Source organism: Acinonyx jubatus, chromosome C2, assembly GCF_027475565.1.
Source record: "Acinonyx jubatus isolate Ajub_Pintada_27869175 chromosome C2, VMU_Ajub_asm_v1.0, whole genome shotgun sequence".
NCBI classification, from domain to species: domain Eukaryota; kingdom Metazoa; phylum Chordata; class Mammalia; order Carnivora; family Felidae; genus Acinonyx; species Acinonyx jubatus.
In genome coordinates this window covers 13,158,892-13,219,839 of record NC_069384.1, presented here as the reverse complement: position 1 = coordinate 13,219,839, position 60,948 = coordinate 13,158,892, and the positions used below count along the sequence as shown (strand labels likewise).

General features: G+C 38.3%; 1 protein-coding gene across 3 annotated transcripts; it reads right to left on the bottom strand.

Annotated features, from left to right (window-relative positions):
• Positions 1-222: 222 nt before the first annotated feature.
• On the bottom strand, positions 223-60,179 carry SCAF4 (SR-related CTD associated factor 4). Of its 3 annotated transcripts, none has more exons than XM_027041735.2 (20): positions 59,670-60,179; positions 37,088-37,171; positions 35,865-35,909; positions 34,206-34,367; positions 32,922-33,057; positions 32,475-32,614; positions 31,687-31,863; positions 26,216-26,412; positions 25,460-25,568; positions 23,696-23,860; positions 23,094-23,179; positions 22,203-22,393; positions 20,743-20,843; positions 20,187-20,300; positions 19,287-19,443; positions 17,696-17,853; positions 15,840-16,005; positions 15,666-15,752; positions 15,320-15,511; positions 223-1,516 (listed from the first exon to the last, which is right to left on the bottom strand). In XM_027041735.2, exons 1-20 carry the CDS (start codon positions 59,697-59,699, stop codon positions 585-587), a joined length of 3,429 nt encoding a protein of 1,142 aa, XP_026897536.2. In that variant the 5' UTR covers positions 59,700-60,179; the 3' UTR covers positions 223-584. The 3 variants fall into 3 exon arrangements, with proteins under 3 accessions (XP_026897536.2, XP_026897538.2, XP_026897537.2); XM_027041737.2 differs by having other exon boundaries at positions 15,320-15,445; XM_027041736.2 differs by having other exon boundaries at positions 31,687-31,857.
• Positions 60,180-60,948: the final 769 nt, after the last annotated feature.

The window sequence follows — 60,948 nt, the reverse complement described above, 5'->3', positions numbered from 1 at the left end:
CATTAACATTAAAACCATGAACCTTTACACCTTATGATTGAAATGCTAAAAATAAAAAGTATTACAAATGAAGTGTTTGAGAGTAACTACATAAAGATGTCTATTTCCATCAAGTAAACAAGTCTAATTTAGACTCCAATACAGTATTAACAGCTCAAACTTTGATGGTGAACAATCCTTTTCCACCTTAATGCAGTGTAGGAAGAATAGCACACATTAAAGTTTGTTATGAAAATAGAGTTTATTAAAAACATCCCTATTGTTTTGAGGAGCTTTCACCGTTACCTTGTCTTAAATTAAAAAAAAAAAAAATAGAGAGCACTTCTAATTACGATTTGTAAACTTTTTAAAGTCAAAACTTTTAAAAAGTTACAGCAAAAAGGGTAATATTTATTCATATTTTCAGTATTTTTTGTTATTTTGTGGCTATTTTTAAATAGAAGGGAAGCAATCAAATTGCTTACAATTCCCCACCAACTACTGCGGGGCTGTGATATAGCAGGAGCAAATATAATACAGCATCTGTACACCTCAAGCTCTACACTCCAGAAGCGTCACTGTCACATTTTGACAAATTCCAGTCTCTAACGAGGAGCCTCTGCTGCTGAGCCAGAATCCTTTTCGGGTTCAACGGATGAGGTAGCCTCAGCAGGTAACTCTTCAGAAGATTTTACAACTGCAGACTCAGACTCCCCCTTATCAAGTTCTGAAACAGTGTCTACGTCTCCCACTTGGCTACCGGGAGGTTCAACGGTTTTGTTACCACCTGCCCTGTCTGTCACCTCAGGCTTCTCCTTTCCTCGGTTTTCTTCCTTCTCTCTACGAGACTCTCTATCTCTAGAATCTCTCTCTCTGTCTCGATGCCCACTAGAGCGTCTATTTCTCTCTTCCAAGTCTCTGTGCCTGTCCCGGTCAGGGCTCCTTCTTCCCCACTCTCTCCTTTCACGATTGCTATTATCTCTATCATCATTACGGTTCCCATACCGTTCCCGGTCATTTTCCACCCTATTGCCAAAAGATCTTCTTCCAAACCTCTCTTGGTCTCTACCTGAATTGAACTGCTGCCTGTTATCGTTTCTAAACGGTTGTGGTTGCTGCTGAGCCGGTGGCGGCTGCTGAGCTGGTGGCGGCTGCTGTGGCTGTGGCTGTGGCGGTGGCGGCTGCTGTGGCTGTGGCTGTTGCTGCCTCCCGTCTCTGTCTTCGGGACCCCCTGGGCCTGGCCCCGGGCCCCCAAGCCCTGGCATTCCCCCAGGCCTAACAAAGGGGCCATGCGGTGGAAAGGGGCCTTTCATTCCATGAGGTGGAGGCATTCCAAAGCCCCCGGCGCCTGGCGGTGGACCTCTATGCATCATGTGCGGTGGCATGGGACGAGGTGGCATCAAAGGAAATCGCTGTAAATGAGGTGGAGGCATTCCTGGAGGGCGCTGAAGTGGGATTAGGCCAGGTCGGGCACCAAGGAGACCAGTGGATGGTGCTTGGAGCCCAATTACAGGACCAGGTGCAACTCCTTGAGTACCTGAAAGAGAGTAATAAAAATGTCTATAAAATAACGCAGAAGATGGCATTCTGGTTTCAACGGTTTCCTGTGGAGCCTGAATCAAAATGAAGTTCAACCCCGAATCTTCAAAGTTGTCTGCCAGTCTACCTGCGCAAAACTCAACGTGAGGCCAACAACCCATAGCATGTAGTCTTAAAGATAGATTACATACTATATAAAGATATGTATTAGTGTGTAGATGAGGAGGATCTAATAATGGTAGAGGTCAAAGTAAGATGGAAAAGGACACTGCAATATACCAATTTTTGGAAAGAGTATGTCCATCACTAGTGGTTGGTAAAAATACTTAAAACACTCAAAATACTTAAGACATTTGAGAAAGACAATGTACGGGTCCTCATGACACAAAGAGCTGAACTATGCTATGTGAGCCAACTGAAGGCCATCTCAGGTGTACTCTTAGGAAATTTTACACTTTGAAGTCTTAACTTACTGGAAAAAAATAGGGTCACTAACCCAGAAAATCCACTGAAGAGGGAGGTCTCCGATTCCATGTCACTAGAATGCCTTATTAAACGGTAAACATCACTTGAACAGTAAAGCTTATAAAATAAAGATCAACACACCAGTGGGGAGTTTATTTTTACAGGCCCTTTTTCAAAGCACACCCTAAGGCATAAACCTGCTAGGCTGAAATGATGGAATTATGCTGAAAAGTCCGGCCATTCACTTTCTATTCATTCCTCCTAAGGTGGCGAGACCAACGAAGTTGGTGCTGTTGAAGGTGACAAGGACTTCACTGGTTTTATTTCCTGTTTTCATGAGGGTTGGCTCAGGTTTTGGTGTTAAGTCCTACAAATAAAACCACCCATCCTTTAAAACGATATGGCAAAATAGTACAGATTCGGTTTTGGTTCACCACTTCAGTAACAGAACGACATCATCCCCCTCTCTATTTCTTTGCAAATATCAACACCACAAGGCAAACACTATGACGAATAGGAGTTACTCTAATAATGGAAAATGTTCCAGATATTGTCAGAATATATTATTTACCCATGTACTGCATGCAAAAAGGCCTTTGAGCAAGTTAGGGGCTATGACTCTCAACCACCGATGGTTAAGAGAAATGCTTTTGGGACACTGATACCCAATACTTTAATAGGAAGTTTTCTTGCCCCCTCCCCTGACAGCAGGTTATTTTATGTTGACAGAACCACTTCTTCATGTGTGCTTTTAGCATACATTAAACAAGTCCTGCTTGCTCCTAAATTTTCTGTATCAGCAATACTAAACCTAAACAAGAGTTTCTACTTCAGTTTCGGATCCTCACAACATGTGGTCCAATCCCATTCTGTCCGAGTTAAGGACTAAATAGAATGGACCTGAAAATCTACGTGTACCAGTTTACAACTCACCAGCTGTGGTATTTACTTAAACACAATACCTTCTTTCAAATGCTTACAATGAAGTCTATTATGTCTGGTGAAATACAATCTCACTTAGGAATGACCTTGGACGTGTACCTCAGAAACAGTACCTGCCTCTTGTGGAGATTAAGTGGGATAAAATACATAAGACTGAGCTCAGAGCCTTGTCCACAGTTAAATGCTGAAATTTTCACATCTATCTTGACAGATGATAAATATCCTAACATTAAATATCTGACTTCGCAAAACTGAATGCATTTTTCATTTATGATAGGATCTTATTAACCTCTTGTGGTCGGTCCCCCAATACCCACCATAGTTTAAAGTCCAGCACTTTGACAGTTGGGAAAAATGTGAATACACCGAGCTTCTACGTGTCAGGTCTTAATTTTAAAAATGCAAATGACTTCAGTAAGAAGCTAGAAATTATGGAGTGGATAAATGAAGCAAAGACCTAGTTGCTTCACACACTCTTCAGACGTTCCTTAGGAAAACCCCAATGAACATATACAGAACCACCACCTATATACCGTATTTCAGATTGAGTAAGTCCAATGGCAAACATTCCTATTGTTTAGTAAACTTTTACTGAGTGCATACCATACAGTGGGACAGCAAAAGCCCCTAAGATATGTCCTTGCTCTCACTTTTAAAAGGAATCAGTACTGGGGCGCCTGGATGGCTCAGTTGAGCATCCAACTCTTGATTTCGTCTCAGGTCACGATCTCACGGTTCGTGAGTTCAAGCCCCGAGTTGGACTCTGTGCTGACGATGTGGAGCCTGCTTGGATTCTCTCTCTAACCCATCCCCACTCACTAGCTCTCTCAAAATAAGCAAAAATTTAAAAAAAAAGTTAAAAGGAATCCATCCCAACATTTCCAGACTATACCTCAAAACAACATAAAATGTATGTACCCCATTACTGCCCTTTAAACAAAGAAATCCTGCACAGATGCACTTAAACAAATTGAACTTTACTTTCCCACCAGTCCTTAAGGAGTAAAATGACCACTGAGGTGGGATTAGGCCTTTTTCAGAGATTTGAGTACTTGTTTATAGGGTTAAGAGACCAATGCCAAATTTTTAAGTAACACTAGAAAAATGTGGAAGAGGTTCAAAGCATCTTATTGTTGTTAAAGAATTAAGTTCAGATGAACCTTTAAGAGGAAACGATGACTCGTACAGGACAATGGAAAGGTCCTGTTTCTTGATTTACCCAGGAAGACTGGCTTCCTCAGCTACCAACCTGACAGTGGCCAAAGGATGTATGGCCACCTCACCCTTGTGCCAATCAGACAAAATGGGCAATCATTCTCCATAAAATATAAACCTGTCTCTAGGAACGCAGCTCTTAAGTCCTTCATAACATGCATCTGAGAGTGCACGAACATCGATTTGATAGGGTTAACATTTACAGTCATATATTTAAACTACCTACAAAGCAGTATTTTTATACAGCAAAATTACTGCCTAATTTGTTTCTGTATGTATGGATATTTGTATTTGCCTAATACTATACACTCAAATCCCTTCCCTCATTTGTAAATAAGTGGATTTCCTTTTAATCCTTCATGAACCAACATTTACAGATTCCCCTGACAGAATATCCAACCCCATAGTCCTAAACGTTGGCTTTCAGGCCACAAAAGTGATAAAAGTGTGGATTACAATTTTTTTTTTTCTGTAGTGGACAAGTATTGCTTTAATAAGTTATATTTAACTAAAAATATACCAGGTGGCATAAAGCCCTAGATAGGCATGCTAGCTGAATTTCATTTTTAATTAGGAAAGCAGACGTTATGCATATTCAATGGACTGTATAGTGAGTTACCCAGGTCTAAAGGGCATTCAAACCAATTATTCATTTTATCTGGAAGTATGACATGCAATGTCACTGCCAAGTTTTCTAGAGTTGCAAGTTAAAAAGAATTCACACATATTGAACATCTGAACTTTATTAACTCATTTCATGTGCTGGAGATAAAACAAGGCCCTCTCCTTTAAACAGGACATAGCCTAAGTAGAAAGAAACTGCTGGAAGAGATGGCACGAGCTAGTATTGGTGACAGAGGTGGAAGTGATTACGCTGGTGGGCATGAGTCTCAGTGCAAGTCCTAGAGCGTTTGAATAGGGTCTTGAAAGAAAGGGCAGAAAGACATCACTGGTCAAGAGAACTGCAACAGAATGTCTTTTGCCAAGAGAGAAACAAATACAGAAGATGAGGTTTGTTACTGAAGTAGCAGGGAAGAATTTGTGTAAAGACAAATTACTATCAATTAAAGACAAAAAGAGGTTCATAAGGCTGAGCAGGCAGGCCAGGGCAATTCAGAGGTGTTACATGCCACAAGAAGAAACCTGGGACTTACCAAGAAATTTTTTGCAGGGATGATCCCGTGTTCATTTTTGAAAGACCTTTCTAGCAAGCAGTGTACAGGAAAGGAAGGGAAAGACACTGGAGAGCAGGTGGACTCTCACTCTCAGAATCTAGGGTACAGAAATGAGAGACTGAACAGAAACAGAGGTGACAGAGAGGAGGAACACAGCTCTCTGCTCTCAATAAGTGGATGGAAGCATCAATACAACGCAGGAATTTAAGAAAAGAAGCTATTTTGGGAGACAGATGACAAATTTCATTCCCTCCACCCCCCCCCCCCCAAATTTCTGAAAGTTAGAGGGGCCTGGCTTAGATCTGGTGGAAATGTGAAGAAACTGGCATGTATACCTAGAGTTCACAAGAGTCACAGTGTTACCCACAGCACAGGCAAGAAAAAGGGAATTCAGACCTGGGAAACACCACCTTAGAGACTCTGAGATTCCTAACACAGTAAGATTTTAATGCAGAAAAAGGTGACAGCCGCAAATATCTGTATTCAAATTTGAGGACGAATGAGAAATACACTGGACTTTAACTCAAAATAACCAAGACTTAACTGTGGATATTCCAATGATGAGCCCCAAACCAGCCATTTCACCATTAAAAAACAAAGTAAAGATTAAAGGGGAGGTGACTGCTATCTAGAGCAAAGACGTTCAGAATTGTGTGAAATAAAGAACAAGTGTGTTAAAAGGCTGAAGGGGCAGTGAGGGGGCGGGGGGTGACTGGGATCATGGTTGGAGTCCAATGTGGACCTTGAAATCTCGGGGAACATAAAGAAGGGATGCAAATAGGATCTTTCTGCCAAGTACCAGTGCGTGGGGGCAGGGAGACACACAAAGGTTTCAACTAAATACTGTGGGTGTGACCAACTGCCTCAGTCATAGTTGGACGCTCTTCAAGAGGATATAGGGGCACCTGGGTGGCTCAGTCGGCTAAGCATCCCAACTCTTTGTTTCAGCTCAGATCTCATGATTGGTTGAGTTCGAGCCCCATGTTGGGCTCTGCGTTGGCAGCGCAGAGCCTGTTTGGGATTCTCTCTCCCTCTGCCCCTCCTGCATGTTTTCTTTCAAAATAATAAACAAACTTTAAAAAAAAGAGGATGTAAAGTGGAATCTTTTAAGGAGAGCAAGGACTTGCTAGGTGAAAAGGGGAGGGAAGAGAGGAGGAGGAGAAAAGGTGGACGGGACATCTAAATACCTCTTCTACAATCTTGTCCTCCAATCTACCAAAGTCACTGCCTCTAGGAAGTCCTGCACCTTTCATTACCAATGTGTCCTCAACTGCAAGCACCCTAACTCTCCAACCTCCTTCCTAGAATCATTTTTGATCCCGTTAGAGTCAGGCCCCCACAGTACCCTTCAATGTCTTTACTTTCCTCCTTACCTGCCTCAGAGTCCACGGTTCCCCCTCACCACAGTTGTCTGGTAAAACCTCAAGGGTTTTGAATGCAACTCTTCTACCCAATCTGTACACAGACAGGGCTGGGGGTCACCCCACCCCCAACACATCGACTGGCCTCATTTTAAGTTTATAACCTCAACCACAAGTGCTTCCTTAATTCTGGTTAGTGATCCTAATTTTCGTAGGCAGCTCACATTCTCATTTCCCTAGACGTCTACTTCACGTGCTCATGTTTCTCCTCAATCCTGTCTACCCTTAGGGGGTTTTAGAACAAATCCAGGGAGATAAAATTTACGTAGTTTATAATTCACCCATATAAAGTGCCTAATTCAATGGGTTATAGTGTCTTCAGAGTTGGGCAACCATCACAATCTTTAGAATATTTTCATTACCTCAAAAAACCAAGTTCTGTATCACCCCCCATTTCCCTGTGATCGCCCCACGCCTCCCTCCAGGCAACCACATACCCTGGTTTCTGTGTCTCTACATCTGCCTATGCTGTACGTTTCATATGGATGGAGTCATACAATATGTGATGCTCTGTGACTGGCTTCTTTCACTTAGTGTATGTTTTCAAGGTTCATCCATGTTGCAGCGTGTACAAGTGCTTCCGTTTTTTAAATTACCAAGTACTATTCCATCATAGGGATATACCGCAATTTTATTTATCCTGTCTGGTTTACCATGAAAAAAAAAAAAAGGATTTTGGAAAAAACTTTTTCATTCACTTACCCACCACCCCACCTACCAATTTACCTGTACCTGTATCCATATGACTCCTTCTGTCTGAGAACAGCTATGCTCCAAGAATTAAGTCCTTTATTCAAACCCTGAACCCATGCCCTCTTACCTACATAAGGGTTATCAGCTTAGCCAACACCTCTTCTTTCCTGCAGCAAAAATTTCCCCTGATTTTCCAGTAATAAAGATGCTGTAGTTTCACCCATCTTTTAGAAATAAAAACAAAAACTCCCTTACCTTGCCATCTCTTTCCAACTTTCACCTCATCTTGCTGTTCCTCTATATAACAAATCTCCTCAAAGAAATGCCCAAAATCACTGTATCCATTTCCTCACCTTCCATTCTCTCCTGCCCCTGTGTAACTGGGCTTTTGGATCCATTATTCTGAGGAAATCACATTTCTAAGGTTACCCAAGAGCCTTCATTCTGCTAAACCCAGGCAGCAAGTTCCAGTGCTCTCCCTAAGCCACCTATGTGACTGACAGTTGATCCCTCCCCCTCCTTCCTAGGAACTCTTATTTGGCTGCCAGAAAAGCCCCTCTACTTTAGCTGCACCTTCCAGTATCCTCTGCTGAACAGAACAGTGGTTAAAACCACAGGTGTCGGAGCAATGCTAGCTGAAATTCTGACTTCACCACTTGGAGCTGTTCACCTGGGCAGGCGACTCAGCTTTGTGCTTCAGCCTCCCCATCTAGAAAACGGGGGTAACTGTACTTACCTCTTAGGGCTGTTAACGCTCAAATGACTCACACATACAAACTCTTCACCAGAGTTCCTGGCATCTGGAACTATGTCTGCCTTAGTTCTCAGTATTGTATTCTCAACGGCTAAGTTGCTGAAGTTTTCCTAGGCTCATCCCTCTCACTGTATTTACATTCCCTTCTTAAGTAATCACTGGCTCCTGTGGCTTTGTTTGTGGAGGATATCTGGAATTATATCTCAACTGTATTCAAGCTGTTTACTTATCATCTGCACCTGAATTTCAAAGTTAAAATAGCCAACCTTTTAACTCGATATCCCCTCTGCAGATCCAGTCCTCCTTGACATTTGCCCATCTCAGAAATGGAGATTACATCCTATCAACTGCTCACATCAAATACTGAGCTCAATCTTGACTCCTTTCTCTCATATCCCACACTTAAGTAGTCAGGCAATTAGGAAGGCCCTATCTTTAAAATAAATTCGACGTCCAACCACTTCATTTCCTCCACTGCGCCACCCCAATGCAAGCAGTTAGCCTGCACCTCTTCTACTGCGACAGCATCTGAACTAGGTCCTCTTTCCACTCTTAACCAACTCCTAAAGTCTGGTGTCTACGTAATAGCCATTACCCTCTAAAAAGTATACATAAGACTGAAACTACAACATTCCCCACTGCACTCTCAACCTGGCCCTTGACAACCTTCTCTAAACTCATAGCCTGCAACTCTTTTCTTTGTTCATCCTGCTCCAGCCACACTGGCACCCTGTGGTCCCTCCAACAAGCCAAGTTCACTCCCAATTCAGGCCTCCTTTTGTTCTTCTACCTCAACTATCTTTTCTCTGTATTTCCATGGCTTTCCCCCATCATTTCTCTCCATATTACCGCCTTAGATGCCCTCCTGGGCCATACATATACCATTTAAAATAGAACATCCCATGTGACACTCCTCCAATTCCCTAAGTGTTCTCTGCTTTACTCTTCATCATAGGATTATCTCCATGTGAAGTTATTAGTTTATTATCTAAGTCCCTACTAGAATATAAACTCTAGGAAGACAGGCTTTGTCTTGTTCATTCAGGTATCTCTAGTACCCAGAAGGATACCTGGCACACAGTGGCTACTGAATAAAATACACGAAGAATGTATGAATGGCAGTGGCAGAAGTGATGACCAAATTCTTCAAGGAGAAAATATCTCTCAGGCTGCAAGAGCAGAGGCTAGAAGGTCCAGGTCTCTCCCCCAGGGCGGTGGCTTTCCATTGTTAACCTACAAAGATCTGAAATTTATTTTGAGAAATTCTGCAGTTTTCTTTAACTACCTCCTTTTCTGTTTCTAGTTGGCAGTTTGACATTTTTTGATCTGATCCAAATAAAATGTCACTGTGGCATTTGCATGAGCCTAAAATGAAATCCCACACAAGGAAAAAAATTTACCAACCACTCTTATCTCTCCCACCAATGCCCTAAGATCCCTAAGCATGCATATATATGTGTGTGTATATATATGCATATAATGTATATATATATGCATATAATTTTTAAAAACCATTGTTTTTCTTCATCTGAGACATTCAGAAAATTGCAGTAACAGTGCAACCCATACATGTATTTCCTTTGCCTAGATTTCATTGTTTATTAACATTTGGAGCATAACTATTTTGAGATGGCTCCCAGGCAATTCTTGCAGTAGGCACTATGTTGGGAGCCGAAGAGAACAAGAGTAAGGAGCTAGTTTTCAAAGAATGAGAAAGCACATTTTAGATAGTATTATACATTAAGATTACACCAAAAAAATTGGTGCTTAGGATGTTAATGAGAAATCTTTAACAGAAATTTGAGTTTTCAATAATATATAATGCAAATATATGGGAGAGGTGTATCTATTTTTAGCAGAGGGGTACATTATGTTTTGCTGAAATCCAATACACGAAAACCAGAATTTCAGATAAAGAGAAATCAGAGACAGATTATTTCAAAATGACTCCTTGGCTTTTTGCAAAATTATGCACAATAGGTTTTGTCTGGTCAACTTCCCTACAGTTCATTTGTAGTGACTTTTTAGAATTTGTATACCAATTGCTATGTTACCGTAACCGGCAAAATGGAACAGCTCTAAGTTAAGAGTTGCACTATTTGAGTCAAGAAGTTTCGAATGAACAATTAACCTATCACTGAATGAGATTTTCGACAGGGAATGTTACTTTCAATGTTAGCTGGAAAAATTCTTACCTGAAATTGTTCACAGCCACATCTTTGTCTACCAAAATCAATCTAGAGCCCAGAGTGCCTGCCCCTCCCACCTTCCTCAAGCCCAAAGTGATGTATGTCGGAGAGATTTAAATTTAAGAGAGACTCGAGGCTGGAGTTCTATAGCCCAGGAAGCACAGAGGGACATGGAGACAACGTGATAAGCAGTTTTCAAGTTTCTGTATAAGACCTTCCCTGTAGGTTTCATCTGAAGTACCTCACCTTCTGAGAAAATATAGGGTATTCGTCCATAAATTTAAATCCAAGGCAAGTATCTGTTGTGGATTAATAGTTATTAATTACCCACTGTATCCACTGAACAATGTTATATACTATATTGAAGGTACTGTGATGACTATTTGGGAACCATTTCTACTATATAACACTAGTGGAATAATTACCAGTGTAATTTTTTAGAGTACCAATTTGAGTATTTTAGAGCTTTTTGAAAGAACACCTTATAGGATAAATAAAGTCAACAGATTTTGGGGGGGGTACCAAAACAAATACCTAGCAGGCCCCTCTAGACTATAATTTAAAATAACCAAACATTATAGCAAAGTTCACAATAAGAAAAAATACTAACATGTAGAAGTTGTATTAAAAGTTAGGTATTATCATTAAAAAACCACTTTCCAAAGGATTTTCTTCAGGTTTTATTTGAATGTTATTCACACTAGATTGGTGCTCTAATGTTCTAATTTAAATGTTGTTAAAAGTACTAACTATAAAAAAAAAAGTCAAAATTCTGGCAGAGAAATCCAAGCTAAGTGAAATCACCACAAATCAAGTATCAATTTTAAAGTAATTATAGAACGTGATGGTAAAACTATTCACCTTCTAGGCAGTTGTAAGGATCATAACTATTACAATAAAGCAAACATGCCTGTTTGATAATTCCAAACCAATTCTGTGCACATAATTTCTTGAAGTGTCCAAATTTGGGAACACTGACTCAAATGCCTACTGAGTTCATGCAGGGATGTGTAGAATCGAGCCTGAAGGGCATCACACCACTGTCTAACAATTCAGCCTGGAGGCCACCAATTTGTGACTTCTGCTTTAGATCTTTGGCAACAAAAAATACCAGTAAGTAGGAGGCAATCTTAGAACTACCCAATTCTTACAAATTTCAGCATCATCTACAGCAGTGTGACAAAATTAGGAAGAATCTGCAGATTAATAATTAATGAATACATGTATCTGACAAGAGAAAAGGCTTTAATTTTCCACAAAAGGAATGAGTCCAAGTTACCATAATTTTTCCTTGAAAAGATATTCTGGATATACTGGTAACAGAGTAGAGATATGTAACACAAACAAACATTTTTTTGTGTATTTCTTTTTTATTGTCTGGAACACCAAAGTAATAACCCAAATTTCACATTTACAATGCACTTTTTTTTTTAATAAAAATGCTATACATATTAGAGATACACGTTATACAAAAGTTTTTGAAAAGTAAACACATACACTTATACAGTAAAGAGAATAAACTGAATTGCTATTATCATTAATATTCCTTCTCTCCTAAATGATCAACCACTGTAGACAGTTACCAACAGCTTTTATGAAACCATCACTATTCTAACTAGCTATCTTGGTGTGTGAGGGACTAAGAATGGATTTCTTTAAAATGACGTGATAATGAATTATTATCGTGCATCATATAACTTCATATTTTCAGATTATCAGTTACTAAAATAATCAGAATCCCTACAACATGGAGGTTTAGTTCTCTACAAACATGGTAGCATGGGCTACCTCGGCCCAACTCCAGAAACAGGTAGTCCTCACTTCCAGACCAACACCCCACACTTACATCTGATCACTCAGAAAATTCCTTAAGCCAAAGCATCCTTGCAGCACTCATTGCCTCCTCCCAGTATAATCAGCCTTACTACTAAGTTTTGGGAGATCTGTTGAACATTTGTTTGGTCCCCGCTACTTTCAAAGTATCATTATTACCATGTTTCAATAATTAAATCCAAGAACTCAGTTAAGTCTCGAGGATAGGTTCACCTCCCCTTACAAGAAAATTATCTGAATACTGTTAATAAGAATATAGATATCATATTGTGCTAGTTCAGTGAAATACCGCTATGACTGGCATATATTTTCTCAGTACAACTGATGGAACTTTAATATGTGTGAATTTCTGACCTGGTCTAATCTCCCATGAAAAGATCTAAGGCAACTATGTCAAGATACATTTTTTCCTAAAAAGCTTGCTTCCTCTGCCAACAAACAAAACAATTTAAAACGAATCATGGCTAAAGTGATATAATTTTAGAATTTCAAAGTATAGATATTCTTCTCTAGGTATTCTAAGTATCACTTAGAACACTCCTTACCTGTAATAAGCACCCACCATTCATGAACAGCCTACTCTGTGGCAGGCTCCGTGTGTCAGTTGTTTTATATACACAGGCCCAGTGAATCACCACAACACCCTGGTGTGTCATTTTTATTCCTTTTTTTTTTTTTTTGTAAACAGATGAAGAAACTGAAGTTTCATATCCCCTTCTAGGCTTAAAGGTTTCTGGTACAGCGTAGCATTTCTTTTTATTATCATAAGAGAAAACATTAGAGCACCAAGAGGAAACTTGAAACCATCTTAGTTCTAATATTCTGTGAACCTGGTTAACAGCAACAACATCCCACCCTGATCAGCCATCCTTCAGTGCTGCAATACTGCATGTGATTATTGCATTCCTTTATCAAAATGATGCAACTATGATTACTCTTTTGGATAAATCCTCCTTTATTTGCTCATGCATTAAGGTCTCCTTTCTCTAAAAGGTCAAAATCTACGGGATATGCTTTTCAAGATTTCTAGTTGAAGGGACACAAAAGTCTTTCTTTCTTGACTGGAACTAAACAACTGCATTTTACTTGAAAGTACTCATTGTAACAGAAGTTTTCACTTTTATGTTATGTCACATTGTAGTCTTTCCAGATTTAGAACAGCCTTTAATTTCTAAGTTTTGTTATGAAAGTTATAGACAAAGAAGTGAAGTATAAACAGCCCTGCATTGAAAACCATCTATCTATCTACTTATTCAAGTAACAAATGTCCCTCTCTCATGGAGTTTTCATTCTAGTATGTATCTGGGAGAGGGAAGGAGGGAAAGACACACACACAGTTATGCCAGGTAATGATAAATGCTAAGTGCTTAGCTTACTAAGTTTGCTTTTCAAGCTCACCAACTTTTGATCTGTGCTTTATTTTGTTTCACATGTTGGATGCAGAGTTTAAATTATGCACTTTGGTTGTAAAATAAAGGGCAGAGCCATCAAGACCTAAATGTTAAATCAGAAGCAGGCCACTTATTCTTTACGTTTGTTTGAAAGTAGTGGTTATTAAACTCTTAGGGATGAAGAAATCGTTCATTCAGTGAGTTTACTAAGACCAGAAAAAAAAAGCACAAATGCATGCCATTTTGTAGATACTCTCAGGTGGCCTAATATCCATGGGATGCTAGACTAGGAATTTTCACTACAAAGATAATTTATAATCACGGGTGTTGGTGTGATGTGGAGAAAAGGGTTTGATCAGGAAAGTCTAGCCAACTCAGATTCTGTGATTCTTATGTAACCATCTTACTGCAAATATGAAAAAACAAAATGCGTAACAAAACTGATATCCAAAGACGTTAAGGTCTCCTGGATCCTAGAACAATGTTCCTCTACTACATGATTTTCATTATAGTGTAGACCCCTTAAGCAACTTCCTCATTAAACAAACTATTTTCCATCATTATGATAACTATTGCTACATTACTGGTGACAAATTTTAATCCCTAATCCTCTTTCACCATTACCCAGTCTGCGTACTAAAGGAAATAAAAATCAAGTTTATTATTGGACTAAGCTCAGTCTCAGAGAGGGCAGAAGACAGCATGCCATTTAAAAACAAATTGATTTTTATTATAAATATAGTATATGCACAAAGTAAAAATTTCCAACAGCACTGAAAGGTTTAAGTGAAAAGTAGAAGTCCTACATCACAAACTAATGTCCTATAGTCCTAATGTCCCATAGTCCTACATCTCAGAGGCAACTATGTGCTCTCTCCTAAAAAAAAAAAATCTAAGATTATGAAAGCACATATGTACATATACATATACCTCTGAAAAATACAATGGGCTCACAGGACTAGAATGTTATAATACTAAGGATTATACCTTAGTATAATCTAACTACCCATTAGGAGAATCAAGTGTTAATTATACTTGGCAAAACCACTTCAAAATACAGGAATTTATTAATGTAATAGATTAATAACTATAACAAATGTATAAAATATAACAAGTGTATATAAAATAATCATTTATAATTCAAGCAAAGGTAAAGCCTCTTAAAGACGTAAATAATCTAAATCACACTTCCCTTGATCGTGGCAGTAAAATTGTGGGTAAAAAGTCCAACAGATAAAACTAGCAGGAGAAAACTGAGGGGTCAATGAGAAAGCATTACCCTAGGCTGTACAAATGTCATTCAGACAATAAAGCCATTTTATTACATGTACCTAAGAGAAGTTCTCTGCTAGCCAACAGAGAATGCTACCACAGCCCAGGGTTTTAGAAAAATTGGTCCAGACGGGAAAAAATTCTGTTGTCAAAGAAATTCTATCTCTTTATAAAGCTGAATGTCTGGGGTTGTATCAGTCAGGGACTTTGCACCAATTCCTTCTCTCAGAGATTAATCACTTTCCTATACCAAATTAAGATGTACAAATCCACACTTTTATTCAGGACGAACATGATTTCATCTTTGAGGCTGTCTCTGGAGCTACTCTTGGTAAAGACCAAGTGCACGTATTTAAGAGGAAGATCTTCCTCAAAGAAATTAGCATTGTTCTTTAAAAAAACCTAACTTGGGTGGGGAAAAAAAAACTAATGATATAAAAAATCAACTTACCAAGAAGTGAAACAGGCTGCGTTACAGGAGGGGTGGGCAGATTCGTGGGTGCAGCAGGTGGCACAGCAGAGCCATACATTTTCACACTGTCACCAGACTCGGCGTTTCCTCTAGCCCCAGACACCACTGTTGGAATGGGATTTCCAATAGATAAGTCTTTTGTAGTGTCTTCATTTATACCAGCGATAGTAGCTAAGGAATATAATTACATCAACATGTGAAGCTGAATAATTATCTCCCCAATCAACATTCTTTTGCCACACTCTAGACCCTGTTACTGGTCCACTCTCCCCTCCTACTCCCAACTCCAAGAGGACTAGTGAACACAAAAGAAAAACATGCTTACAGTTTGGGATGCTTATTGGTGGAGTGTGAGGAGGAGGAATGGATACTGGTGGAGTTATAGGAGGTGGGGGTCCAGGAGGAAGAAAACCTACAATAAGAAAAATAATGTCAACTTATGTTGTGCCAACTAATCTTGGGCTCTAAAAAGAATGTCTTCTTGAACAACTCACGGTACCTGGTGGCAGATGCATCGGATTAAATCCTGGGCGCAAAAATGGTGGAGGAGGAGGTGGAGGAGGAACACCAGGACCAAAACCTGGAGGAGGAATGCCCAAGGGAGGCGTGAAAGTGGGTGGCTGGAGAGCACCAACTACAGGAGGACCCGGCTGATGTGGTGGGACCTAAAGACAAAGGAAGAATAATGAAGCCACATATCTAGCCACCCTCCCATCCATACAGTAACTTGAGATGAAGATCTTGTTGAAAAAGATATTTCGAAATTTGTGATTATGTGAGTAAATTTATCTAGTAACAGGTGGTAATTAGTACCTACTCTAAATGACAGTCATCAAATTTCTGGTCTCTATGACAGCAAATTCACACTGCATCTCACAAGCATCTACTGGTGTTCTGACAGAATATCCTATATGTTAAAAAATGTTCCGTGGTCAGGTTAGTAAATTTGATAACTACAACTCTAAGAAAAGCTACCTGGCAATTTACAGTGATTAAAATCACAGGTCCTGGGGTGAAACTGCCTGCCCCTTTCCCATTTTTAACTAGCTTTGGGACCTTGAGTAAGCTATTTACAATCTCTAGACCTCAGTTTACTAATCTGTAAAATGAAAAAATGTCAACCTCACATAGTAATAGGGATTAAAGAGGGAATACATGTTAAGTGCTAGTGTCTGTCACTTAATAAACACCCTACAAATGTTAGCTATTAAAAAAAAAAGTCTGAAAAATTTTAACAGATTAGTCAGGTTTCTTTAAGTGAGTGGTGATATATACATTGAATCTTATTTAGAACTTGTGCTGGAAGGGCCTGTCCAAAAGATCAAATAACGAGTCTGTCAATGTAGGGAATCTATTTATAAAATGTCACCACTAAGTATGTATCAGAGCATGTAATTTTCTCCTTACACGGGGAAAATCAAGAAGCTAGGTAACCCACTTTTGTGACAGCTCAGATTTATCTGATTCAGATTTAATGTGAGAAACTGAAAAAGGTACTGAAAACAAGAAAAACCTAACAGATCATAACACTGTGGGTCAAGGACTTAAAATTTTTACCAAACGGTTGTTCATTATTGAGCTCTTATTATGTAACAGGAAACATGCTGAGTATTTAACATTCACGATCTCATTTAATCCTCAAAACAACTCTGACCTAGGAAGAACACCGGAGCCAAAGCCAGGAAAGGGAACTTGTGCATTTAGAGATAGGAAACTGAAGCTTAGATTAGGTAGGTGATCTGCCCAATGTCACATTGCTGTGAATAAACAGTTGAGCTGAGATTCAAACTACATTCTGTCAGAATCCAGTTTGTCTCCTCCTACGTCATAAATGCACTCACTGACCACACAGCAGAGGTTTATGAATATACCTTTGTGTTAAATAGCACTCAATTTATTAAATAGCTCTCACTCATCCATTAAAAAACTTCATGATAGCACCACCCAAACTGAAGATTAAGAGACTCTCTTTCTCTCAAAACAGCTGCTTGTTGGGTGGATATCCAAGTTCTCTCAGAACATAAACCCCCACCAAAGAATAAAGATTCAATAAAAGAAAACAAGGGGAAGCGGAATACAAGAAATGCCATCAGGTTTGCATCTCAAGTCTGAAACATTATAAAGACACTAAATAACCTAGACAGATGTAAGGCGGTATGAATTGATTTTACTGATGTTTATGAAAAAATGTGTTAGTTTATAAACAGTAAGTCTGACATACCAAAATACTATTAATATGCACATTTATGTGTTCACGTCTTTGAACACTGACCTAGACATACATCTATAAAAAGATTTAGAAAAGTTTACCTTTCAGACACTTACAAGTTTAAGTAACACCCCAAATGTTCTTACCTGTGGAGGTGGCACTGTTATAGGTGCGGGCACAGGAATAGGAGGGACAGGCACTGGTAAAGGTTTAGGTATAGGTGATACTGGTTCTGTATGTGAGGTTTCTGCCCCTCCATTTTGAGCAACTTCATTTTCATGCTTCTTGGGGATTCCTTTCCAATCTATGAGTTAAAGAAATTTAACAATAAAAATTGACAATTTTTTGTAACTTTAAATCTAGAATTTTTAAACGATTATATAAAAAAATCAGCAGTCTGATTTACTAAAGAAATGCTTATGCTAATCTTATATTATTTAAATGAATGAACAATAACACGCAAAAGAATGCTTATTGTGTGTCAGACACAGTTTGAAGCATTTTATATATATATTAATCCAATGAATTCTCATAACCATCAAGAAGTAGGTCCCATGATCGTTCCCATTTTATAAGTGAGGAAAAGAATTTGGAAACTGAGGAAAACAAGGTCACATACTAACAAGTGGCAGACATGGGATTCAACATACACACATCTGGCTCCAAGGTCTATGTTCTTAACCATGATGGTGTGTTGTCTGGATTAAAGATCCCCGGAGGGAGGAGCAAGACTCTCCGCACCCTGACCAGAGCCTGTGCCAAAATGTTTGGCACACAGTAGACCCCTAATACCTATTGCGTGAATGGAAACCTAGCTCTACCTGCCCTTTTTAAAAGAAGTTTATTTGAGAGAGACAGAAAGAGAGAGCAAGACAGAGAGCAAACAGGGGAGGGGCAGAAAGAGAATCTCAAGCAGGCTCCGCACTGTCATCACAGAAACCAGACTCGGGGGGCTGGAACTCACAAAAACCATAAGATCATGACCTGAGCTGAAGACAAGAGTCGGACACTTAACTGACTGTGCCACCCAGGAGTTCCAACCTAGCTCTCCCCTTAAGTGAAGGCATCACGCACTGTGGGGAAAGAAGTCAAGGTATGGGAATGGCTCAACATCGTTCCACCTCTTTTTGGCTCTCAAACCAACTCTACTTGCTTGAAACTCCTTTAGTCGCTTATTTTATTTTGGCACACCACCCTGCACTCCTTGTCCAGCTATCTATCAGTCTCCAGGTCATGCCCTCACATGCTATTTTCCCCACTGTAATCCTACTGTCAATCTGGATTTTTAATATTCATGCCACAGGTAACTACCTTCTTGCCTTACATGTTTACTTTCAATTGTTTCTCTGGACATTTAAATGCTTTCAAAGAAATTATTATGAAACACTGGATGAAAACAATACCAGTAATGTTCAGTTTAAGACTCATTTGGATCTGCTAGGTTTTTCACAGCGAAAAATTCTATTTAAGATCTACTTAATACTGAAATTAATGATTAACTCCACAATCAGTATTATTTCACTTATGTCTGAATCTATCCCACTAAACATAAGTTGCATTAAGGGCAAAGACCACATCTGTCTTATTCACCATGGTTTCCTCAATTTTTAATGGAGAGAATGGCACATAGTGGGTACTTGAAAAATCTCAAAAATCCCTACAGCAAAGAATAAACATTTTTCACATGCATTATCAAGAAAACAGATGAATTTTAAAAGAAATTAAATACTGCGTTACCTGGATTAAGTGTATCACTGTCCAACATTCCTCCTTCACAAAAACTCTCCAGTTCTTCAGGCTTGACTTTGTCCCATGGAATATAAGTAACTCCCAGTTCTACATCCCAATACTGCTTATAATCTGCCTTTATTCCTTTGTTTAAAGCCCAGGCAATCTATATCACCATTAGTTAAAATACAAAAAGAAAGCACAGGGAAAAAACGTCAGTTTTGAGAATTAACCGTTCCTCACATTTCTAATCACTCAGATTTGGGCAACAAGGGAGCAATCTGACCTATCCCTGGATCTCCCTTCGATGCTAGTTAATTGGTTAACCTTTTCTCCTACTTTGTCCTGGTGGAAATTTAACTGGCATCACCTCCTTATCCACTCCTCCAACCATTCACTCCCCAATCTACTGACATAAAACATAAAAGAGAAAAGGAAAATAATGTTTATTGGGGAAAGGCTGAGGTTTCCTGCATAGCCCAGCATACTGGGGACCACTTTCCAAAGTCTTGGGTACTTTGAAATTATTTAAGATTAGACAAAATCCTTTTGCACCACAATCATCCAAGGGTACATAACTGAGGAAATGCTGACTCTGGCCCCTTAGGGGAAGAATACCAATGTACCTATTATCTTTATCTCTGTTGAATATTTTCGTTTACTCTAAGAATGAGATGGCAAACTTTAAAACTAAAATGTGTAAAATCCAAAAAAATCTTGCAAATAAACATTTAACATTTTAAATTAAATTAAGTTAAAGATTTTAAACTTTATGTTAATTTTTAGGAGATACAACCTCTTAAATAGATATACATGAAATGCCTTAGTGTCCAAAATAAGTTTTTAAAAAGCCAAGTAATATTCTGTGTTAAGTTTTTAAAAAATGAATTACAAGGGATAAAAATGTACCTTTATGGATTTCTGGTTCACTTTATAGTTTCCGCGGCTCAGTTTCTGCAGGGCGCGATAAGCATCTTGCCTATGAACCATAACAATATAGGCACAACCTCTGGGAGGTATCATCTGCTCCAAAACATTTTAATATTATAAAATATAATAAAATCAAAGAGCAACGAGAAAATAAATACTAAATAACTAGTTCCAACAACCCCAACTCCCCTGCCCATTACCTACCCACGAAGCCAGGATTCTATAATCTGAGATTAACTTGTTATAAATTGGCAAATTCAAGTTTGGTCTCAACTATCGACTTTTAATAAACCTATGGTTCTCCAAGTTTTATTAACACAGATTTTTTCTAGAGAAAGGTTTTAAATTAAACTTGGTTGTCCAAGAAATGTGGTTAAATAAATGAGAGGATGCTAAACATGGACTCAACACTTATACTCTAGCCACATCTACTACAAAGCTGGGCAAATTTTAACTTGGGCCTCAAGTCCTTAATTTTATAAAATGGCATTAATCACACCCATCCACTGTCACTACATTAAACATAAACACTCACATTAATTGATTCAATTGGACCAAACTCTTCTAAGAGACTTGCAACATCTTGCTGAGTAGTCCGTTTGTCCAGCTGTCCCACCCAGAGTGTAGTGCTACAAACTTGAAATAAAATTATAATCATAAAATATACACATTTGATAATGGGCAGCACTGTACTTTTCTACAGTGAAAAAAGTCATTATAGAAAAAATGCACAAGTTACAGGATATCATAAGGCTAAGTAGCAAATCCTATATACATCTAAAAAAACTCTAGAAAATTGTGGTAGTACTTCCAGAAATGGGAGTAGGATGGTGAATAACATAAGAGTTGAAAAATTCTGTCCCTTTTGTGGACAGATCTAAAGATTTCATCTATGAAAACAGGCCAGAGACACAATAACCTGCCCAAGGCCATGAGAAGACCCGATCCCAGCTCTCTTGATCAACAACCAGTCTAGTGCTTCTGTCCATTGCTACAGTTGTCCCTTTCTGACCATTGAGTGTACACGATGGTTTTTCTCTTATGCTGTGTTCTACGTAATAAATCTTATAGAATCAGAAGTTTTACATATGCCCTATTTGTATTATAAATTAAAATTTCAATAATAACTGCAAACTTGTACCAAGAACGTGTCTAGGGGTGCCCAGGTGGCTCAGTCGGTTGAGCATCCGACTCTGACTCAGGTCATGATCTCACAGTTTCTGAGTTCAGGCCCCATGTCGGGTTCTGTGCTGATAGCTTGGAGCCTGGAGCCTGTTTTGAATTCTGTGTCTCCCTCCCTCTGCCCCTCCCATGCTCATGCTCTGTCTCTCCCTCTCTCTCTCAAAAACAAAGAAACATTAAAAAGTTTTAAAAAAAAATGTGTCTAGCATACCATATTAAACATATTCTAAATACATAATGAAATTCAGGAGATAATATAGTCTGTAAAACTGTATCTTTATAAAAGAGGCTATTAGTTAATCTGGAAAAAAAGGAGAACCTTGCTATTATGTATAGGAGAGCTAGTTAACTGCTTTCTATTCCATACATTAAACACATGCTATTATTTTTTTTTTTAATTTTTTTTTTTATGTTTATTTATTTTTGAGACAGAGAGTGGCAGAGCATGAACGGGGGAGGGTCAGAGAGAGGGAGACACAGAATCTGAAACAGGCTCCAGGCTCTAAGCGGTCAGCACAGAGCCCGATGCGGGGCTCGAACTCACGGACCGCGAGATCATGACCTGAGCCGAAGTCGGACCCTCAACCGACAGCCACCCAGGCGCCCCAAAACATGCTATTATTTTATTCCTCATCACTATTAGTTTGGTTCACTCCCTATTTGCTGCTTTACAGCTGGCTTAACATATCAAAGCAAACTCAAGGGTATACACCAAAACACAAACAAGATACGATAAAATGCTATTTTGCTATCAGTTAGAAAACATTTTAAACCCAGGACACAAAAAAAAATAATGCAAGAAGTTTAATTTACCACTTGCAGTTTCTGGTTTGATTTGAGGAAGGCCTTTTTGTCGGCGTTCTCTTTCTTTTTCTCGATCTCGCCTTTCTTGGGACCGAGATCTAGGTGAATGTCGGCGTCGATCTCTGGACCGAGAACGAGAACGTCGATGACGGGACCTTCGCGATCTAGAGCCAGATCGAGATCGCCTTCTTTTTGGTGACCTAACATTTTCATGAGGGAGACAAGGAGTAGAACATGAGAAAAAAAAACAAAAAAGGTAAGCAGGTGTTAATCTGGAAAAAAAAATATACATATATATATAAAACTAGATAGTTTAATGTTTGGATATGTAATAATTCAGGAGCAGGGAATTCATTTTAAACATTTTTAATATGTTGAAAGTTAGAAAGCATGCATATACTTAAAATGAGATAAATAAGGTTACTAGCATATAAAAGTATCTCTCATCTTCGATAATTCTGTACTAGACTGAATTACATACTGGTAGTGTTAGAAGCTGTCATCATTGGGATACACTTCTACTATTGATATCTATCTTCTCAGTTAACTTCTTTTCTGCAGCAATTAAAAATGTTACCTGATTATAGTATTACTTATTATCTTCCCATTTTTGTCAGCTAATAAACTTGTGAAGGAACTGTGAATACATAATTCTCATCATTCTATGTATAGCTGTATGCAGCGATTACAGCAACTCAAGGGGAAAAGCATGGGTGAGATGACCAACCTTAGTTTTTTTTTTTTTTTTTTATTACTGCCTCTGCCCCCATTCTACACATACAGACATACAAATATACCAAATGTTATCTTATTAACACTGCATATCTAAAAATAATCCAGTTTGATTTTAATTAGTCTCCTAAGACATACAGGATTGGAAAAACATTTTCTATCAATTACCTGGATGCTGACCTAGATCTTGACTTTCTGTTATCAGACATGTGTCGCTTAACCTCTTGGATACAAGGTTGTTCTACTTCCATTTCCTTTAAAAAACCAAAACCAAAAACAACCACCCATCATTAAATGAGAAAAGTGGAAATTGTAAAGGCAAGAAGACAAAATCTAAAAATTGCTAACTTACAAAATTTCTCTTGCCCTGAAATAGATTTATTCTGGTTACCTGACATCACATTACTAGTTTAATAATGACTGTCCATCAGCAGGGAAAAAATTTCATATGGTTTACAAGATTAGAAGAAACAAACACGTCTGGAAATTTGTATAAGTCATATACTGTTTTAATAAACCATTGACTACAGCAGTAAACTAGGCAATGATTAAGTATTCTACATTCTATCTCGATCCTCACAGAATCCTATGGAAATTGGTATTACTATGTCCACTTTCCAGATGAAAAACTTTAGGCACAGAGAGGGTTAATATGTGCCCAGCAAAGTCTTTCTCCACATTCAAAAATGAAGATAACAAGCAAACAGGTAGGAATCTGCACATAAGCTGAAGCAACCAAAAAGATCACCAATCTAAGAATACAGTTTTACCTGATGTGTCTTCTGTGTAAGTGGTTCATTTTGAGCCTGAAAAGAAGCTTGGAAAGGCTGCTGCACGGGTGGAGTTGGAGGAATCACAGACTGAGCCATGGGAGGAAATGGAGGTGTAGGAAGAAGGCCAAAACCTGGCATCTGTCCATTAGGAGGAAGTGGAACCTTTTGAATTTAAAGACAGCATATGAGTAGATTTTAAATAACAGCTACCAAAAATAATTAAGAAAGTCCTTAGTTACTTGATATACAACTAAAATATCTTCGGGGTGCTTTGGTGGCTCAATTGGTTGCACGTTCGACTCTTGATGTCGGCTCAGGTCATGATCTCCTGGTTCGTGGGTTCATGGTTTCAAGCCCCGTGTCTGGCTCTGTGCTGACAATACAAAGCCTGCTTGTGATTCCCTCTCTCTCTGCCTCTCCCCAACTTGTGTGTGCACTCTCAAAATAAATAAACATTTAAAAAAAAAACCCTAAAACATCTTCAATAAATTTTCATCAAGGGAAAACTGTAGTGAGATGCAATGATTAACAATTTCCATAGGTATAATATTTACCTGAAAAACTGTTACAAAAAACTGTTAAAAATCCTATAACTCATTTAAAAATTATAAAAAGGTTTGACTTTATAGATTTAAAGACGTGATTTCATTTATATGAGGAACAATAGTGACAGACTAAACTTAAAAATCAGAGAGGTACTGTATTGCAAACTATCTCCCTTCAACCTCAAAGGCAATTAACTAAGCCTTCTGGGAGGGGAAGTGGCTACAGCAATGATGTGTACAGGTTCACTTTTTAAAAATTTACTCCAAGGGATGTTTCAACTAACATGCCTACTTTTTGGGCTTAAAATATCATAATAATAATGCGAATAAGCCACAACGTAACACATTTCTGCATGTGCTGGTCCAATACCAACAAAATTAAAAGTATAATTGTAATTGTCACAAAGAAGTATTCCTTCTAATTTAAATTTTCAGTAACTGTTAATTGGAACATTTGGAAATAAGTGCACCAGGTTTTCTTCAGATTTTAAATAGGCTTATAAAAAACTTCTCAAACCTCATTCATCAGTAAGTAATCAAAATCATAGTATCATTTTTATTTTACCGAATTATAGAATGGACCAAACACAATGTACATAAGAAAATGAATATCCTCTGAAGAAATTTCTTAGAGCCCTTTCTAAATAAGGCTACAAAGTAGTATACAATTAAAAAAAATATACAGATTCTCTAGATTGGCTTTAGCCTGGATCCCGACACCTATAATTTAGCGGCGTAGTCAAGTTTAGGAAACTCTGAATAGAGGATTTACTAAAATAAACCCAATGAACAAATAAATCTCTACCTAACTTCTTCCAATTCTCCAGTGTGCTATGCTCCCTTGACTGCAGATTTCACACTATACTTCTGAATGTGAGAGCTGAAAACCCTCTAAAGCATCTTAACATTTACCCCAAAAAAGGTTCCTCACGAGGGAGAAGTGTACAACTAAGGAGGCTAACTCCCTGAAACAGAGCCATAATCTCGCCCTAAACGATTTTTAACAAAAAATACTTACTATTAAAATATATAAGGATGTAGTATTTAGCATCCTTGTTTTAATTAAAGTTTTAAAAAAATAACTCCATTACATGCTCATCGGCTTTGACTGCAGCTGCAGTACCACGAAGCCAAACACACAGCTAAATAGTGGTCTGTGAAACACAATCCATATGCTCTAATGAACAGATCTTCACTTATTAAAACTCAGCTGTACCTGATGGTGCACTGGATCCTGCTGTATTGTCATCATTCGAGGCTGAAACTGATCCATGTTTTGATGTTGTGTATATGCTGGCTGCTGCATGCCATCTCCAGGAAACCCACTAAAAAAAGATGAGTTATCTTTTATCCGTTCAAAAACACATAAGATTCTTAGCCACATTTATACTACAGAGACATTACGAATGTTGCTCAGGAGTCATCAATAACCAACATCTTACCAAATGAGGTACTTGCCCACATTAATTTATATACTCAGCATTATTCCCAACATAAAAGCCATTTTTAACTGTAAATCTCATAGGATCTCCTCCCAAGAGAAAACCCAAAATATAATTTTAAAAAACTATATGAAAAATGATTTTTTTACTAAAGTTATAGCTGACCCTTGAACAACATCACCTTTAACTGTGTGAATCCACTTATTCACAGATTTTTTTGTCGACAGTGCAGTACCGTAAACATATTTTCCTTATGATTTTAACGTTGTCTTTTCTTTAGCTTACTTTATTGGAAGAACACAGTACGTAATACATACAACATACAAAATATGCGTTACTCAACTGCTCATGTTACCGGTTAGGCTTCCGGTCAACAGTAGGCTATATAAGTTTTGGGGGAGGCAAAGTTCTACCATGGATTTTTGACTGTGCGTGGGTCATCACCTCAACACCACGCTGTGCAAGGGCCAACTCTACTTGCATCATGTTTCCCACTGAATCCCCTGTGGAACAGAAAAAAAGACACTTACAAGGGTGCCTGAGGAGGGGAAGTGGCAGGCGTGGCAGCCGGTGTGGCAGCAGCAGGTGCTGGTGCAACAGCCACAGCAGGTGCCGTGATGGCAGCGGCGGCGGCAGCAGCGGTGGCTGCGGCGGCAGCAGCATCTTCTTTCTTTGATTCTTCCACAGCTTCTGGCTCATCATCATAATCAAATCTATCAAGAAGCTTCTGGAATATGGATGCCAATATTCCATTTTATTTTTTAATATTTTTGTTTATTTTCTAAAAATCAGCTCTATCCTCAACGTGGGGCTTGAACTCCCAACCCTAAGATCAAGAGTTGCGTGCTCTACTGGCTGAGCCAGCCAGGCGCCCTCCATATTCCGTTTTAAAATTGAGATTGGGATACACCGCACAGAAGACTTTATAAAAACAACAGATGTTTACTATCATCTATGATGCCACTGTGTTGTCATGTACAATCTCACGTTCCCACTGGCCCCTTAGGACTTTGGTTTACAGATAATTTCCATACAAATCCCATCTGAAAAAGACAATTTTTCATTCTGCTTTTCTTCCTCAACTTAAATGCAGTGTTTTCTTCGGATTATTTTCTATATGCTTATTTTATAGTTAACTTAGCACTATAAATATTTTATTAAAATATTCTCTTTCAGAGACCAAAAACTTTTGGAACTTGGCACACATGAAAATGGGTGTACAGGGGCACCTGGGTGGCTGAGTCGGTTAAGTGTCCCCTTGATTTTGGCTCAGGTCATGATATCACCATTTGTGAGATCGAGCCCTGTGTCAGTGCAAAGCCTGCTTGGGATTATCTCTCTCCCTCTCTCTCTCTGCCCCTCCCCAACCTGTATGTGCTCTCTCAATATAAATAAACTTAGAAAAAAAAAAAAAGAAAGAAAGAAAATGGGTGTACGTTTTCAATTAACTGTAAAATGTACCAAGACTGTCTTATCAAATGACTGTAAATGCCTATAAAAAATGTCCATGTACTGCTTGCATAAGAACATACTAATATGACAAAGAAAAAAAGAGAATGGTATAGACAGGGCCATGAAGAACTTACTACCTAGGCACTAGCTTCTTCCTTAAAACTTCACAGCACATATCAGATTACCAGAAACATTAAAAAAAGAAGAAAGGTAAGAACCCCAGCACTTCACAAGATCATGTCTAGAAGAAGAGGCATTTAAAAATAAGATTACGAGGACATCTGGGTGGCTTAGTCAGTTAAGCATACAACTCTTGATTTCAGCTCAGGACATATCTCAGGATTCATGAGACTGAGCCAGCATCGGGCTCAGCATTGACAATGCAGAGCCTGCCTGGGTTTCTCTCTTCCTCTTTCAAAACAAAAATGATTACATCCATTCAGAAAGGAAGGAAGGTAACACCACAAACACCTACTACTAATTCTATTACTATCCACTGTGTCTTACTATCTACATGATACTTCATGACATCACAAGAAGCCTGCAATGTAGACATAATTTAGGTACAGTTTCTTCTTTTTATAGACAAGGAATCTAAGGTATAGGGGATTAAGAATCATTACTAAGATTGCACAGTCGGCGAATGGAAGAACTGGGATGTGGAACTGTTCTTTTGACTTCAAAGTTCTCAGTCTCTGGCATTCAACAAGTAGACTTTCCCCTCAAGCTGTGTCCATTCTTGTCATGGATTTTCAACTTCAAATTCTTAAATCTGAGTTGTTTCATGCCAGTTCTGCCTAAAAATAATGGTTCTACTTTATTGCACAACAGATTTCTAAATTAGGATGGGAAGTCCCCTTCTTGGACAACACTGTGTTTCTTTGTAATGCTAGGCCATGTCATTAAAAGTTCTTATTATATTGAGCAATCTAATTATTACCAGGACACTATGCTGTTTCACACACATTAGTATGTTTAACCCCCACAGCAATAGTAAAGCGTAGGTATTACCATCACTATTTTGCAGTGCTGCACACTGAATATTTAAGGGACTAAGTACCAAGACAGAGTCAGTATCAATAATAGGAATCAAAATTAAAACTAAGGTCTAAACTGTCTAGGAAAAACAAAACCCATGGTCTTTGCCATTTATCACACACACAGATATGTTCTTTTCAAGTTTATTCAGAGAAAGAGAGAGTGAGCACATATGCTCGAGTGAGCAGGGAGAGGAGCAGAGACAGGGAGAGAAAGTTGCAAGCAGGCTCCTCGCTGTCAGCATGGAGCCCAACTCGGGACTTGATCTCATGAACCATGAGATCATGACTTGAGCCAAAACCATGAGCTGGATGCTTAGCACCCCTCACATATAGATATGTTCTTTAAAGTTTTAAGCTCTATACCTAATGCTTTGGAAGAAGATTTGAAGCAATTAAAAAATTAAACTGAAATCTATCCAAAAAGGCATTTTTTTGTTGCTTTTTAGGAAACTGAAGATCCATGAAGCACCTGAAATAAATCGTTCCCAGTCAAGCTGTTTTACTAGCTTAAAACAGACCTTTTAGTCAAAGGAAAAGCACAGAATTTCTTTTTCTAAACTTCATGCAACTAATAAACACTGACCAACCAACTACTTGGGGTGAAACACTAGAGGAATTACAATTCAAATTAACAACAAAAAAATAAGGACTCCATTAGCATTACTGTTATTCAACATTTTTTTTAGAAGTCCTAGCCCCCAATACAGTAAGAAAAAGAAACAGGCATAGATGTTGAAGAGGAAAAGTCAAATTTAGTAGCTACCCAGAAATCTCAGAGAACCTATTAGAAAACTAAGTGTTTAATAACACGACCACTTAAAAGAAACAAACATGAAAAAGGACTAAATACCTTAAGAATAAATGAATCAATAATTGAATAAGACTTAAATGAAAAATGATGTCAACAGAGATGCAGTATAAGAAGCTCTTGGCACTTCTTAAATTAATACATTTTAAAATTTATGCTAAATTTCATCTTTTTTTTTTAAGAGTTTTTAAAAAAATATTTTATTTATTTTTGAGACAGAGAGAGACAGATCATGAGCAGGGGAAGGGCAGAGAGAGAAGGAGACACAGAATCCAAAGCAGGCTCCAGGCCCTGAGCTGTCAGCACAGAGCCCAACACGGGGCTCAAACTCACAAACCGTGAGATCATGACCTGAGCTGAAGTCGGACGCTTAACCAACTGAGCCACCCAGGCGCCCCATGTTCATCTTGAAAAAGTATGCTGTGATGGTTAACTGTACCAATTTGACTAGGTTAGGGTGCCCAGTTGTTTGGTCAAATATTCATCTAGATGTTCCTGTGAAGGTCTTTTAAAAATGTGATTAACAATTAATAGCATTTGAATAAAGAAATACCCTCCATAATGTGGGTGGGCCTCAACCACTCAGTTGAAGGCCTTAAGAGTAAGAACTTAGGTTTCTTGAACAAGGAATTCCCAAGACAGCAACATAGAAAACTTGCTCTGTAGAATTCAGACTCAAAACTGTAACATTAACTCTTACCTAATAAACTTCCAGCCTGCCTTCTGCCCTACAAATTTCAAATTTGCCAGCCTCCACAACTGAGTCAAATAATTTCTTAAAAATCAACCAATCTCTCTTTCTCCCCTTTCCCTCTGTGTGTGTGTAAGCAGTATTTTCCCCTGGAGAATACAGATTAATACATATGCCAAAGAAAGTCTGAAAAAGAAGCAGAGCGGGGTGTGTGTGTGTGTGTGATACTTGGAAATGAGATACAGAATATAGTATAGAAGCTGCAAGTATTTAAATTGTTATGATACAGAAATAAACATATTAGCTGTGCACAATAGAATCCTAATGTCCACAAATAGACACAGAAACAAATGAGAATCCGGAATTCAGTGTATGACAAAAATAGTGAGGGAGAATTGGCTATTTCCAAAAAATTCGAGATTTAACTGTCTTGAACCATATTCTAAACTAGGTTCCAGATGGAATGAAGAGACAAACATAGAAAACAAAAATATAAAACTACCAAAATATTAAAAAAAAAAAAAAAAATCCAAGCGGGAGAGTTTTCCTAAACTCTGAAAGAGCAAACACAAATCTGTTCAAAGCAGAGAATTGCTTCCCCTTTTACTTTAGAACTTCCTGTTTGCTATTTTTCTTCCCTATTAGCACGTATTCCTTTTCTACTTATGTATGTTATTTGTTTTGAGAGAGAGCGTGTACGAGCAGGGGAAGGGCAGAGAGAAAGAAAGAATCCCAAGCAGGCTCCACTCTGCCAGTGAAGAGCCCAATGCGGAGCTCAGACTCCTGAACCATGAGATCATGACCTGAGCCAAAATTAAGAAGTGGACGCTTAACTGACTGAGCCACCCAGGTGCCACTATTCAAACTTCTTTTAATCAGTAGTTGTTCATAAATCACTAAGATATAATGACAACCAGTATATACCAAATGCATTCTTTTTTGTTTAAGTGGGCTTCATGCCCAGTGCAGAGCCCAATGCAGGACTTGAACCCACAATTCTGAGATCAAGACATGAGCTAAGATTGAGTCGGACACTTAATCAACTGAGCCACCCAGGCACCCCCAAAATGGATTTTTAATTTGGACTACCAGCAATAAAGTTATTATATCTTAAAATTAAAATCTGGAAAGAATAAAACATTTTAGAGATGATTAAACTAAAAATTATCACTTCGTTCTAGGGTTTTCAAATATTTTTGCTTTTGCAGTGAGACCTGTAAGATGAAATCAAAGTTTATATAGTCATAAACCCAATAAATACACAAGACATAAAACAGCTAAGATAGAGTTGCTTGAGTTAACATTTCAATGGGAAGCTCTAAGCTGTGCAAATTCAGCACATCTATGCCCTTACTAGCTCAGCTCCTTAAACATGCCTATGGCCAACAAAGTTGGAAGATACTGAACAAAACTCTCAAGTTATACATATTGTAACTAAGTTTTAACAGCAAAAAGCACAAGGTAACTTAATTGTCTATCAATAGAGGAATGGCTAAACTGTGACACACAGATGTAATAGAATATCCCTAATAAGCACTCAGTAAAAATGTAGAACTAAATCTACTAACCTTAACAACAAAGAAATAAGATTAAGATAAAAACAAGCAAGTTAAAAACTGTATATATTTTCTTTATAATATTTATAATTTATATTTATAACATTTATAATATTACCTATTGTGTGACATACAAACATATTATGACCAATAAAGAAAAATATATCCATGGGAAATTAGTTTGGAAAAGAGTAGTTATCTCCCAAGAATGGGGGTTAACGGTGAAAGCTTTCCTGTTTTCTTTTCCATTTCCTTTTTACTGGAAATTTTTGTAAAGAGTATATATTACATTTATGACCAGGAAAAATAATCAATGTTTTGATATTGAGGGGGAAAATTCCTCCAACCAAAAAAACAACAAAATGAACAATCTAGAGAGAAAGTAGAGAAGAAGTAACTTCCACATTCCAAATTGAGTGGTCTAAACAGTTAAGGTGGGTTGAGTGAAGCCTACCTTGTCAAATGCAGTTTTTTGCTCAGGCGGGGGGAAAGCAGCTTTTTGTTCAGGTGGCTGTGCAGGAGCCGTCTTTAACTGAGCCGTGATAGCCTGGACCTGCGCCATCACAGCATTGTCAATGGCGGGAGACTGTGGTTTTGGAGGTTGCTGAAAAGTCTGAAGGATCTGCTGAAGCTTAAAAAATGGGAAAACTGATAAACCACATAGCAAAGTATAATCATAGTATCAAAAGTTAATTTACTGAAGAGAAAAAATTCTTAAAGGTGACTCAAAATAGCGTAGGCACAAAGTAAACTGGAAAAAGAAAACACCTTTTAGTAATGGTTAAGTCTGTTGTAAATATCAGGGATTGGGGTCACTTAAGGTTAAAAATATATGCTGACACCCCAAAGGCAGAAAATGATGGTCAAAAAGAGAAAATACATTGAACTGTAAACAAGGTAAATAAACGTTTTCTAGAAAAATGTAAAATTCACCTCCAATCCAAATAATTTTGAAGTTAATTGGAAATGCTAGAATTATGAGCAACAATACCAACCAGTCAGCAGTTCTGAGGTTCTCTTCAAAGAGGTATTGCCATTTCTCAGTATGTGGCTCCCTTATTTTTCACCTTTCCCACATCTTCTCTATTTATCCCTATTCTATTACCTTCCTACTGAAGGCTTTTCCAGGTGAAAAGTAGAAATATTTCCTCCCTTGAATGTCCTCACTAGTTAGGAAAGGAAAATCAAAACTGACAATAGTACCTAACTGCAAGGAATTTAATCTCCAGACAGGTAGTTTACCTGTTGACCTTGAGTTGTCTGAAACAGTTGGGCCACAGCAGCAAAAGCATCAGAGCTAGGCAACTGTGGTACAGATGGTACAGAGTTTGTAGTGGCTTGGGGGGGTTCAGAAGAAACTTTAACTGGAGGTGGAGGTGAGCCTAAAAAAGAAAAGGTCATTAAGACCTACAAAAACTTTAATCTACACATTTTCCTTTTTGAACTCCATTAAGCTTTTTTACTGTAACAACATTCCATTCATTTTAATATATAGTAAAAACACAGATCGTGGTACTACAGCAAATACTGAAAGAGCATATTTTTACTAGAAATAACAATTATGGAAAGTAAACCATAACTTCCAATTTCTTTTTTATGGAAAAATTCCACCAGTACAAACAGACTTCAAACTTCACATGCAGAAAAAGTTGTAACATTTTCTAAGCTCACAGATATATTTGACCATACCTTCATTATTAGTAACATTTTCTGGTACTGGAGCGGCATTACTAGTTCCTGCTGCCATGTCCAAAAGAGGCTGAATAATTTCAATTTTGAATACTCCATTTTTTTGCCAAAGGTTCAGCACGCGAACTATTTTACTCTGTGTAACAAAACATGAATATACAATAAATATTTGCATAAATAATGTATTATACGTCTTACTAAAAAAAACCAAAAAATCCCAAGGCTAGTATTTCTGTACTAAATCTATTTCACAAACAGAAAAAAAAAGTTATCTTCAGAATTACAACCTGGTTAAAAACTACTCTGATAAAGTAAAAAACAAAGAAGGGGAAAAAAAGGGGGGGGGGGGAGGGAGAATCAGAAAAGAAATATAACCTGGATAATCCAAATAATAATAAAAAATGTATTTGAAATTTTCATTTCATTTATGATTACAAAAAAATGCCATCACCGACAAAAAAAAGTTATCTGAGGAAAGTAAATGAAGTGAAGAAGCATTTCTTCAGGATAATTATAACAGTTAAAATATTTACGAAGCTGATCTGTAACTGATAGGTAAGTAATCTTATGGAGCAATAAATATGGAGAGCCAGAGATGTGTTATTCATGGGAGTAACTCTTATGTCCTACTCAAGATATGATCTTTTCTCCTGTATACTTATCCCATAAGAATACTCTTCCAAGAACATAAATACAATATCTACAACACTCAAATTTATATACTATTTACTGTAAATGTCCTCATTCTTCATTATTCTGAGTAGATTTAGCAGTGTATTTCTCCCACCTACTGGGAGTTCTACTATAAATGTCTGTAAAGATTTTCTACCTTTCAACAGTACATTGTACAATCAGCCATAAATACAAGGAATTAAATACTGTAGTCTGATTGCTAATGAATACCATTTATGCTCTAGCATCTCTACAGGCAGGAGAAAGCCATCAATTATCGGTCCCTTTCTTCTGCAATGAGCAACAATATGAGAGGAGTACTGCCTTCCTCCACTGTAGAATTTATCACTCAACAACAAGTAAATCTTTCCAACAATGTCTTCTTTAAAGTAAGATGGTGCTCCTTTTTCAACAGTACAACATTCCTGAAGAACTTCACAAGAAATTAAACATGAGATGACCACAACAGAAAACACTGGATTTTGTTTCAAGTTCAGAGACCACCACATAATTCTAATAGTACAGTACATTTCAAATACATAATATAAACAGATTCAAATAAATATAGAAATAACACTACAAGTTTTAATGTAAAAATGATTTTTACTATACCTTATCTTCAGATGGGCAAAGATATAAATATTGGAATGTGGCAGTTATGTTTTTAGAGAATCTTGGCCCAAAAACATCTTTATCAGTTCCAAACTGATGACGAGACTGTCGCACAATTGAGTCAATTACATATAATCCTGGAACCTTGTACTCTGGTTTACACTACAAAGGTAAAAATGTAAAGTCAATACAAGAAAAGCAAAATCACAATTTGACACGCATTTATCTCCCTTTTATAGAATTCTATATATCCAATGAGTGTTTCTATCTAGAAAGTGCCTGAATATTTAGCTCTTATTGGCTAGATTGTCAAAGTTCACAGATCCATACAGAACAATCAATTATCTTGATACTTCAAATCCCCAATAATTTACATTGCCCTCTGATCCTTCTATCTCCCCACAATTTCCTGGAATCAACATTACTTTACCAATCCCTAAGCCACTTCCATACAAATCCACTTATTATGATACCTCCTACTCCAACTTATCCTGATTAAAAAATAATTTTTGCCTTTTGAAATTATTAAAAAGATCATTTTAATAGCATCAATTTTAATTCTACTAAAGCATAGTACCAGCGAAAACAAAAGCTAAAAGGAGATACCATTTTTGTCTTATCAAATCAACAAGAAAAGAGACATTTATATACATTTCTGGTGGTACAATCTTTCTGGAAGATGATTTAACAATAAAAGCAAAGCCTTATTTGATCCAACCATTCTACGTCTAGAAATTTACCATAAGGAAAACAATTAAGATGCATCTAATTTTCTCTTTAAGGACAGCCACTGAAGTGAAACGTCTAACAACACAGAACCAGCTGGATAAACTTTGGAAACAATCATGTGATGGAATACTCTACAGATGTTTATGATAAATTTAGTGGGGAAAAACAGGTTATCAATGTCACCATTTTCCCTTTTATGAATGTACATGTACACAATTAAAAAATGAGTAGATCCAGATATAAATATCAAAGTCATTTGGGGTGGTGGCATGCAGGTAATTTTAATTTTTTTCTCTTTTACTTATTTACACTTTGATGTGCTACTATAAAAACTTCTACTGGCCATTTTTTTGGTCTACTGGGACTCTAATTCTCATCTCTTAGCTAGTATTCAAAGACCATGGATCAAAGACAATGCCACACACATTTATTAGTATATACCACACGACACAGCTCCAGGTTGGGGAAGAAGACAGAGAGGTTTAAGTATCCGTTCTCAGTCCTCTGGTGAGACAGATGTGTGCTAATCACATGGTTATAAAACCAGATACAACTGTGAAACTGAAAAATGATTTAATTATGACAGAAGCAGAAAAAAATTAGAAAGAAAAACTTTACAAAGTGATTTCATTTGAAATACTCCAGGATTAGTTAAATGTCAACAAAGTAGACAGGGCAAACAGCAGAGGAGGAATGTCAGGGAAGCATCCAGCACAGTACAAAAGACTGGCTGAGTACCTACCTCACACTCAGTGCTCAGTCAACAGTACTGCTATAAATTTGTTTTTGTTTTGTTTAAAAACAAACTCAAGCCTAGTGACAACTTTTTTTTGTAGAGTGGGTTTAAAAGCAAGCATCCAGATTACAATGAAAAAAGTAAATTACAAATACTGATAACTAAAATGAGGTAATAATGAAATGAATAGTTACCTTTTTGATGAACTTTTCTACTATTTGAACTACATGCTTATAAAGCTGAAAAGAATTAGAAGAAAATTACTAGTTTACATATTTCCACATTTTCAGTAATATAGTTAGAAAATACTTGAAACCTTAAAATTTGCAAAATCTGAATAATTCTCAAGATAATAGTGAGTGAACCATGAGAAATAATCCTTAGTCAACAAGTGAATATAAATCAGAAAGAAATTAAGTGAAACAGAAACTACTAGGGTGCCTGGCTGGCTCAGTCAGCTGACTGTCCGACTCTGGATTTAGGCCCAGGTCATCATCTCATGGTTAGTGGGATTAAGCTCCTTGTCTGACTCTGTGCACTGATAAGGGAGAGCCTATTTGGGTCTCTCTCTGCCCCTCCCCTACTCACACACTCTCTTTCCAAATACATAAACAAACATGAAATAAATAAATAACACAGAAACTACACCCCCCTCCCTTGGAAAAGAAGTTCCTTTTCTTAGATTTTTAATCAATAAGCCTTAATAAAGCAGTGTATCAAGCAACTTTATGAGGGATAAGAACAGTGTAATAAAATAATAGAAACACCTTTGATTCTACTCTCCATTTCAGTTAATTCAACTTTCTGAGTCAGTCTCAGTCTCTCTCTCTCTCTCTCTCTCTCTCACACACATACACAGGCAACTATGTGAGGCAACAGATGTGCTAATTAGCTTGACTGTGTTAATCATTTCATAATGTATGTATGTATCAAACTACCATGTTCCTCTTTTCTTTTTAATGTTAAACAATTTTGAGAGAAAGGGAGAGAATCCCAAAAAAATCACTCAGCGCAGAGCCTGACACAGGGCTCGATCTCACAAATGTGAGATCATGACCCAAGCCAAAATCAAGAGTCAAGTGCTGAACCAACTGAGCCACCCAGGAGCCCCAAACCATCATGTTCTGTTCTGTCCAATTCTATTCTTAAATATATTCGATTTTATTTGTCAATTATACCTCAACAAAGCTTGAAACAATATAAAGGGGAGATACTATAGAACAACAAAAGGAAAAAAGCGGGTTTTGAAATAATATGTTACAACGCAAATACACTGTACTTTATTATCATACACCTTCAGCAAAAGCTAGTTACTGCTCTCTGATTCAGGCCTAAACTAACAGGTTGAATTCTCATGTTTAACAATATTTTCAAAATTTCCAAAAAAATTTTTCAAATTAAATATTTTTACTCTTACCTTAATAGCTTTAATAGCAGCTTTAGTGATAAGAATCATCTTGGCTCGAGAGATGGGAGGTTTCATATCCATAAGTGAAAAGAGCTTAAAAAAAAAAAAAAACGAAAATAATTTAAAAATTAAAGGTAAAGTTAGAAGTCAATTCCCAGTTCTACAAAGACACTGTAATTTATTAACTAAAAGAATAACAAACTTTGGAAACTAAGTTTAAGATTTTAGCTAGTAAAGAAAATCCAAGCACTTTTCTATATAACCTGCATCACCACTAAGAAAATACAGTGGGGAAACAATATTAAACATTAGCAAAGAAGAAAAAAAAAACATTAAGAAATTCACAAAATCTGTAACTAAAATAATTGCAAAGTTTTGCTGAAGAACTCAAAAATGATTTGAACAGAAACATACCATGTTCCTGGACTGAAAGCTATAATCTGACTCAATATTTAATGCAAACCTTACTGAGATTTTAGAGAACTTTAAATAATTCTAAGGTTCATTTGGAGAAAGATTCATTAAATCAGGCAAGACATTTAAAATCCTGGAATTCACAATTTCTTGGATTAGTCAGGAATGGCACCATACTGAACAAATCCCATGACAGTAAATCCAACAATCAGGTGCTCCCCATGAGATTTAACCACCCATGTATATACTCCTTCCCCCCAAAGTTTAAATCGAACCAAGACATAATGAGAGCCCACAGAGGGTTATAAAGACAAAACCCTGACATGAAGAAGCTTATATCTAGCTTCTTAAATTCTTCTTCTGCTTTTTTTGTTTGTTTGTTTAATCATGGGCAAAACACTCACTTAAAACTTCTAAAAACATATTTTGAAGTAAGTTTCAGGGATTTATATGAATCATATTTCCTTCCATTTTCATCTAAATAATGTTGATATTTCAAATATGGAATCTCTAAAGACACAGACCTTTACTAGACCACTAAGAAGCTAACCTAAAGGACAAAGTCTCTCTTCATACGGTAAACACTCCTACCTGGTAGGGTATCCTAAAAATTCAGAGAATTTTCACAGCTTTTCAAAACTACAGACACAAAGGGACTACAGGTAACAGTAATATTAGAAAAGGTATGGAATGACAGATACAATCAATACAAGAACCAGACTTAAGACTTAAAACTCTGGTTTAAGCAGAGAAAGAATTTTTCCATAAGCAGTATTAAGATACAGAAAATAGGAGAAATACAAAGACATTAAGAAAGGAATTTTGTTTTCAAAAAAGTGGTTCTCTAAATAAGGTCATGATTCTTTATTATTTACCAATGTAATAAAAATTATCCTTGAGAACAATGCTCACTAACAGAAAACAATTAGAAAGGAGACAGTAATCTTTGAGATTATATAAACTAATGAGAAATTAAAAAAAAAATAAAAGATAATTTAAAGTATGACAACTTAAATGCAAATTCTAAAAATGTAGGGCACCTGGGTGGTTCAGTCTGTTAAGTGTCTGACTCTGGGTCAGGTCATGATCTCAGCCCTGCACTGGGCTCTAGGCTGTCAGCCCAGAGCCACTTCAGATCCTCAATCTCCATCTTTCTCTGCCCCTCCCCCACTTGCACACCCATCTCTCAAAAATAAAACATTAAAAAAAGTTCTAAAAACGTGAATGTAAAATTCTAAAAATTTTTAAAATGAAATATATAGCATGCATTTATAAAGGATATATTCTGACCATTTATGAGTTTAAAAACTTACGAAGAATTAAGACAATTTATTATTACTGTTGTTCTATTTCCTTCTCTGTACCTTAAAGCAAAGAAAAGGAACGCAAAAAAGTTTATATATGGATCTTAAGAAAGAACAACAGTGAAAACTACTTCTCTGGTAATTAAAAGCTTGGAGAATCATATTTTCATGAAGCCTGAGCCAAAGCTAATATTCATTTAATGTACTGAATAGCACTTCTTATTTCAGCAGTAAGCAACTTGCCATAGAAAAAAACTCAGCCAACAGAGCACACAAGACAGATCAGCGTACCTTTTGATAAAATGCTCCATAATCTATATTTAAATTATAACTTGTTAAAAAAATTAAAATACAGACTATATCATAAAGTAGTATAACCATTCAAGCAAAAGAGCAGCAAGAGAACCTCAAGTGCTATCCATTATCTAAGAGACAGTGAAAAAGGTATTATGTTAATACATTTCAGGAAGAAAAGATGACTTGGGAAGAGGAGGGAACCAACATTTGTGAACTACTATGTACAAGGAAGATTTAAGTTTAGTGGTACATAAATTTATTTAGTTTCACATTAACAACTAACAGATTCTCTTATACCTGTTTTGAGATGATACTCAAAAGGGTTACATCTGTTTTGGATGATGCCCAGGGAATGGGTGTGAACTAAAATTTATAGATTTCATAGCTCACAATTCCCAATAGCATACTCATACCCTTAATAAAATGCTGCTTATTGATTAAATACATACCACATCATTAACTATGATGGGGAACACAGACAAAATATCAAACACGCATTTATGCCTGTCTATATGCATTGTTTTGACTCAGGAGTAATGATGAAACACACTGAATTTAAATTCCAGATGCCTACTGAAATTCAGGCAGACATGAGAATACGGATCTGGAACACAAAAGATCCAGGCTAGAAACTGGAAAGTCACAGAATCAAAGCCATGAGTATGGGTGAGGAGAAATTTGTAGTTAAGAAAACAACCAAGAACATATAAGCTAAGGTATACCAAAAATTCCTGTGTGGTACAGAGAAAGGGGTTGCAAAAATGAACACCAGGACAAACGCCAAAAATTAAAGGCATTTGGCATGGTCAAATGGTATTAAGAGGTGCAAACCAAACCTTGTTCAGTTTGACTATGAGGTGGCCGAACAGATATGTTTCTGAAAGTGATTTCAAAGTCCAACCGGTAAAGTGGCAGGTGAGGAGGCAGAAATGCAGTTTTGGATCATTTTTCACTAATGTAATGAATCTCTGAGAGCTCAGAAATAGCAAACTAAGTGTCTCGTACACAGAGGAGGCAGAGCCCTGTTTCAGTGCTTTACAGATGACCACCCTTAAATATCTCTTATTTGTGAGCACTGTAATCCTTCTATAACATTTAAGTTTCTTTTTAGATGCTCTTTCCTTTACAAATGCCTTTCTTAAACCTTAAAGCTGTACATCTGTATTTATATAATTTATGAAGAAAAACACTACAGGCAGATACAGAAGTTTCAAAACTGGAGGTTTAAAAATTACCTTTTAAAAGCTCAGTGAATGTTAGCAATATTTTATTGACTTCTTCAAAGCACAAATTTATCCATCAGTCTACCTTTTTTTTTTTTTTTGAGACAGAGCGCAAGGAGGGGAGGGGCAGAAAGAGAGAGGCACAGAGGATCTGAGGCAAAGTCTGTGTTGACAGCAAACAGACTAATGTGAGGTTTGAACTCACAACTGTGAGATCATGACCTGAGCTGAAGTTGGACACTTAACCAACTGAGCCACCCAGACACCCCTTTCAGTCTCTACTTTTGCAAAGCAAAAAGGTCCCTAGTATCCAGATCAATGCCTTCACTGGAAAAAGAGACTCAGAAATTATGCTGAAATCGATAGACTTTACTGTAACTATGAACACTGGCACTATGTATTTAAATAGAAACACCAATAGCCTTTATGATAGTTAAATATTGTAGTTCCATTTTACAGATGAGAACACTGAGGCACAAAAGTTCAAGAATAGCTAGAAGTCATAAAGCTAATTAAGTGGTAAATTCAATCTGTGGTCTACCACTGCCCAAAGCTCAAGTTCTTTCCAATAACTACCTAAGAATAAGCAAATTATTTAATTAATACTATAATACATTACCCCAGTGGAATGAACAATACACAGATATTAAAGACGATAAACACTGTATGACTAAAAATATATACATATACACACATGCATGCATGGAGACCCAAATGAGAAAGTAGACAAAAATATAATTGTTACGAGGAGTTGGACTCAAAAATTTTTTAGTAACAAAAAAAAAAGTGACCTAGAGATAAAGGGATGTGCCCAGACAAGCAATAAGAGGCAATGTACTGTCCTTAACTGGATCTAGAGCGAAGCTGAAATTGAATAATCTTAGAAAAGAAAGAGTTAACTGAATGTTGGCTGAGGAATCTCTCAGAAGCACACAAACTTGTGCTGACCTAAGACTCAGATTATACTTACTGAATGAATTTTTAAAAACAATAAATTTCTGTTTAAGTAATGATCAGAACATAAGATCAATAATCAACTGTCTGGGAAATCCTGGCTCCACCACTTGCTATAAGAAGTTGTTCCTTCATCTGTAAAACGAAAATAATAGCCACTACATTTAGAGAAGTTTAACACAAACAACACATTTAAAAAGCACTTAATGCAGCACCTAGCACAAAGTAAATACAAATAGATGTTACCTATTATTACCACCACATATAATTTGGTTGAAAGGAGAAAACAATCCTGGAGATAATCCAAAGTAGGGTTTTTCAAACTGTGGGTTGAAGTACATTAGAATAAAAATATACACAATGGATGTGACACAACTTTTTTAGTGGAACAGAGTAAAAAATACAATAGCATAATGCACAGCAAAGGTAAGTACTATTTGGTGAAACTTCTTAGTTTTGTGTGTGCCCAAACACCTGACTCTACATAAAATTTCAAGTCGTACCACGGGAGTGACAGTCAAAAATTGTGAAAGGCAAGGACTCAGAGAAAAATTATTTTGTTTCCAAATGAGGAAAATACAGCCCAAACTAACTGCTGTAACCTTTCAATAATAAACAGATTCCTTAAACCACGAACACATTTCTTACAAACTGCAGGAAAACAGCATCATCAAGTTAGAAAAAAAATTTCATATTTTTCAATCAAGTTTAGAATATGCAGTATATTCAGAGTAGAAACAAGGGTAGAGATAATTCAGGCTCTAGTTATTTCTGACCAACATCCAGTCTCAGCCAACAAGCCTCAAGAAAAAAAATCTATTGGCTGTATATAAAAGCCTGAGAACCATAAAATTCAGTATAACTCCAACAAACTACTAGTGAAAAAGAAAAAAATCAGACGTTGTGGTATTCTGGAAAGAGTCAGAAAGACCTGGTTTTGATTCTGGGTCCAGCCATGTAACACAATTCTGGGCAGATTACGTAACCTCTGTAGGGCACAGTGTCCTCCTATGTAAAAACGACATGGTGGTTATCTACTTCAGAGGTTTCAGTGAGAACTGAATTAGTTCTTGCACATGGAATGACTAGTGTTATCACCTGCAACAGGGCAGGTGCTCAATAAATATTCCTAGGAGCAGCACTCTCCCTACTATTACAGCCTATATTCACAATTAATGTAATCTGTCAATGAAAACAACTATGTCAAAGCAGCCAGAGGAAACCATGCAATTCTCTAATATAAAATAGCAGACGCAGTAGGCCGATAAAGGTACAAGACCCCCTTGGAAGGCATCAGTTGGAAAAAAATACGTGTCAACAACAGACTGAGTTTGGCTTTTTGCCCTGTCACTAGCTAAATGACTATAAAAAATATAAATGTGAATATAGTCTTGCAACATGCCTGATAGACAAAGTAGTCTGCAAATTATTAAGAATCATTCATCAAAAACTCTTATTTCAATAAAGAATAGTTTCAGGAGAAGGTAAAGAATAAGAATATTTGGCCTGTGACACCTGTAGAATTCAGTTTGAGGCAGTCAAAGTAACAAGATACTCTGCTATTCACTAACAGTATAAACTTTGACAAATTTAGTTAACTTCTTTAAACTTCAAGGATTTTTAAACATGAAAAGGGGGACTAATAGTATACATTACATCTTATAAGGCTGTTAGGATTAAATGAGATAACACACAGACATCTCAACCTAGTAACTGACACATAAGTAGCTCACTAAATAAAGCTATACAATGTCTGAGAATCTTTGCATCTATGACTGCATTTAGAGAAAACTTCTCTGTAGTGATGGTACGGTAGTATCAAAGACTCTTAAAGCTGTATAGCACCTTAGTATCTAATCCAGTACTCACACCGAATTTAGAACCACTTTTATAGTACATCTGCAGTTCCCGCCTAGTGACATAAGGCTTAATAACTCATAACTAATCAGCTCCAGTGGTTACAAGAGCCTCCTGTGAAGTAACCCTGAATCTCCCTTCTGATACCTTCCCTCTCCTGTTCCAATTCTGCACAATATTTATCTCTCTCATGATAAAATATTCAAAGGTAACTAAACCGACTTCCCTTCCACCTATCTTCTTCAACTATTAAATGGTATTTCTTGATCTATTCTGGCTCTTTTTTTTTTTTAATATTTATTTTGAGGGCAAGCAAGAGCGAGCGAGCGAGCGAGCACAAAGGGGAGGGGCCGAGAGAGGAAGAAGAGAATCCCAAGCAGGTTCAGCGAGGTCTCACGACCCTGGGATCATGACCTGAGCTGCAATCAAGAGTTGGATGCTTAACCGACTGAGCCACCCAGGCGCCCCCTGGCTAATTTCTTTTAAGTATGATACCACCAAATGGACACTGTCCAGATATATTACTGTGTTAAAGGAATCTAGTGTATTTTCTTAGTTTCCTATTTCTGCAAAAACACATTACCACAAACTTAGTAGCATAAAAGCAACACAAATGCATCTTGCAGTTTTGGAGGTCAGAATCTCTAGTCTGAATTGAGGTGATAGCAGGGCTACATTCCTTCTGGAGGCTCTAGGGCAGTATCTATTCCTTGGCTTTTCCAGCTTCTACAGGGTGCCTACGTAGACTCCTTTGGCTTACGGTCTCCTCCTCCATCTTCAAAGACAATGGGGTGGCATCTTCTTCCATCCTCCCTGACCTCTGTGTTTGTTGTCACATCACTTTCTGATTCTCCTCCCTCTTTTGTGTAAGGACGCTTGGGATTACATTGGGCTCATCTAGATAATTCAGGATAATTCACCCATCCTAATTAATATTCTTAACCTAATCAAACCTTCAAAGTCTCTTGTAAGGTAACATATTAACAGGTTCCAGGATTCTGAAGGGGGGGGGGGGGCTTATTTATGATCTCCAAAAACAGCAGTGCTTAATCCATTAACTCACATCTATAATCAACCAAAACCCTCAAACTGTTTCCAATGGAATCTCTCTCAAAACTAGATCTTCATGTTGACTTTATGTTGGTTTCAGACAGTCCTTTCAATCTACTCAGGCCATCTGGAAATAATTTTCTGCCACTTGATGTAGTAGCTACTCCAATCAGCTCGTAAATTTCATTAACGTGCTTTATATGCCTTCCTCCAACTCAATGTTTTTAAAAATAAGAACAGGACCTACTTGTGGGATGACCCTGATATTCCCTGGACACTGCCAGTCAGCTAAAATTCATTTAACACTCCATCCTGTCTATATTTTTCTAATTTATTCATAATGAAATCACGACAAACATCTTTCTGAAATATTTGCTTTACAGTCCTCACTACACAAAACACACTTCACAAAAGAAAAAAGATTAATGTATTCTGCTCTGAATTGTTAGTGAATCTGTTCTGACTCCTAGACTAGAAATTTCTAGTTGTTCATAAAACAAACTAACAACCATCAGAGATGAAAGTTACTGGCATTGAGTCTACAATTTCTGGAATATGCCTTTTCCTATTTTTTTAAAAAGATCTGTCAAAGCAGTAAAAGAATCAGAAGATCATTCTAGTCTAAGTAATTCTTCTAACCTTAAATCCCTCAATGTTTTCTTTAGGAATCATTCAATGGCATACTTACCACTACCTTTTCTCCCCTAAACTTTAAAATATTTGCTTTCCTAACATTTATTTTATAATGAATTATATCGATTATACATGTAGTATTCCTTCCTTCCTATTATCACCTCCAAGATGACAAATTTTGCCTTAAGCTCCTGTTATTAATACTTAACTACAAACTTTAAAGAAAAATATGAATGCTTCCAAAAGGAAACACGTACACTTACAGGCTAGTATTCAAATCTTCCTCCTGATAGATGCAGATATCAAAGCATTTAATTCTAGTCTTTCTTCCTCTTCATTCGACTCAATGTATCAGACACATGAGCTTCAACCAAATCAAGTTAACTCCAACATAACTTGAATGTTTATTAGTAACATATAAACACTTTACAGAAGTACACATCAAATTTCCTAACAGAAGATAATTAGGAAAAAAAACTTTAAAATCCTCTTTTCTGCAAAGATGCTTTGTCTATCTAATTACAGCCTGAAGATAACTCTGTAAAAAAAAATTCTTACTGCTGGAACAATTAGGAAAGGGATAGTTTACAGTTCCTTTTTACTTGGCATTTCACTTTATGCCTTTATATACACTTTACCAAATGTTTGTTGGAACTAATACTTTCGTAATACTGGGTAATTCAGGGGCACTTGGGTGGCTCAGTGGATTAATTATCTGACTCTTGGTTTTGGCTCAGGTCATGATCTCACAGTTTGTGGGTCTGAGCCCCATATCAGGCTCCGTGCTGACAATGTGGAGCTCACTTGGGATTCTCTCTCTCCCCCTCTCCTGCTCTTTCTCTCTCTCAAAAGCAAATAAATAAACTTAAAAAAAAAAATACTGGGCAATTCAACATGATGGGGGAGGAGTTGGGAGGTACAGAGGGTTGCAAAACCACCACACATTAAACAATGCCATTCTGCCAACTATGCCATTCTACCTGAAAGCAGAACACGTACAAGATGGTGAAATTGAAAAATATGTACAGGAAAGTAACTCAATTAACAAAGAAAACCCCAATAGCTGATTAATAAATACAGAAAAAAAGTTCAACCTTACCAATAATCAAAGAAGTACAAAGTAAAACAAACAGACACAATTCTTCAATTATCTAACTGGCACAAAGGTAGATCAGCATCAAGCAAAGGCGGCACTGCCCTCTGCTGATGAGACCTAATTGGTGAGCTTTAATTCCAGAAGGAAATTTAAACCTATGTACCAAGAACTAAAAAATGTCAGTATCTTTTAAACTAAGAATTCCACTTCTAGAAGTTTATCTAAAACAATAATCATTTGCACTCAAATCTTCCATGATTTGAAAATTAGAAAAAATATTAATGGTATTCAGTGGGATATTTTCTTTTATTTCCTAAACTTATATACTTGTATTAATATTAAAATTGAAATACTCAAACCCATTGACTTAAAAATGAAAAACTTTGTATGAAACAAAGTTTCTCAACTTTTGATTATAAATATAAGTAAATAAATAGAACCATCGTTATCAGATACGGCTTATTCATTACTTAAACCTTGTCTTTGAAATTAACACTTATATCCAAGTCAATGGCTTGTAAATCTTTAATAAAATTTTTCAGAATTATTAAAATATTTAAAAATCAATTTTAGATTTGTTCCTTTAAATCTTTATAATAAGGGATACCTTGTGGATACAAAACCCAAATTTAAGAAATCACTGTCTTTAGTATAGACTTTGTTGACCTTTGTGCATTAAACAAAGTATCCCTTTGGGGTGCCTTGGTGGCTCAGTCGGTTGAGTGTCCGACTTCGCTCAGGTCATGATCTCACAGCTCGTGAGTTCGAGCCCCGCGTCAGGCTCTGTGCTGACAGCTCGGAGCCTGGAGCCTGCTTCACATTGTGTCTCTCTCTGCACCAACCCACTCGCATTCTGTCTCTGTCTCTCTCAAAAATAAACAAACATTAAAGAAAGTATCTCTTTAATTACTGACATACACTTCACTGCCAAGCAAATTGTATTTACTTTCTATAAAGTCAAAAGTCCTTTGAAACCCAAATGATTAACCAATTTTCCACTTGCTTAGAGGAAAGTATACAGACAAGACAGTCTGGCATTAATATGAAATATTCTTAAGATGGAGCAAACTTACAAGGCTTTATTTTTTTTTTTAATGTTTTATTTATTTTTGAGAGAGAGAGAGACAGACGGACAGACAGACCGCAGGTAGGGGAGGGGTAGACAGCAAGAGGGAGACACAATCCAAAGCAGGCTCCAGGCTCTGAGCTGTCAGCAAAGAGCCCAACGCGGGGCTTGAACTCATGAACCAGTGAGATCATGACCTGAGCCAAAGTCAGACACTTAACCGACCGACTGAGCCACCCAGGCGCCCCTACAAGGCTTTTTAAAACAAAAAGTCAGGAAAAAGAAACTATTGTCTCCCTGTTCCTACTGAGCAGTCTTTCATTTGACTTAAACACTACAAAATAGTTCCACTGATTTCTCTATAAAATTCACTCTTCAGATTTCTCATGATTCCTATCCAGATATTTTTACAAGTAACAATGCTGCACAAAGTATTCTCAAGTTAAAAAAAATTTTCATACTTTTCCTACATTGCTTTATCTTACTACATCCTACATCCTCCTACAAACACTCCAGCTTTTCTCCTAGTTCCAGAATTTAGAGAAATGCACTACAAAATACACATGTAAGTGCAAATGAAAACTGTTAACATTAAATACAAAACCACTTTTGATTTAACTACTTAACTACTATGTGAATTAAGAAAACAGCATATAGCAAACAGTTTAAACTTCATATGTTTTATTCCCCACTTTTTAATTCTATCACCCACCCCTATTTGTTAATATTTCCTGCTGGCAGAACAGATTTTCTAAGCAGTTAATTTCTGACAACTTATTCTATACAATATGCCCTAATTTATTATTCTTCGTTTAAGACTAACTCTCCTACAATTTCCAAGGGTCCACCTTTCACTCAAACTTTTAAGTTTTAAGTTGGTTGGCTGGCCAGCCAGCCAACCAGCCACTCAAACTTTTCACTTTACAACCAAAGCTGCCTCTCTTTAGCAGGGCTTTTAACCCATTCAGTTCCAGCTTAGGACAACAGGTCATTTTTTTTTTAGTCCTTACTTACATTTTGGTTCACTGAACTGCAATCAATCCTCCACTTCTTCCTTTTTACTTGACCAAGAAACAGCCAGGTGGCAATTTTGGGAAATGGCAAATATTTTATCCATGGCACTGCTCTATTTTACTAGCACCAATGCCAGATTTCAAAATTACTTTTACTGTGCCTCACTAGTGAACTTTATGTCTTCCCTCCCAAAATTGGCCAGAAAACATTTTTGTGAATTAAGTATTTCCTCCTAGACTTCAATAGAAGAAATAAAACTTGGTTCCTGGATATAAAATTATTTGATTAGAAGAAAAAATAAAAATTACCCATACTTTATATATTTTATTTATAATCAGTTATTTCCACAAAGTTGTCATGACTAGATTTATGCACAAGCATGGGACTAAAATTAAAAATGTTAGCATTTAAAAAATCCCCAAACCAATTTAAAATTTAAATAGTGATTATAAATTAGTAAAAGAAACATACATGTCTAAAAGCATATCTTAAATTTTAAACATGGATCATCTATGGATGACTTAAAAACTTACCAAACTTCATTATTCTTAAATTTTTACAAATCCTTCCAAAAGTATACATTATAGTACACTCACTACCATGCTTCAAATGTACAAAAGCTGTTTAGCAAGCCCTCTCCCCTCATAAACACTCCAGTAGACAAAAATTAGCTGCTCAAAAGCCTTCAGAGTAGCCAGGTGGGACTATGGACTGAGCTCAGATGGGTACTTACAGCACTCCGTCATATCTCAGAATTGCCATTCTATACGGTGTGACCGTGGTCAATTCACACCATCTCTTCAGTTTCCTTACGTTTAAAATGGAAAGAATGCAAAGATACCCATATACAACTCCTAACCCATTAGCTGACATCTGGCTGGTAGTTAATGGGCAAATGCAGGAATCATTTCCTGTCCTTCCTGTGAACTGTTCCCACTGGGTAACTTCTTAAAAGAGCATGTAAAAACTAAACATATCTTATAAAACAAACTTAGGGTTCAAGATCAACAAAATAATTTACAGAGGCACTCAGTAGCTAAAAAATATTGTTTTCAATTGAGAAAAAATCAGATCAAGCAACAAAACAATGAAAATGGGTTAAAAACTAACATTTTTCTATTTTTTAAAACAGGTCTGAGACATGATTCATATACTATAAAGCTCACTCCTTTAAAGTATACAATTCTGGGGCGCCTGGGTGGCTCAGTCGGTTAAGCGTCCGACTTCGGCTCAGGTCATGATCTCGCAGTCTGTGAGTTCGAGCCCCGCGTCAGGCTCTGTGCTGACAGCTCGGAGCCTGGAGCCTGTTTCGGATTCTGTGTCTCCCTCTCTCTGACCCTCCCCCGTTCATGCTCTGTCTCTCTCTGTCTCAAAAATAAATAAACGTTAAAAAAAATTAAAAAAATAATAATAAAGTATACAATTCAGTGGTTTTTACTATATTCCAGAGTTGGGCAACCATTAGCCCTATTTTGTTTTAGAGTACTTTAATCCCCTCCAAAAAACTCCATATTCATTCCTCCCCACCACCAACGAATTTTAATCTACTATCTCTATGAGTTTGCCTATTTAAAAAATTTTTTTAAATGTTTATTAATGGGGGGGGGGCAGAAAGAGAGGGAGACACAGATTTGAAGCAGGCTCCAGGCTCTGAGCTATCAGCACAGACGCGGGGCTCGAACTCATGACCTGAGCTGAAGTCAGACAAACTGAGTCACCCAGGCACCCCATGCCTATTTTTGACATTAAACAATAATAAAGGCCTTTATGAAGATTCAAACATATCTCCAATGAACCCCAAAGTTGGCTGTCCTTTCCAAAGTGATTTACCATTCAGCATCTCTTAATTAAGGTGAACGAGGTGATACATGGCCATTAAAGTTTAGAGAGTATTTTATGTTTCCTCAAGGCTTAAAAGGTATATTGCTGTAAATTTTCCCATTATAGACTTTCTTTCAGCAGGGTCTTAGAATTCCACTTCAGCTAAAACTCAGCTCTGACAAAAGGAGGAAATAAAGTGGAATACTCAGGATAAAATGAAAAAAGATATATTAAAAATTTTGCAGAGGAAGACTTTATATAGAGGTGGTCAACTATTGGTCTTTCAGGTAACAGCAGGACAATGGGAGAAACCAATACAGGGCAACCAATAGTGGGTGAATTGTCTCTAAAGCCTCTAAATACAAAAACTGACTGAAATCATTTTACCATTACTAAACACTGGCAATTCTACATAACATCAGGGACAGAATATTTCTTCCCCTAAAATAAGTTGTTGACTGAGATGCTTAAGTTTAAATCTACTGCTGTGGTTACTGTTGAGTTTTAACAATATAAAAGCATCAAATCTGTACATTTTTATTACATTTCTTTTAATAAGCAATCTATTCTTAGTGGAAATTTATTAGGAAACCCTCCAGTTATGTGGTCAGTGCCCAAAACATGCAGATTCACCACAACTGTGAATTCACATTTGGAGAGTCACTACAAAGAAATTTCGTATAGCTTATGCTCAGGCTCAGTTTGTTTCTCCAATCCTGTGGTTCCTATATACGAGTGTGTGTTTAAAGATTAAAGAGTTACATTCAAAATAAGATAGCTGAGTGCAATTCTTTCTTGAAATCCTTTTTTCTGGTATAAATATTTACTAATAGCCAGGATAGGCCCTGAACAAAGGTATAATGGAACATAAAGCTTGAAGATCCATGAACAAAAATCACGGAGGTCATTATTATGCAACAAAATATAAGGAAGCAGACATTTACACCTAATTTGAAGAATGTTTAACTAATAGAAATCTATACTGAATTTTTTGGTGGAAATATTTTAGTGAAAAAATTTTTTTGACTGAGGAGACATTTCAAAGTCATTACAATCAATGCTGAAAAAAGACATGGGTACTACTGTGATTTCTAGAATGTATTATGAAGTGGGTTTTTTTCTAAATTTGTACCAAAAGTGACTTATGTTTAAGACTCCCTAACCAGTGTATGTGTGTTGCTTTATGTACAACTTTTCATGATTAAAACCAATAAAAAGTGTTCTTCATTCAATTATGGGTGAAGGTAAGATTGATGAATCTGGCTATAACTGTTTACTGAACACAAATATGTGAAGATCACCTTGACAGTCATTGGCAAATATGCAGAAATAAGGCTTGAAAGGAAACTGGAATATAACAGAAAGTCAATATTATGACAGACCAGTAAATAGGTAAGTTTTTCTACTTTTTCCCAAAAAAAGTGCTGATGCAATTTAAAAATATTAACTCCTTTTTTCCACTATAACATTTATTTGCAACTGGCATAAAGTTCAAGTTTCTTTTTTTGGCCAATCTCATGATTACTTGTGCATGAAGTAATTCTGTTGTAGAAAAGGTCTATATTAAAAAGAAAGAAAGAAAAATTGTGCTTTGGTGGCAAATAAGCAAGGCATGCCATTGTTCTACAGTTTCTTCCAACTAGGATTACTGACCCACATGGATTTATACCAAATTCACCAATTATCCAAACAATGATAACAAACAATGATATCCAACAAATGATAACTCTGAGCGGAACTTGTATGGCTCTCTACTTTTCACTGAGCCCTGCCAGCTCCCCAGCCCTGATGCCCAACTCCATCACAACCTTAGCATGGGGGTGCCTGGATGGCTCAGTCAGTTAAGCATCTGGGTTCTTGATTTCGACACAGGTCATGATCTCATGGAGACTACTTAAGATTCTCTCTCCCCCTTTCCCTCTGCTCCTCCCCCACACATGCTCGCTCTTTTTCAAAAACAAAAAACCATGGCATCTAACCCTTTTTTTTTTTTTTTTGGAATATTTATTTTGAGAGAGAGAGAGAGAGAGAGAGAGAGAGAGAGAGAGAGAGAGAAAGTGCAGAAGCAGCAGAGAGAGGAAGACAGAGAATCCCAAGCAGGCTCCACACTGTCAGCACAGAGCCCAATGCAGGCTTGAATTCACAAACCATAAGATCATGACCTGAGCCAAAACCAAGAGTCAGCCACTGAGCTGACTGAGCCACTCAAGTGCCCCTTAGCTTCTAATTCCTAACTTCACTCCAGCGTTACAGTAGATTTCTTGCTGACTTCACTACTAACCTGCACAATGTGCTTCACTGGAATATCAAAGTTTCTATATTTTTCTATGCCTTCGCAATCACCAATAAGGAGCTCTAGCTATAAAGCAATGAAATGTAATCAATAAACCATGAAAATATTTAACAGGACGAAGGTGACCAGGATATAATAAATTATAGTATTGTTTGTGAAATCTTAATAGTTCTCAAAAAAAAAGTCGTTGACAGTGCACTTTTAATTACATGTAGTATTAGCAAAAATGCAAACATGTCTCTTCAAATCTAAGCTTTCTTTTTCTAAGTTTATTTATTTTGAGAGAGAGAGAGAGAGAGAGAGAGAGCGAGCGTGCACCTGCATTTGCACACAGTGGGCCAGGGGCAGAGAGGAAAGACAGAAACCTAACCAGGCTCAATGCCATCAGCGCAGAGCCCGATCCAATGTAGGGCTCAAACTCATGAACTGTGAGATCTCAGGAACTGTGAGATCATGACCTGACCCAAGATCAAGAGTCAGACGCTTAACCTACTGAGCCACCCACGCACTGCCCCTCCCAAGTTTAACCTTTCAAGATATTTTTAAGGCCTAGTCTAACAGAAGCCTAACTACTACCAAATTCTCCCTTTTCCTGTTCCATCAAAATAGAATATTAATCAACCAATGTTACCAAAAATTTGAACTGGTAATAGGTAAGGTGCTTATTCTATATACCTGACAACATAGCATAGCTTGTTTTTAGCTCATTAAAGTTGTATGCTTGCGAGGTGGGCTAAAAAAAAAAAAAAAAATCCAGCATATTATCTCAACAAATGTTATGAATAATATTAAAGGTTCATTGTTTATGTAACAACTTTGTTCCTACCATGTTATCAAGGTATATTTAAAATGAGATTTCAGTGTGTGCAGATATCTATAGAAACGTTACCTGGAATGCTGAAGTAAAGTATATTCACTTGTACTCCATGGCAGGGAACCACCTACAATTTGTATCTGGTAAAAAAAACATTTCCCCACCCCTGCCAAATACCAACTACCATTTTGTCAACTTTCTGTCAGGAATTTGGTTTCACAAGACTTATAAGTCAACTTTTCCATCATTCCAAGTTCTCTCTGATTCAGTTCCTTAATCATGTGTCCATGTCATTTTTAATGAAACAAATACTAAGCAAAATTCTAGACTTTTAGGGCAGGGAATATTTTCAACAAGAACATCAGTGATAAATGCTGCAACAGAAAGCTCCGAAAAGCCAGCTTCCCTCCACGCACTATAAGGCCGGATTTTTACTGTTGTTGGAGATAAGCAACTCACTGAGGGTCAAGAAAGAGCAGAAGAATACAATGATAACTTTAATATCTAAAACTCGTGTGGTAATAGCATAACATGGTCAAATGAGGGAAGAGAAACCTCCAGTTTTACTTCAACTATTGCCCTGGTTCTCTGTATCTCTTCCACACAGTAAGAATCTTGTGTCAACTCTTTGTCCACTGCTTTAGATAAAACTCTCCAAGAAGAAAGGAATGATCAAAAACAACTAAAGACTAATATTACGGGTTAAAATGATAACAACAACAAGGTATCTTTATCATATGATTTAAATTCTGGAAGACAGAGGCACCTGAGTGGCTCAGCAGGTTAAGCATCCAACTTTGCCTCAGGTCACGTCTCGAGGTTCCTGGGTTTGAGCCCCAACCCCACGTCAGGCTCTGTGCTCACAGCTCAGAGCCTGGAGCCTGCTTTGAATTCTGTGTCTCCCTCTCTCTCTGCCCCTCCCCCATTCTCACTCTCTCTCTCAAAAATAAACATCAAGAAAAAAATTTTAATAAATAAATTCTGGGGTGCCTGGGTGGCTCAGTCAGTTAAGCGACCGACTTCAGCCCAGGTCATGTCGTCGCGGTTCGTGGGGACAAGCCCCACATCGGACTCTGTGTTGACAGCTCAGAGCCTGGAACCAGCTTTGGATTCTGCGTCTCCCTCTCTAATGTTTTAAATAAACATTAAAAAATACATACATACATACATACATAAATTCTGGGAAGACAAACGCACCTAATAATTAATAGGTAAAATACTCCATACATAAAACTTTCCAGTGGGAAAAGGAAGGAGCGACAAGTTCCCCACTGAGATGTAGAACTCAACTCTTCAGGATAACATGGTAGTTCTAGACAGCCCAGTGAATAAGTGTACGAACATAAATTCATAAAGTATTCATAAAGCTTAATTTGTCTGATCTTAAAGATACAAATGAATGTTAAAGTTCTCATATTTTCTTCCTGAATTCCCAACATATCATTATATGCATACCACTTCAGTATCTCACTATCTCAGGGCTGTAGTTCTCTAAAAATAATCTGAGGATCCCTGGGGGTCTGAGTTCCTTTCAGTGGTCAATGAGGTAAAAACTGGTTTCATTTTAATACTAAGACATTTCTTGCCCCTTTCATTCATTTTCTCACAAGTGTACCGCAAAAGTTTTCTAGAGGCTACCCTGACGTGTGTAATTGCAAGAGATTGAACTTCTAAAGAAGTACATATGAGAACCCAGGTTTAAAAACCAAAGTTTAAATGAGATTTGCAAAAATGTAAAACAATGTCATTCTTCTCACTTTTGTTTCAGAAATGTTATTTTTCATTAAAAATGTTATTTTTGTTAACATCTAATGATTTGTTATATTTAATAAATGCATTTGTCAGATTAAATATCTAAAATGGTAAATACCTCCAAAATATATATGATATATCATCCACAAATGTAAGAGTTCTCTGTGGTCCTTACCTTTTAAGAGCGAAAGAAGTCAAAATGCAAAGTTTGAGAATAGCTGCCCCAGAGAAACTCTTATATATGAAGACATGTTAAAGAAAGTTCACTGTCATGGGGCGCCTGGGTGGCTCAGTCGGTTGAGCGTCCGACTTCAGCCCGGGTCACGATCTCACGGTCCGTGAGTTTGAGCCCCACGTCAGGCTCTGTGCTGACAGCTCAGAGCCTGGAGCCTGCTTCTGATTCTGTGTCTCCCTCTCTCTCTGCCCCTCCCCATTAATGCTCTGTCTCAGAAATAAATAAACATTAAAAAAAAAAATTAAAAAAAAAAAGTTCACTGCCAGCAATGAGAAACAACTTGAATGTTCATCAACTGGGGAACTAGATAAATAAAATACGGTTTATTCAAATGACAGCATCCCCCCCAGCAGTTAAAATGAAATCTTAATATATAATATTAGTAAAGTTTAAGGAAAAACACAAATATGTACAATATACCACTCAGGCATATCAAAACACAGAATATTACATATTGCTTATGTACCAGAGATTGATACTAAATTCACTTTGATTGCCTCTGGAGAAGGAAAGGGCTTTAACTTTTAATATTTTAAAATTTAAATTAAAACCACCTATTAGGGCTCCTGGGTGGCTCAGTCAGTTGAGCATCTGACCCATGATTTCAGCTCAGGTCATGATTCCAGGGTTGTGGGACTAAGCCCTGCATCGGGCTCGGGCTCTGTGCTGAGCGTGGAGCCTGCTTAAGATCTCCCTCTCCCTCTGCCCCTTCCCCAGGCTGGCTCCGCAGGCACATGTGCACAAACACTCTCTCTCAAAAACAAAAAACAAAAAACCCCACAACACTTATAATATTAATATTTACAACTGTCCATTCTTACTGCTATATCTTCTCTGCACTTTTTAATACTTTAATTAAAAGTCTCAAAATCATAGATGCTGCCAAAAAAAAAAAGTGTGAGGAGATCTACTCTTTTGGAATTAGACAAGATTGGTTAAAGGCTAAAATGTAATCAATAGATTTAAAAAATCCAATCCATAACTCTTATTCATTCAACAAACTTACAACATACCAAACTCTTCACATTAAGAAGTATATAAGCATAGCAGAAAACAATGAAGTACCAGCTATAATTGGCCACTCACTTTTTTCACTTACCTTTTTTACAACCCCTACAAAGTGTCTCACCATAAAAGTCCTGTTTAGTGGGTCTTTAGTAACTTCATCTTTTATCTTCCTTCCTGTATCAGAGACACTGACCTCTTTTACCTGTGATCTGTACCCTTCCTTTTATCCACAATTTTGTTCTAAGCAAGCCCTCATGTTGCTTTAAACTATGCTTCTCTACAGTTCCACTCTCCCAACATGCTCAAGCTTCTACTAGCATCTAAGAGACCAGGGCCTGAATGTCACTTATTAAGGCTAAAACCTCATATATGCTATATATGAGCATACAAATGGCCCAGCACCAGTGCCTTCTATACTGTTAATTGCTCTTTCCCTTCATGTCCTTAAATCCCTCATAACCAAAATTCTAAAAGACTACATTTGTTTCCTTATCTCCATCACCATTCAACCTTAAGCTTCAGATCCCATTACTCTCAAATTTTAGCTGCTTTTTTCTTAAGTCTTAACCTGTAACCTCTCCCCTGGTATTATACATATTATCTGTAGGCAGCAATTATGATGAGAAGATGTGCACTCAAATCCCAGCTCTGCCATTAGCTAACAGTATGCCCTTGGGCCAGTTATTATTTAACTTCTTTGAAAATCAGTTTCCTCATCTATAAATGGATGTCTGTGCAAAGCTGTGGGAATATTAAGTTAGATATGTATATACAAAATGCCTGATATGCCAGAGATGCTTATTAAATATTAATTCTTTTCTCTCCCCTCTCAATTTCCTCCAGGGCACATCTGAGAGTGACTTCCAGATGTCTCCCTCTATTCATTGGTTGCTTCCAAGTTTGAGTCCTACATGCCCAACTGCTTGCCAGAAATTTCCACATGACTTTTCCACTCAATCTCAAACCCAACCTATTCAAAAACCAAACATATTTCCACCTCCACTAAGTATGCTTTTGATGATTGCTTGATTTGCGTTAGTAGCATCACCACTCTCCCAGCACCTAGAATGTTGGGGGCAAAAGGTGCTTATAAGCCTACGAGATGGCAAGGTCCATGGATTCCTCTGGCCCATATCCTTTTCCTGCTCTCCATGCCAAACTCTACTTAATTCGACCTTAGTCCTGAAAATGTCAATCTTCCTCAGATGTCTGCCTTTATAATATACACTACAAATCAAGCAGTTTTCTTGATTGTATCACACTACTTAAAATCTTCAGTTTATCCACAGCCCCAAAATGGAATTCAAACACATTAGAAGGACATGAAACTTGTCAGGCACCAAATTACTTAACCATCTTTACTTTCCCGTAGCCTCTGGAACCAAACTATTATACTGTTCACTTATTCCTGAGCACTGTTGTCCCTCAATCACTACTTCCTACACCTTCTGAAATTCTGAAACTGACATCAACCTTTTCTTCCCAAGTCTTCACTTGCCATCCCACAGTACTTTTAAAGAGCCCCAAAGAAGCTGTTCTATCACATATTAAAGTTATTTGCCAAAGTCTTGTGTTCTCTATTACATTAGGCTCCTAGGGGACAGAGATCCTTGGTAGTGCCACAGTATTTAGGACACAGCTTTTGTAGCTGAGCACGCACTCGAAAGTTTGTAAAATTAAGGTAAGATTGGGGAGATTTGAAATTACAGGGAACTAACCAATAACATTTCATGAATGGGGAGAAAAAACTGAGAAGCACTACAAATCAAACAGGCAGGCGCAAGACGATGGATTTTAAAATCAGACTAATTTCTCCAGAAGGAAGTTTCTTCAGAAGAAAGATGGAATTGGCAACACACACCTAACATAATGTAATTTGCAGTTCATGAAGACTAGGAATGGAAATAAAAATTGAGCTGAAAATTGTACCAAGATAGGAAAATTCTCATTTTGTATATTTTAAAAAGGTTAAAATACCATTTCCCTTTTTCGAAAAGGCAGTATCATACCTAATTTTGGTTTTTCAAAGTAAAAACTAATCACACTTTTCCAGAACTAACGTAAGATATTTTGCTTATTAATGTGCTCAATGTCAACTGCCATAATGCCTAACTCACAATTAAGTACTTCCGAACTTAAGAATACTCTAAAAAATCCTTTTTCATTAAAAAGAGTCCATAAGATTTTATCTGAGGAAATATTTACAATCTTTAAAAAACTGTTGTACCATTTAAACAAATCCTCATGCATTCAACAAGTATTTGCCTCCTATGGTGAGGGGAGGAGGAAAGAATACAGACTCTCTGCCCTCATGGAGTCAACATTTCAGTGAATTTTGCCTTCAGGAAACCAAGTCAACTTCCAAACCTGAAATCTTTGGAGTAGTATCACAAATTGTCTAGCCATCAAATATTAGGAAATATTATTTCGTTATTTTGAAAATCATCACACTGCCCAACAGCAGTTGCCACTACAGTTAAGACATTTTTTGTACCCAACAGTTGAAGACAAATCATCTAGAGGATAATCTGTAAGGCAATGAAAGGTCCTAACTGCAGTGTTACTGGAGGGTCGCATATTACCGCACTGCAAATCTAGAAGAAAAGTTATCGCACCTTAATTCTGTTACAAGTGAAATTACAAAATCTTATCGTGAGATGCATCGAGTTTTCAATATATCAAGACATCTAGACCTACAGTACTCCATCTGACTTTTTCAATGTTGGGTTCCTCTTTAGTGTTTGGAAAAGGAAAATAATCCAACTCAACACAAGACAACAGTTTCCATTCGGTAATTGTATTTTAAATTATCAATGGTCAAGTCCCCTCCCCCCAAACCGATTTTGATGAAGAGGGTGTGTGGACTCTACGCTCCAAAAACAGCACCTGGAACGGCTGGAGATAAAACTATAGAGCTTTAAGGCGGCAGGCAGCTTTGTTCCCGGTTTTGGGAGGTTTTCACATGTAAATGTTCCCCTAGAAGGGAGCCGAGGATTAACTACCTCGACCGGACTGCGAGGGTGGGAGACTAGAGGCCAAAGCCGGCTTTCTACCGGACTAAGGCGGGGCAAGTACTCTCCCATTCAACTTTTTAGGTGTCAACGTTGGGGCCAAAGAGCCCATTACAAGGATTGTGTTCACCACTCGAAATCAGGAGCCACCCCTCTTCATTTGGGGACCCCAATTCCCAAGTGTGTGAATCTTGAGAGAGGGGGGATGAACACCCTCTCCGACTCCTCCTCGACCCGGGATCAGAGTCCAGTCGCCGCCGCGCCGGGGCCCGAGCAACAGGAGAGCGGAGGCCGCCGCTCCGCCAGCCCGGCGACCGGCAGATGCTCCCGCTCCCCCGCCCCCAACCCCACACGCCCGCCCGCGCTTCTTTCTTAGCCCCTTGCGGACGCCCGGCACTGCGAAGCCAGTAACGGGCTGGGAGCAGAAAGCGAGAGCGCCGGGACCTGAAAGAGGGCGAAGTTGGAGGCACCAGCGCCGACGCGGGCTGGGGGAGGCCGGAAGGGGGCGAGGGGGGCAACCCGAGGTCGCTGCCCGGGTGTGGGCGATGGGGGAGGGGTGTGGGGTCGGTTCCCGTGGCCGCCGCGACCTCTCCCGGGCCGCAGGCCTCTCCGCGCAGGCCCCGCCGCCCCGGAACCCGGGCAGGAAGCGTCCCCACCCCGACCACAGCTTTAAACCTCCGGCGGCGGGAGAAACGGAGTCCCGGCTCCCGCGGCAGGCCCGGCACCCCCGCGCCCCGAGCACTCCTCACCTCCTGGTTGAAGGCGTTGACGGCGTCCATGTTCGCGCTGCGGCGGCGGCTGCTCCGGGCCCGCCGGTCACATAGACCTCGCGCCGCGGCGGAGCGGGGCCGGGGAACCGGCCGGGCCTGAGGGGCGGGGGGGGTGGGGGGGCGACGAGCGGCGGAGCCAGAGGCCGGGCAGGAAGAGGCTGCGGCCGAGGCGGCGGGGCGGGCGGCAGAGGCGGAGGGTGGCGGGCCCCCTCTCAGTCCCGTTCGGAGGATAAGGAAAAGGAGGCGGCGGCGGCGGCGCTGGGCTCCAACATGTCCGTTTGGTGGTGGCGGCTGCGCTCTGCGTCTCGCTGACACGGCCCCCCGCGCCCTCACGCACTGGCCCACACTGGCCCGACCGGCGAGCGGGCGGGCCTCTCTCTCCCTCTCGCCAGCGGGATGGCGGCAGCGGCCCGAGTCCACGCCGCGCGGGGCACCCTGGGACGGCTCGGGCCTCCCAGCGCTTCCTGTGCCCGGCTCCCGCCCCGCCCCGCCTCGGGCGCGCTGGCCCCGCCCCCGCCCCGCCTCCGCCCCGCGCGCCGCGCGCTCGGCTGCTGGCGCGTGACGCCGGGACGCCGGGCGCTTTCCCGCCGGCGGTGGCGGCGGGCCCGGGAGACTGTTTGGCACTGAAGCTGGGTCCCGGCGAGGGCGCGGGAGAGCGCGGGATCCCAGAGTCGGGAAGCTGGCACCGAGAGGGCCAGCGCACACGCGCGCCCCTGCCCGACGCGGCGTTCGCGGGTGCGTTTTCGTGCCATTCTACCCATGCGGGCCCTGCACCCGGCCGCGGCTGGCGGGCGGACACAGACCCGCTAGCTTTACCGCTGGCTAGAACAAAGGGCGCAGGATTTAACCTCAGCCCGCTGAGCGTGCATTTGCAGGCGCCCGTTCAGCCTCTGCCTGCGCAGCCCTGTATCTGCTCTAACTGTGCGAGAGTGAAGCCCCGAGAACGACGTGCAGGCACTGGATATCCACGCAGGCCTGAAGGAACCCTTGTTCAGCTTGTGCCGCGACAGGAGTGGATTCTCTAAGCCTTGATACCGATTCCCCAAACGTTTCCTTTTTGGTGGAAACCCTTTGCTCTGGCTCACTTACCTTGAGTACCAACTGTCTGCTGGCCACTGAGCTAGGTTCTGGGGTTATGGAAATAAAAGGCAATTTTTCTGCCAGCAGACAACTCAGTTTAGTGGGGAGGACAGACACATGAGCAGATAAGAACTAAAACATGATAAGTATTAGGGAAGAGACCCAGGGGAACAAAAAA

What these genes read in the sequence shown, in the direction of transcription:
- SCAF4 (XM_027041735.2), bottom strand. Translation starts at nt 59,699, where the DNA reads ATGGACGCCGTCAACGCCTTCAACCAGGAG. An exon ending in TAGAAAAGTTCATCAAAAAG is followed by an intron (nt 34,368 to 35,864) that starts GTAACTATTCAT and finishes TTACCTTTGTAG; the next exon opens with TGTAAACCAGAGTACAAGGT. An exon ending in AAATGTTACTAATAATGAAG is followed by an intron (nt 32,615 to 32,921) that starts GTATGGTCAAAT and finishes TTTCTTTTTTAG; the next exon opens with GCTCACCTCCACCTCCAGTT.